General features: G+C 35.8%; 1 protein-coding gene across 1 annotated transcript; it reads right to left on the reverse strand.

The window, feature by feature from the left end:
• Positions 1-3283: 3283 nt before the first annotated feature.
• LOC139144644 (corrinoid adenosyltransferase MMAB-like) lies at positions 3284-54068 on the reverse strand. Its single transcript, XM_070715351.1, has 9 exons — positions 53809-54068; positions 50459-50514; positions 49642-49735; positions 42827-42884; positions 35125-35197; positions 34502-34599; positions 28088-28152; positions 13728-13787; positions 3284-4736 (listed from the first exon to the last, which is right to left on the reverse strand). Exons 1-9 carry the CDS (start codon positions 53937-53939, stop codon positions 4637-4639), a joined length of 735 nt encoding a protein of 244 aa, XP_070571452.1. The 5' UTR covers positions 53940-54068; the 3' UTR covers positions 3284-4636.
• Positions 54069-55512: the final 1444 nt, after the last annotated feature.

Raw genomic sequence — 55512 nt, forward strand, 5'->3', positions numbered from 1 at the left:
ATGAGAAAGCTGTTCAATGACAGGGAGCATTTAATGACAAAACTGATCAATGACAGGGAGCATTTAATGACAAAACTGATCAATGACAGGGAGAATTTAATGACAAAACTGATCAATGACAGGGATCATTTGATAACAAAACTGATCAATGACAGGGATCATTTGATAACAAAACTGATCAATGACAGGGAGCATTTAATGACAAAACTGACCAATGACAGGGATCATTTGATAACAAAACTGATCAATGACAGGGAGAATTTGATGACAAAACTGACCAATGACAGGGATCATTTGATAACAAAACTGATCAATGACAGGGAGAATTTGATAAAAAAACTGATCAATGACAGGGAGCATTTAATGACAAAACTGACCAATGACAGGGATCATTTGATAACATAACTGATCAATGACAGGGAGAATTTGATAACAAAACTGATCAATGACAGGGAGCATTTAATGACAAAACTGATCAATGACAGGGAGAATTTCATGACAAAACTGATCAATGACAGGGATCATTTGATAACAAAACTGATCAATGACAGGGAGCATTTAATGACAAAACTGACCAATGACAGGGATCATTTGATAACAAAACTGATCAATGACAGGGAGAATTTGATAACAAAACTGATCAATGACAGGGAGCATTTTATGACAAACCAATCAATGATGGAGTATTTGATGGGATGACTGATCAATGATAGGGAGCATTTGATAACAAAACTGATCAATGACAGGAAGCATTAGATGAGAAAGCTGATCAATGACAGGGAGCATTTTATGACAAACAATCAATGATGGAGTATTTGATGGGATGACTGATCAATGATAGGGAGCATTTGATAACAAAACTGATCAATGACAGGAAGCATTAGATGAGAAAGCTGATCAGTGACAGGGAGCATTTTATGACAAACCAATCAATGATGGAGTATTTGATGGGATGACTGATCAATGATAGGGAGCATTTAATAACAAAACTGATCAATTGCAGGGAGCATTGCCATAGAAAACATTGTTGCCAACATTGCACAATTGATCTGTCTGCTATAAAGTACAGGATTCAACTAAAACTGTTCAACTAGGTTGACGTACTTATTCCTTATCTTCACTTAATGCAGAGATATAAATTGCTATCAAGAGGTTTGGGGAAATTGTCATAATTTTCTGTGCAACTTTCAGGAGTTAGGCAACATTAACAAATACTGGAAGGGGGCTGGAGGAAACACAATTAAATCTTCATTCTTTCCAGATAGCCACTCAAAACCCTCAAAAACTATCTACCAAACTACAGAATTCGAAAATGTCGAAAAATAGGGAATCAAAATATTTTCTTATCCTCCGTCATACCTGATGCAAAATTTTCAAGTTCCCCCTTCTCAGTACTACCCCTAGAAAATTCAAATCCCTCTAGTATTTCTGCATGCGGCCTTACTTTGTTATAATGGACCAATGGTCACAAAAAAGGCCCTAAACCACCCACGATTCACCTTTGGGGTCACCTGGAGAAATTCATTGCTCCCAATACTTTTTGTTATGTCTAAACTTTATCATTTTGGCAATTATATATAATTATAAAGTAGAGTTTTCAGCAATGATACAATATATATGGAAGCGCTCTGAATCATAAAAGATAATTTCTATAAACCATGGCTCTGATACACTGATCAACACACAAACTGCTGTGATACACTGACAGACACACTAACTGCTATGGTACAATCATCCACACACTAGCTGCTGTGACACAATCATCAACACAATAAAACGGCTGTGGTCTGGGATTAAGGAGAAGCTGTACACCAGTCAACTACAATGACCAACGTAGAGTGTTTTAAAGCTCCAGTCAATAATATCTCTAAAAATAAACCAATTTGGGTGATCATGTTTGCATTATAATACACATTTTTCTAGTTTTTGTGTCTATTGCTAAGTCTCACTATTGACTGGAATTTGGAGCAGCATTTTTCTCTGTGTGTGTCTACACTGTATCTGTATAGAGCCTGTGTGTGCAGTGGTTTGACATTCCACTTTATAAAATACTGACGAAACAAAAACCTGGATGGTTGAAAAGACTAATCCTTCAATGTGATTCTCCCCTGCTTTGGTGTTTGTAAGTGTCTATACTGTCAAGACTTCCTTTTCACAAATTTACAAACTAGTCACTGAGTGTGAACAGTTTGAGAGTGTGCCTGAATTCAGGTCTTGATTGACAGGCGTATGGTACGGAACGATATAACTTACAATAATAAGAAAACACAAATAATACCACTTGATTCTCCAGGAGTGTTTGTTGATGTTGATAAGAGAATGAAGAACTGATTTCAAAAGACATTGAAAAGAGAAGTACTGTTTAAAGCATAATTGGATTTTTTTAAGTCTGTTAATAATGGAAGTCTCCAGTTAGGTTTTTCAAAACTTGAGCAAGCTATTATACTTCAATGTGAATAAATCTATAAACAAATGTCCTTGAAAGTTTCCCAAAAGTCGTCTTTTCCTTCCAGAAAACAAAGCACATTGATAATACTACTGTACACTCAAGGCAACACGTCTTGTTCATCATGGATACACTTAAAGGAAACATATGTTTTGTCACATCATTGTTTATTTTCGTTTCAAGACCTTTGTTACTAGTATCATGGCTAATGTTTAAGAACATTATCTTGAGACTGGTTGATATTGTCACTGTGGAGGTAGCATGACTTGGTTGATATTGTCACTGTGGAGGTAGAATGACTTGGTTGATATTGTCACTGTGGAGGTAGCATGACTTGGTTGATATTGTCACTGTGGAGGTAGCATGACTTGGTTGATATTGTCACTGTGGAGGTAGAATGACTTGGTTGATATTGTCACTGTGGAGGTAGCATGACTTGGTTGATATTGTCACTGTGGAGGTAGCATGACTTGGTTGATATTGTCACTGTGGAGGTAGCATGACTTGGTTGATATTGTCACTGTGGAGGTAGCATGACTTGGTTGATATTGTCACTGTGGAGGTAGAATGACTTGGTTGATATTGTCACTGTGGAGGTAGCATGACTTGGTTGATATTGTCACTGTGGAGGTAGCATGACTCTGGACTGTTCTCAACTAAATGCCCTGTAAATGTAGCTGTACAAAGAGTATACAGGTATACACCTACTGTGATGATAGTAATGAAAGGGTCAGTCATGCTATCTAAATGGTGGTGATATGTTGAGAACCATTACAGAATTTTAAAAATCTATGAACTCAACATGATAAAAACATGAAATGACAAAAACAGACAACATTTAACAAGTAATCCATCAATTTATTCAACATGAACAACACAAATGAGTGTAATGACCGGATTGCATATGATAAAACTGGTAATGGTCTTACGTAAAGAATTGAAATCTAGTCTGATCTGAATAATAGAATGTCATAAAATGTCAATTGAAACGGAATATATTTGACAGCCTACCCATCCGTAAAATTCTATCAAATTACTGAATCAGATTAGGTCTATAGACTGGATTTATGGTGACAAGTTTGAACTTGACGATAGAACAGTGACAATGTGGACTCCAGTATGAAATTTTAATATAAATACCATAAGACAGAAATAATTTATACAATATCATCCCTTCAAATGTTCCTGGAGAAAGACATTCCAACTCTTCAACTTTACAATATTTTTCTGGTCAAAGATTTGTTTGGACTCACTTTGATGCTTTTATTGTCTTGTTTTTGTGAAAATTAAAAATTTCATTTTCTCCACACAGTTAACACAGAGTATAGTGGCCATTTTGAATTCCAGATATGGATAAATTTCTGGTAATTTTTTTTCTGCAAGCTCAAAATTTGAAATGTGACCCATGATTTTTATCCTCATTATGAAAGAAAATGGTCCGAAATTTCCCTTAAGAAATCTCAGAGCAAAGGTTTAAAACTCAGTGTTTCAAGTCAAGTGCTTGCATCATCTTAAAATCAGCAAAGCAAATCAGTCCTTGTGTCTGAATTATTTTATTTGACTATCATCTGATTGTGACATTCCTGACATATTGTTCGTATCTAAGTCAATCAAACAAAAATAATTTAAAACTTTCCAAAACATGATTTTTAAACTCCAGCAAATAACCCTACTTTACTTGTTGCATGCAAATTTTAAAAAATGCTCACACCTTTCTTCTCTCCAAAACAATGTTATCTTGCCCAATTTATCAGTCTCACAAATAGCATCTTTAATATTCACAAGCCTGTTCAACTATCCTAAATTACTGGTAAGAGATACACTTTGCATGATTCAGTTGTCTTTCAGTGAATAGGTTCTTAAAAGTTGTCGTCACTGTTGCAGAAATGTAAGAAACTAAAAATATTTTCTTCCTAGCAGCTGTTTCTGTTTAGATGCTGTAGGCTGTGTGCACACCATTCATACAGTCCTCTACACCCTGTATGCTACATCCTTAAGGCTGGGTCCGTATTCATGCTGTACTCTGCAGTTTCTATAAAATTTCATCCACCTAAGATCTGACTAGATACAGATATAGTGTATGTTTCTGTGATTAGCAAAGCAAATTAATTGAAATTATTCCCTTGGGAAAGCTTTTGTTCTGTTTTATTAAGTCGTCTGATGTAAAGTCTGTCTGTTCTTCTCTCAGGGCTACTTTTGCTTTGCTGGATGAATACGTCTGTAAACAGTTTCTTCTCTGTCTTCTTGTTTGGCTGCATAGCGGGCTAGCGTGAACAAAAAATCACTTAACCTGTAAATGAAGTTATACACAGAATTGGTGATTGGGCAACTGGTACATGTAATTGAAAGTAAAGGCATATCCTTAATTGTTAAGCTTTTTGGAACTGTAGATTGTCTTTTTACAGTTTGATGTTTAATGCTGCAATGTACCTGTTACAACAAGTCATCAAAAATGACACTGTCCCCATTGGATCACCTGGTTATTATTTTTCAGGGGGGGGGTGTTGATCCCTGTTGCTGATGACTTAGTACAGTTTATTGACTGACATGCAGGTAGATGAAAAATACCAAGATTGACTGCAAGCCATCTGTTTAGGAATAGTCACGGATGTACAATCCATATGCCTTCAGACTTGAAAAAATATTAACAAAATGGCTGCCGAGTACATGCCATGTTGGACTGTATAGAGACACAAGTTAACAGCTGGATATACTAGTACATCATAGTACATTGTGTTTGTAAATAGCTTTAATATCATCTGTGCATCATGTCTGAGTAATGGTTTCAACCCATGAAAACATTGTGACAAAATAGTCGCCCAGCTGCCAAGTAGGGTTGAATGGCAATGCAAATTACTGTGCATATCAAAATAATAATATAATGTCCTTGGAGAAACTTTGTATATATTCAGTTCAGCAGGGCTTGACAATTTTTTTTTCAGTTCACTTGTCCGTGGGACAAGTGGATTTTCAAGTTTACTTGTCCTCACAAAAATTTTACTTGTCCTCCATTTGTAATAATCATGGCAGCCACAATACTTGCGATGAATTCCATAGCATGCTTTCTTATTTTGGTAATTTTCGCCGATGTTGACGCCGAATTTTCTCAAAAGTTCACGTTAAAGGTACATATCATACATCGGCTTCCCGTGTTTAGCAAGCATAAATGCCGTCGTAAACAGATTGGTCAGTTTCTGTCGCTGGTCGTCGTCATTCGGTTTAGGCATTGCATTGCATGCGATCAGGTGTTGGCAAGTGAAACCGTATCGGGCTCACCGGGACCCGCAAAATTTCCACAATCATTGTCCCCATCACTATCTCATCTGTGATGTGCCAAACAGTCCAAATGCTGTTGACTAGACTCATGAGACCTTATCGATTCAAGGCGAAACATGTCGCATCCGTCAAGAAAAGCATTTCGCTTTCCAAGTTGTTTGTCAATGGTGGGTATTTGGATTACGACGTACAGAACATTTTGGAACCGTCATATTTCAACCAAGGCCACTGTGCTTTCCATTTCGGGAGATAACATCTACGGCATTTTTCCTCATCATAACGCTTATGTTTAGATCTTTTGTCAGAAACATCGTTCTAATCATCACATTGAGTTGTTGATTCTCAGACAATCCCACTCACGCTGGCCCTCATGGCGCCGTCGTAAATCATCACAGTGTTGTTTCTCAGAGTAACACAATGCCCATCGTCGTAAACCATGCGCCTCTTTACGGCATGCGGCAACAGCTTTGCTGGATATTTGTGTTGGTCAGTGGAGCGGAAATTATGCTGTGGCTTGCGAGAATGCACAATGCCTTGTCAGCGTTAGTGGGAAAATTACCGTAAAATAGTCGTATTTACCGCGATCACTCCACATACTATCTGCCAACAATGTTCGTCTACCTCGTGAGGCCGCATAAATGATTTTCAAGTACAGTATGGTCGATCATAGATAAGCAATATGATTGGGTTTTGCAATTTTCTACCTAATTTGTTTGGGCGGAGCAGTCAGCATACAACAAAGAAATGCTGCTTATGCCAAATTTTACGCGACTATTTTAATTGGACGATGAAACACTTTCATGTCGATCATCGAAAAATTGCAACATTGTGTGAGTCAGCAAGTGAATCTCAGAAGAACGTCACAGTTGTATCTAAAACAAAGTCAGAGATTGACAATTTATGTTGCGTGTACTACAACGCAATCGGGCGACACATGCACGAACCGCAACTAAGGTACGCGTTGATCGCTCCAGAAGTTGTATAAACAACTTGTCTGGCGGGCGATCAGATTATATTTTTGACTTGCCCGAACGTAAATTTCACTTGTCCTGGGCGTCGGGCGATAGGAATTGTCAAGCCCTGAGTTCAGATACATCTGAGTTATGGCTATGGACTTGAACAATTTGTAACAAATAACTGCCAAGTGGCTATACTGAATAAAATCACGATATTAATTGACATACATGTGTATGTCAGTACATTGTCCATATGCCAACTTTGAATGACATCTGTTGAGGCATGTTTGCATTAAGGTTGTGGACATGAAAAAAATCTTTACAAAATGGCCAGCTAGCAGCCATATTGGATCTCATCACAAAGTAAATTAATGGGTCTATGTATCTCATAATGCATGGTCCTCTTAAAAAGTTTAACCCTTTCACCACCATGGTTTGTCCCAAATCCATTGTTTTCTATTGTAAAGTTGGACCTGTATACAGGGAACTGGGGGTGAAAGGTTTAAATGAAATCCCTCTCTGCATGTTTGAGTAATGGCCTCACTCCATTAGTCCCCCTGTACTTTGTCAGCAGGGCCTAACATTCTGGGTAGCATGTACACTACACGGTACAAATGTACTGAGATAAGCATCACTTGTATTCTGGAATTTATGTCAGATAATGAAAAAAACAAGAGCAATCATGGGTGTCACTGAGTTGTGCAACAAGCCTTGACCACCTGTAATTACAATGCAGTCAATTCAGTGGTTAATCTCAGCAGAAAACCTGAGTAGCAATTCAGAAACTATAGCACACCTACAGCAGAACATAATTTCAGAGCTGCCCAGGGAAAGAAAGTTCCTCAAATGAAAGGAATCTCCATCCATGACTGAAGGGGTAACAACTCTCTAAAGCCTAATGTTTATATTTTCTTTTGGCTTGAAGCTACAAGAAATGCAGGTGTGTAGTCTTTGTTGTCATTGTTTTTCTAAGGATTAAATGACAGACAATACTCACCAACTTATCCAAATCAATCCTAAACTACTGAGAATACACTTGTCACATTTCTCATAAATGTGATTGATAAGATAACCTTTTACAACAGTTCTATTTCATGGTGACAAAACAAAACTGGTTGCTGTCTTTCATAAGAAGAATTCAGCAAACTGCAAGTATGGTATCAGCTTGATCTTCAAACTATTGGTATTGGTCTTTAAGAGTTGCATGTTTGTTTATTACCTGAAGCTATGAGGAAAACATGTTTAACATGCAAATCAAGGTTCTTATGCTGTCTGTTTTCTGACTGTGGACTTTGGTATCTATTCACTTAAATACATCTTGTGGCTGGTTTAACTTACTAGAAAAAAGGAGGGGGGGTGTTATCGGGTATGTTTGAACTGATCATCTGAAAAAAGAATCTGACAAATGGATCCCCAGATGGTATAAAGCATTTTTCAAATTGTTTACATGTTTCTAAAATTAGCAAAGCAGTCTCTGATAGATGTGGAGACACCAGCTTGTGAAAGAGACTAGATGAACCAAAACTGTCCTAAACACAGCACCATAGTAAAGTATTTATCAAAGCAAAGTTTCTGAAGCATTTAATAATGTTTTGTATTTTGAAGCCCACACACTGAGTACAGGGTCAACTCTACTTCAATGCCTAACAATTATTTCAAGGTTCTTAAAGTTGAAAGGTCACAGCGTTTCTGGTCATTGATGCTGAAAGAAGTGATACAAGATATGCATGCTGAACATAGTGAACAAGCTGAAAGCGCCAAATATGCTTAAAATAAACAAGATAAAAAACAATCTAAATAAACAAACAAACATACAAAAACGCTCAAAATATAGACAAACTTGAAAGATAATATTATAAGTATTGTCTTTTCTCATTGGTTTAGACATTGGGTAATCTGGAATTTGGGGGATAAAATAACGCTACTATTACAAGATAAGATTTCAAAATAGAAATACGAGGTAGAAATTTTTGATTGCAAATCCAACTGCTGAAATTGTCATCTGAATGTAAAATAAATATAAACTGATAGTGACAAAAAAATCTATGGTAACGTTTTGTTTCTCTGATTTTTAGATGTATACATTCATGTTTCTTTTTTCCACACTGCATATTACAAAGTTCACATATTTGATGATTTTTGCTACAAAATGTAAATTCTGGATGTTCTCGACAGTTTTGAGATCTCATCCTGACAAATCTATGCCCAGTCTGAATTGGTAGTAATTCATCTTTTTGACTGTCTGGCCTTTGTTAGAAATTTTCCACAAAATCACATCATTTACAACTTTTGTTTTCACACTATGTGAATCTATGACAGCAGTACATTTTCAAGTTATCACCTCTAACCTTATTATTTCTAAAAAAATATCTCTATGGCCAGTTCTGACCTCTGTATCTCATAAGCCTTATCATCAGTCCACATATCTACCAATAAAAGTCACTGCAGATATCAACTCAATTCTGGACAATATCTGCATGCCAGAGTCAAACATGAGTTTTGTAAAAGTCAGGATAATCGGTCTCACATTTACCATGATACCAATGAGAAGAGACCCGTGAAGAGTCAAAACATGAATTGTCTCCAGGCACACAGTAAAATTTATTTCTTTGATCATATAAAACATTTGTAAAGGAAAGGCCAAATATTATATATCTGACACTGTCTCTCTCTCTCTTTTATTTTGTAGATATCAGCTTTACAAAGCTGATGACAGACAAACTCTCTCTGGAGTTCTATATTTGGGTAAAGTGTAGCTAATCTTGTTTTCCATGAAAATAATCTGTGGATGGAATAAGTAAATAATGAAGAGAGATAACAGTCACAAAGTCATCTGGAAAGAGTCCTTCACCTCAAAAAGACCTTTGGACCTTTCATGTTCTTATGTACACTAAGTCTCATAATCTAGCTTTCTTTAATAAAGTCTATGCTATCAATACATTGGATTTACACACAAGATCCTGCTACTACCAGTACTGTTTATCAGTTATTCCATTCTTGGTTACTTCATCTCTAATTTTGGTGAAAAGGCACATTTCTTTTGAGCATTTACAGAGGACAGCTTAAAAGTTACAGTATTTGGTGTTTTTTCTGTCAGGAAGTACCTTTTTAATATCAACCATGACATCATGTTGATCATGGTTATTCTCATTGCAACAAACATCACATTGCAAAGGATCATGGGTAGTCTGATTGAAACCAACATTGCACTGCAAAGGATCATGGGTATTCTGATTGAAACCAACATTGCACTGCAAAGGATCATGGGTATTCTGATTGAAACAAACATCATTGCAAAGGATCATGGGTATTCTGATTGAAACAAACATCAAATTTAAAATGATCTGACCATAACTTGTAGAAATAAAGAGAGGATCAGAAAGACAAAATTGATCTGAATTTCTGTTGGTAGAGGAATATGTCACTTACATGTTGTTGTATTCGTAGCAAATCTGCAATCATGATCGTCACTGGAGAACACCTTGCTTGGGGACAGACATTTGTACTCAGTTTTTTAGAATTCTTTTCTGCTCTACCACTTGTGTGGAGGCTCATTTTAAGATCTTATAGTACATGACTTTTCACCAGCTTAGTTCTCTCTAGTATCAAACTTTACACACTGATCCTGATTTTGTATTCTTGATTTGGTAAGAAAGTTTCATAGAGGAAAGTTGGAGAAAAAGTTGAAGTCTAACTTTTGAGGTGCAAGTATTTTTGACTACTCTTTTAGTATTTTTCAAATCCTGACTAATCCAGCAGAATTGTCAAATTATACAACATAATTATACAAAATAATGCCAAAGACTGAGTGACTTTGTCCATGTAAGTTATATTATACAAGTTCAAATGTTTTTGTAACTGTTTTTGTTCTAAAAAAACAAGAAACTAACTGATAGTGGAAAGATCATTATTTGAGCTGAAGTCTACTGGTGATTTAAACTTTTTGATCAGCAAGAACCAAGACTGTATTGACAAAATGCCAAGTTTTACTAGGTATATACTTGATTTCCTGACTGAAAATTCTACTTGATGACTGAACAGAGAATGATAAACAACTTGAAATGTTTCATCAATTCAGAAATAGGGCACTCCTACGTGATAAATGCCACATAGGGTCCAAAAATGTGTAAGTGTGCGTTGGTCATTCATCTCAAGGATGATGAAATCATGGCTTGGATAGACGGCACAAAGAGCACATGTGTCATTATTAATGATCACATTGACAAGCAACGACACGGTTGAAGTACATATGTCATGATAGAGTTTCTATTCATAGGGTTATTGAAATTCTAATTGGGTGTGTACATACTGCTGAATGTCGGTAAGGCCAAGGACATATTTATTTACTTGGTTTGGTTCTGTCATTGCTTCTAAGGATACTCACTCTTCAACTTATTTACTGTTTCAACACTACCAAAATATTTGAAGACAGTGAGCTTTCAACTTGCCTATTTGGTTCTGAGACAACTTCTTTGTTAAAAATTGATTGATGATATTGAAATGTTGGAGTCAATTCTTCTGAAGAATTCATAGAAATGTGATGATCAAAATGCTTAAAATGTGTCAGACATTTTTTCTAACATTCCTCCCCATCATTTCCAATCTCTGTCTCATCACTATGTGAAGTCAGCGTTGCATCCTATGTGGTTGCTAAGACAACAACATAGCCATACAATCAAGCGTCAGAGCAGATTGCTTTGACTATAATATGGTAGCTGAATGTAGCATTGTGGGCAATGGTGACACTTGGAGGGCAGCATAACCAACCATTGTAGGCAATGGTGACACTTGGAGGGCAGCATAACCAACCATTGTAGGCAATGGTGACACTTGGAGGGCAGCAAAACCTACCATTGTAGGCAATGGTGACACTTGGAGGGCAGCAATTAACACTATAAATGATAGCTGAAAGGTCTTATTAAATATGATTCACTTCAAAAGACACTGATAGCAGTGAGGTTGAAAGCAGAATGGGATAAGTGATTGTTCTGAGGTCAGGTCAAATGTAAATGATCATCTTTCAACTGTGTTTTCCCATATTACTGTAAGACGTGAAATGATTAATTATCTGCTAGGTTGGTCTTCTTGCCAAAAGTATTTGAGAAAATCTTTCCTCTTTGCCTCAAGAGAGCACTGATGCCACAAGAGTAGAACGCCTGTTCCAGAAACAAAGCAGAGAGTAAATTAAAATATTGGAATGTTTACTCAGTAGAGACTCTCTGCAAATCTTTTGGATAATTGATGATATCCTGGTGTTCAAAACAAATTACATGTGGTATAGATTATCTACGTAGTGGAACTAGACCAACAATTCTATTCTGAGATTTCTTAGATTAAACAGATGCAGTAGGGGACACTTTTGTTTTGTCTGTGAAATCACATTTACTGGACATGAACTTGACTTTTAACACTGTTAAAAGGCAAGAATGTTAGAAAACATAGTTGACTGTGGTTATTTTGGGTTTTGGATAAACATCTTGATTTGTAATTTGCTTGTAATAGGGATTAAATAAAGCACTTTGTTTCCCAGTTTTATAGTTTGTGTCCTGGTAAAAAAGTACAAAATTAGTTAGTCATGAAGCAAAATGAGGAGATATATTTGGCATGGTGGTAAACAACAGTAAAAGTGGCTAAGTGAGGTTTCCGTGATGATAAGATACAGCAATGGGTGTGTCATTACATGGTAAAGCTAAAAGATACCAATTTCCTACCCAGACTATCTGGGTGTGTGATGTGTAAGTGTTGAGACAAGAGAATCTCTATACAGTTATCTATGCTGTAGTCCATTGCTGTGATTAAACTAGTAGGGTGTGGTTCAGTGAGAGAGAAGAGTTTATCAAAGGGCTTTAGGATTGCATGGAGAGTTGCCAGAAAAAACAGTGAGAAGACGGATTTTTTCATCATTTTGCATGAACAGTAAGTAGCAAGTCAAATGACAGATCTATTTAATCGTCTTTCTCCCAAGTTGTATTTATTTCTATGGAGTCTGGTAGAAAGAGGATTAAGCTCTCTATATGGATAACTTTCTAATGTACACATACAAGTTACACTCTTTGTTACACACAGATGAAGATCCATGACTGCATCAGACTTGATCACCATGCTCAGAAAACCAACATACTGATATATGCCACAGATCTGGATACCCATACATGTACATACAGTACATGCATTGGTCAAAATACTTACATACACACACTGACCAGGGTCCTTACATACATGCATTGGTCAAAATACTTACATACACACACTGACCTGTGTCCTTACATACATGCATCGGTTGGAATACTTACATACACACACTGACCAGTGTCCTTACATACATGCATTGGTCAAAATACTTACATACACACACTGACCTGTGTCCTTACATACATGCATTGGTTGGAATACTTACATACACACACTGACCAGGGTCCTTACATACATGCATTGGTCAAAATACTTACATACACACACTGACCTGTGTCCTTACATACATGCATCGGTTGGAATACTTACATACACACACTGACCAGTGTCCTTACATACATGCATTGGTTGGAATACCTACATACACACACTGACCAGTGTACTTACAAACATGTCACCGGTTACACACACATCATACACACTCAGTTATACTACAACACAGGAATCACTGACTCCATGTACTTGACGTAGCAATACTCTCATCTCTCTACGGGAGAGTGAACTTTAGTAGCAGTAAAGCTGGTCTCTGGTTGTAGTAAAGCTAGTCTCAGATAACATATCACAGATATGCACATGGACATTAGGGAGACTAAAGAGCTGAGAGTAACACAGTAGACTGTGTAACTCAATAATAGCCATATATCATTGATTTATCAGCAGTAGTAACCACTAGACTTGGATCTGCAATGATGAATCCAAGACCAAACTATGTATGACAGGATGACTTGCTTATATCCCATGCAGGTTTTACTACTATTACTGTTTGTACTTTGGCCTAGCAACATTAATTTCACTGTCTGGCTTCACAGTGAATACACATCAGATTGACAAGATTCTCGAATATTTGGTGAACTTGCCTGTTCAGATATTTCAAGACGTCTTTATCGACTTGTCCATCTCTTGCTAATGGGATTACTCTGTAAGAAAACAAAGTAAAAGACTGTCAACACATTAACATCATATTACAACTTGTTTGACAAAGCCTTGGAGTCTAAAACAAACTGTTCTCTATCTTGCTTTTTTTTCTCAGTCACCTTCTGTATCTCCATTATGTTGTAAGCTACATCCTAAGTTAAAATAATCAAGGACTTTTTGCTGTTGATCAAACAGTCACACAGTGAAACCAGGTAATGGAACTGTCATGGATTTGTCATGTTCAGAATACCTGTATTGGCATCACTCCCATAATGGTGGGCATAGAAAGTAAAAAGAGAGCAAGAGAGAGTAGATTACAGAATTCATCATAAATACTTGATATTTCTACATTTTGAATTTGTGTTAAAGAAGGGCAATTAATTGGAATTGTTCATTATTTAGTAAAAATGTATTTTTTCTCTGAACTGTTGAACTTTTTATTTTTTGACTATAATAGATCTACAGTTTCACAATAGGGTATAGAATCACACAGCAATTAGTCTATATAATGTGTATTGCAGAAGATTTTACCTTAGCATCAATGAGGTGAGACAATTATATTCACATATTTTTTCATCTAAGCTGGGGGATTTCTGAATTCCCATAATTTGCAGAATTAGGCATGCAATGCCCTGCCTGTCAATCAGTGAAGGAGGGATTAGGCCTGCCACGGGACTACATCAAATTAAAGGTAGGTAACTGGATCCCAGGGGTCGAGTTTATTTTACTTTAGTCTGTATGAGGATTATGGAGTGTCATAGCCTTTTGTTTTCCATTGAAATTGTAATCTAGTAAGTCAATTTCCTTGCAAGACAATCTGATGCCTGACCCAAGCCTTTAAGCCAAAGTTCTATACCACTGTTGGTTGGGACCTATTGATGGTCACATGACAATGTATCAAGAACATTCTAATAAGTCTCTACAAGAAATAACAGATTAGCACATTTCTTTATCTTGTCACCTCTTTATATGATATGCTCTTCCAATGAACTATTTGGTTTTCAAGTCTACCTAGAAATATTTTGCAGGGTGAAAATATTAGCTCTAATTATTGTTGGGAAGCTTACTTAAAAGCTTAGGATACTATTCTGAACACCAATCAGTAGCTGGTTAGTCAGAACTGTGAGGTAACAGTGAAACATGTAATTTATTTGTAAGCCATAGATTTCAAACACCTAACATCTCCCAACACCCCCTGTACTTGTGGCAATGGTCATCCTGGACTTAATATTGATACTGGTACATTTAACATAATATTTTGAAATTTTCTCTTCACAAAGAAAGTTTCTAAAACAAAAATTTCTTTTAATTGAATCGTGTAATATGTGCAGCTTTCTGTCTTAATGTAGATGACAGGTAAAATTCAAGTTCAGATTTTTTTTCAGTAACAGTTGGAAAAGTCAATACACAAAAATGATTTAAAACATGGTGACATTGGTACTGTGCAATATTTACACAATAACAATTCACTGAAGGGCACATAAAACAGTCTTGCAATGCAAAATCTGCAAATATTGCAGTTGAGATAAACTCTGGTACTGTGACATTTGAAAGAACCAGTTACAGTTTGTCTGTGTAAGGTTTCTACATAAAAGAGATAACTAGAGAAATCACACTAAAAACAGAAGTTGTCATGTCACATTGAACTGGATTGAGAAATAACACTGACATAAAGTTTAGGCCGTATAGTCTGGTTGTTGGATACAAATCAGTTAACACATGGACACACACATGTCCACCAATGGATCCATGCAAAGCCACACCAGTGCATGGATGAATTAAACTTTATCTGTGAGTCTCCCTTCTGGAATTTGTCCAGTGAAGACCAAAAGGACAGTAAAACAAGAATACAACAATTGAGTCTACTTTGGAGTTTGAAAAGCCTGATTGAGAAAACTGATGACAAAGTTCATTTTATATTGTCTCCTGGATCAACAAGTTTATTTGGTTGATTAGCTGATCACCGCCTTGGTCTGAATTTACTTACAAAGTATTGTTTGAATTGTTCCAAGCTTTTACAAGTCATTAGATCACTGTGCAATTCATTATAACACAAACTTAAGTGACATTTCTAGAATTTTGACTGAAATTGTTGGAATTGTATTGGGTAATGGAAACACACTGGTATAATCAGTGTATTTTACCAATTGATGATGACGCAGTCTTGCCTAGTCTTGGATTTGAAAAAGTACCAGTAACAAACAAATTGAATATTATTTTACTCTTCAAAACAGAATGTTATTGTAAATAAAAGAAAGTACCAATAAGCGTCAAGTTAACATACAGTATGAGACTGTGGAACTTTACTGCATTTTTATTCTATCCATATCTATACATGGTGAGATATGATTGATTGAAATATGTAGAAATATCACTTTCATATGGCATATGGCATATAAAAGAAAGTACCAATAAGCGTCAAGTTAACATACAGTATGAGACTGTGGAACTTTACTGCATTTTTATTCTATCCATATCTATACATGGTGAGATATGATTGATTGAAATATGTAGAAATATCACTTTCATATGGCATATGGTATGCAGAGAATTTAAATTGGAACACACTAGGGGCTTTGCAAGGAGACATAAAACCAAGTACAGAGTTTCTGTGTCAAATTTTGGAGAGTACTAGCACTGTAACAACCAAACAGTATTATTTCAAATGCAAGCAGGTATTAGAGTGTGAAATTGGATCAGTCATAGCGGTATTACTCATGCTTGAAGTATCATTGACTATTTACTTTTTTAAGTAATCTCAAAACGCATCCTTCTGGGACCAGAGAAAGTCTGTTCATGTAATCTGGCATGGAGCTCCTCATATTCCAGTTTGGTTCAGAAAATCTCATCACAGATACAGCAGAAAAACATTTAAAGAGAACTTTCAATGAAACATTGCCTATTGCTCATATACCAATCAGTGTTGCTTTTCAGCTAAATGAGATGTTGATGGGTTAATGTTCTGTGCAAAGACAATTATAGCATCGCAATTGTTCAGCCCAGACAATTTTCTGCTCAGTCACTTTTGGTTAACCAACTTTTAATGAACTGAGCTAATTTGATTACTTTGTTTGCTTTCTAATACCTATGTATACAGACATTCTAATTGGCAATCAAAGTGTTCATTACAAAAATAAACATCAAAGTTCAACGTTGAGGTCAGTGATTGACTTTCAGCTGACTGTTGTAAAATACCATTGTCTTTCAGAAGTAAATGAAAAGAGAAATGAGATGATTGATATTGTACATTTATTAAGCTACTTTGGAAGTTTGGCAGAAGAGAGTGATGTGCTGGAATGCCAGTAGTGAGATGTGTGCACACCAAGGTAGTGAATTTGTGACATGTAAGTTGTACTGTGACTACATGTAAGATGTACTGTGAATACACCGAGGTGTTGAATTTGATATACGCAAGATGTGATGATGTACTGTGAATAGACTGAGTTGCTTGTGTAAGATGTAACTGTGAATATATACACTGAGTTGCTGAATTCACTGCTGTGTCGATGTACTGTGAATGGAAAACACTGAGTTGCTGAATTCACTGCTGTGTCGATGTACTGTGAATGGAAACACTGAGTTGCTGAATTCACTGCTGTGTCGATGTACTGTGAATGGAAAACACTGAGTTGCTGAATTCACTGCTGTGTCGATGTACTGTGAATGGAAAACACTGAGCTGCTGAATTCACTGCTGTGTCAAATGTGTGAATAAACTGTTTTTCTAGTTGTATTGATCATAGTCTGGATTAGAAAGACAATGGAGTTAACATTCTGACAACCTTGGACAATCACAGCCATGCATTGAGCAGGGACAATCACAGCCTTGCATTAAGGGACAATCACAGCCATGTATTGAGGAATAACTTCACTTCAAAGGCAGTGAGACTACGCATGACTCTGTGACTCACTCTTTTATTGGTGAAAAGTTTTTTTGTGGACACCAACAAGTTGGATCCATATGACAGTTTGCAAGAAAATAGGAAGATAAAGATAATAGTAACAATTAACCAAATTCCACACAGTAATTGAGAAAGCTGTTATACTTTTACAAAAACCCTCTGGTCAATAGTCTTCGTAGAGTCTTTGTTATGTTACCTTTACCAATGGAACAAATGAATTTTTGTCGCTAATCTAGAATCTGTCCAGTCAATTTGGGAATTTGTAAATTCTGAATGACTAAGAATTCATCAATTTGACTCTAAACTTCTTTCTAACCTGGATGTATGGCATAACCAAAGATGGTATGTTCCATAATTATTTCAATCATATTTATACATTGACGTGAAGCTAAATGATTTGTCGCATGTAACATTCTACAATGTGACTGTACGTGTACACTGATAGTGGTCAAAATATTGTCACATGTCTTCCAACTCACGTCTAAAGCTGTAGACGATCTCACTCTGTTGATCAACAAATTACTTGGTATGTTGTACTCCTAACTGAAACATATCAACAATGTTAAAACTGCACAGGTCTACAGATTTGTCACATTTGTGTGAAAGCAATACTTGTGACAAGATGACATGAATTGTGACACTGGACAGAGAAATATTCACAGACTGAATGACATGCCAGTCCCAGTGCCATGACAGCTCCTCTGTGAAATTTCTGATATTTGGAGCATATTGCACAACATTAGTAGCAAAACATAACAAAGACAGTAACCTTGAGAACTTGTAGATCGTAAAATTACTTGTAGATTGTAAAATTAAAAACTTACTCCCAAGCTTCAATGTGGCTGGTTGCCCTGAACTAACAAGTGGTTGCAATATCAGTTATGTTATGTTGAATGATTTAACTTAAGATCAAGTATGCTGTATTTTATTTTCAGAATGTCTGTATGAGTTGATTATCAATCAGTTCAAAGATTTCATATCAAAAACAAGCCTGCAATCAGACAGACATTTGTTGAATTGTCTGTTCAATGATAGTTTTCAGCATACACAATAGTGAAACAAAGTCTGGCTGTTGATTTCTGAATGTACTTTTCATTTTACATCTTTTAATATTTGGTTGCACATGAGAAAATAAATTCTGGAGTATGTGAATTGTAAGACATTGATTCTATGGCAATGTGAGACTTGGTTTTACTCAACTAATAGTCAGATGAAGTAGGGTGACTTTCAAAGAATAATTAAATAAAAGTTGTGAAAATGGAGATACTAAAAATGCATGAATGAAAAAGACTAATAGTTGAAAGTAATAATAATAAAGCAACATCAAAACAGCAGGGTAAAATGAAAAATGATGAAATCACATCTACACAGGTTCATTGTGTTTTTGGAAAAATCATTAAGAATTTTTATGCATTACGATATTTGAAAAATTTGGATGCATATGATAAACATTCAAAGCTAATGTTATGCTACAAAGAGACATTATCTTCATTACTTTGGGAAATATTCTTTTGAAAATTAAATGACAAAATGTTTGATTGACATCTTCAGAGAAGTACTCCTGACAAGATTGACCTCAACAAGTTGGTTGCTATTGGAAATATACATATTTTAAAAAAAATTGGAAGAGAAAATGCAGACAGTTGTCTTGTTAACTAATTTGGAAAAGATGGCATAGATTACAATTATTATTATAAACTGTCTACTAGTTGGTTTATTTTCACTGGAGTTGCAAATTGTAAATTAAACAGAGTCAGGTATAGGGAGCATACGTATTCAATTTCAGTAGAAACTGACAAGCGACCTACTGCTAATTGAATTTCATGGTTCACCGACTCCAACAATTTTCATGCAGTGAGAAGTTTGACAGTGATGTCATTTGCTTAATACTTTGTTTTATAAGTTTTGTACAACCTTTTGACAGCGCTGTTCTGTATTACAATTGACATGAGTATAAATGTGATCACATGGAGAATGTAATAAGACATATGTTCAGTATTTATTGTTGCAGATCTAACATGAAGGTTTGACCTAACACTCTTAAAGTGGCACTCCCACTTGGTAACATTTTTAAAACACATCTTTTTAGTGCCAACGGTCGTTATTTGACGTGGCGTCTGCGCGCGGATCGCGAGATATCGATAAAAACATGTCTTCAAAAAGTAAAAGTTTGAATTCCGGTGGCCCACCTAAATTCAGCTTCCGTACATCGAACGTTCGGCACTGGGGCCATTGTCAACTAAACTATGGAGTACGAGTCTACACTGACGCTACTGTACGCCACAGTACCACTTGCCTCGGTGATCGGTCATGCCACGTTGGAGAAAGCTGAGTCTTACTGACTTGGTGATAAAACGAAAAACAATTTTTGCTGGTTCCACCAGAATTTGCATAGGTGACTAGCCCAGTTACCTGCGGTTGATACATAGCGGCCACCGCGTGGTATGCATAGACGCATACCACGCGCGCGGCGAACCACACACACTGTGTGGCAGATGACAAAATGTAGTCATCGGAGGCGGCTAATATTTAACATGTAAAAACTGATGTTTATGTGGTATTGGTTAAAAATATAATACAACTGATTTAGAATAATAAAAACGACAAAAGCTTAGAAGAAGTTTTCAAAAACTAACCTGTGGTAAAGGCATAATGCTGTATATAAAGTCTTCGCAGTGGGAGGTAAAATTGCATGGTTCGAACTTATGGACTCCCTAGAATATCATCAATCAGCACAACAACAAACCTTCGGGGGATTTCGCATCATAATCAGAAACGATCGTAAAACTTCGGGATGTGAAAAATACGCTCGGGAAATGACATGTTTTTATCGATATCCTGCGATCCGCGCGCAGTCGCCACGTCAAATATCGACCGTTGGCATTAAAAAAATGTTTTAAAAATGTTACCAAATGGGAGTGCCTCTTTAAGGGTTAGTGATTTAGTCATTATGTATGAAGTCAATTCTAAAATCGACATTAAAGTGCATCACCTAATTTAACTAACGTACTCTGGAGAGACAGAAAAAGGAATTTTGTAGACCTCTATCACAATCTTCTGTGATGCTAGTCAATACTGACATAAAATTGATAGTGATTTTAATTCAGTTTACATGAATACTGTAAACATCTCAGCCAAGCCCTGCTCTTTTTTTAGCTGTCTTTGTTCTCCTGTTTTTAATTCACACAAAATTACAAAAGAAAACACTATGCATTCTGGTTGTGTATTTCAAAGCAGTCTTAACTTACAGACACATTTTGTTGAACACACATTTTCACACACACGTATCAAACTGAGTTACAATACACATGGCTCAAGCACACTAACCAGAACACATAAAGCAATTGAATGCTTTCTGTGGCAACATTCACTTGCAGTTAAGTTTCGCTAATATTTAGGTCTATTGCATTGTTTTTCACATTTCATATTGCAGAAAACGCACCTTCTGCAACAAACTCAAAACTTTCACAGAATGTACACGATGGCTTTCACGTTTATTTTGAAGTATGCATTGCCAGACTTATCTCATAGAAGTCAAGGCTACACACCTAAGATTAGCTGTGCTTTCAGATGTACTTCGCTGTAGTCAGCCGTTTATGGCTCTGTTTATACATGTAAATATAAGGTGAGTGTAGAGCTCTGCATCTAACATTTCTTCTTTGCCTTGCTATAGCTGTGTGTGGGTGATGGGTTTAAAATCTGTGGTCGACTATATATATACCATGTAGCTTGGTTTCTCTTTCTGTTAAGTTCAATGTTGTTGGGGAGACAATGGTGTATTTCTACAGTATCATGGCTCTATCAGACAAGTTAGAGAACTCATTTGTTAGATTGTCCTACTAATTAGCATTCTTAACTAAATTCTAAGTTGAGCATTTAATCCTTTCTAGTGATGGTACTCTATTTCCATTAGCACAGATCCACTCTTATGAATGGTGATCCACTCTTATCAATTGAGATCCACTTCCCATTCCATCAATGGAAATCCACTTTCATCAATGGAGAACAAATGTATTGTGGTTAAGCAGTGAAATGGTAGAGGTTAAATTTAAATTTCACACAATTAGAAACATCCCCTGAGTAGAGAGATTGACTGAAAGACATTGTCATCGCTGGAATAGTTTTGTTGTTGGTCCCAACCGCTATTGAGTCAGTCTTAACCACAGATGTTAATAGGAAGTGGTTTGTATACAGATTCCTTGCCTTGCAAGTTGTTGAGAGATCCCGCTCTGAGTCTGATAGTAGATCCCATTCTACCGGTATGTCTGATAGCAGATCCTTTAACAGCCAGTCAGTCTAACACAAACTTAACTCTGCACTTTACTTTGTTGCGATTTGTTGGGAGAATTAACTGAGCACAAATAAACACAGCGGCTTTTAAGTATTTTGAACTGTTGAATCAGATCACCAAGGTTTCTGACATTCTTGTCATTCATTGATGTGCATATAATTCTTGACAAGTCTAAGATGAACTCACTGCACTGAATGATGACTTTACAACACACAGTGTGTCCTTTGAAACAATACTTTTCATCATTAGACGTTCACTTTTTGTCTTCAGAATGTGACAAACACATTCAAGTTCAATGAGGCAACATAATTTCACTAAAATGTAACTGGTAGATGGCTTGCCTTAAGATATTTTATTTGGTTGATACCATCGCACATTGACTATTCTTTGGAGTATTTCAATTCATGGAATTTTACAATTTTTATGTCTGATAAGGTTTGGAGTTCAAAGAAGCTATTTCTCTACTGATTCAGAAATGAAATAATGAGTCAATGACACACCAACACATTGAATAAAATCCACAAATTCTTTCCTTGCGAAGTATTTGTAATACATTTATCAAAACGTCTCAATTACGAGAAGCTATTTCAACTTTCATAAAATCCATCATCAGACTCTCACAGCTCATAAAGACATGGATAGTGAATATTTTGAAAACAAAGCTCACGCTCATTACTGTACCTTGATTGTGTTCATTGTTCAGTTTTCCTCAGTGTACTTGGCTTTCATTCTCAATTTTGAAAGTTCCAAAATTGACAAAACTTGTCAGAAAGGAGAAAGTCAAATATTCCTTTGTAAACTGTCTTAGTAATGAGATATCAAAATGGTCTCTACCATTACTTCACCTCAACAACAAACATACTGGTGTAGTTAAGAACATGGTATGAACTTGGTGGTAGGGCCAAATTCATCAGATACATTTTAATTGCATTCAAAGGTAATATCACAGCTTTTACAAAAGTTTGTCAATTTCTAATGCTTCTCCCTCAAGTTTATAGAAAAAACTTACGTTTATATAATTTTTTCAGCTACCTTTTTTGTGACCATTTCTGGATCTTTATTTCTGCAAGCACAGTCCTCACTGTCTTCTTACTTGTAAATTGAAATCCTGTATTGAATCTTATTACGCGGTAAATTCTGTACAGTATCTTACTTGTAAGTTGAAATCCTGTATTGAATCTTATTACGCGGTAAATTCTGTACAGTATCTTACTTGTAAGTTGAAATCCTGTATTGAATCTTATTACGCGGTAAATTCTGTACAGTATCTTACTTGTAAGTTGAAATCCTGTATTGAATCTCATTACGCGGTAAATTCTGTACAGTATCTTACTTGTAAGTTGAAATCCTGTATTGAATCTTATTACGCGGTAAATTCTGTATAGTATCTTACTTGTAAGTTGAAATCCTGTATTGAATCTTATTACGCGGTCAATTCTGTACAGTATCTTACTTGTAAGTTGAAATCCTGTATTGAATCTTATTACGCGGTAAATTCTGTACAGTATCTTACTTGTAAGTTGAAATCCTGTATTGAATCTTATTACGCGGTCAATTCTGTACAGCATCTTACTTGTAAGTTGAATCCTGTATTGAATCTTATTACGCGGTCAATTCTGTACAGTATCTTACTTGTAAGTTGAAATCCTGTATTGAATCTTATTACGCGGTCAATTCTGTACAGCATCTTACTTGTAAGTTGAAATCCTGTATTGAATCTTATTACGCGGTCAATTCTGTACAGCATCTTACTTGTAAGTTGAAATCCTGTATTGAATCTTATTACGCGGTAAATTCTGTACAGCATCTTACTTGTAAGTTGAAATCCTGTATTGAATCTTATTACGCGGTCAATTATGTACAGCATCTTACTTGTAAGTTGAAATCCTGTATTGAATCTTATTACGCGGTCAATTCTGTACAGCATCTTACTTGTAAGTTGAAATCCTGTATTGAATCTTATTACGCGGTAAATTCTGTACAGTATCTTACTTGTAAGTTGAAATCCTGTATTGAATCTTATTACGCGGTAAATTCTGTACAGTATCTTACTTGTAAGTTGAAATCCTGTATTGAATCTTATTACGCGGTAAATTCTGTACAGTATCTTACTTGTAAGTTGAAATCCTGTATTGAATCTTATTACGCGGTAAATTCTGTACAGTATCTTACTTGTAAGTTGAAATCCTGTATTGAATCTTATTACGCGGTAAATTCTGTACAGTATCTTACTTGTAAGTTGAAATCCTGTATTGAATCTTATTACGCGGTAAATTCTGTACAGTATCTTAAAAGCAGTTTATACAGCTAAAAATATGATATAAGCCGTAATAACTGTTCTGTTCCTATCAACTGATGTATGTACATTTATTTACACATATACTCCTAAATATCCAGTGAAAGATAATTCAACTCTTGGATCTGTCATGATCTATAAAGAGTTGAATCCTACAACAGTGACATAATCTGTTTCAAGTATTTCTCATTCTTACAAAATCACAAGGTCTGACAGTTACTGTATTTCTAAAAACGCACTCTACTTCATACTGCAGATTGTTATAATTTATAGTGACATGGATATTTTTGGAAGGGGTGAAAAAGAAGCCAGACAGGTCAAACTGACCTACTTGTGTCAAATCAAATTCTTCCATGAGTTGAAATCAACAGCATATGAAGAGTCACTTGAAATTATTCTTAAGATCAACGAATATCAGGCTTTAAGATTCCCAAGAAGCATCAAAGAACTCATTTGCTGACATATAAAGTTTTCACTGTGCATGGTAAAAGTTTAGTTTATTTTCTCTGTGTCAGTCATGAATTCCTGATTATACTGAAGTGGATTCACAAAGTTCCTGTCAATTATCATTGTAGTGTGTTTATCAATTATCAGTGTGATCAAAGGGTTTTCTTATCATTGTAGTGTGTTTATCAATTATCAGTGTGATCAAAGGGTTTTCTTATCATTGTAGTGTGTTTATCAATTATCAGTGTGATCAAAGGGTTTTATTATCATTGTAGTGTGTTTATCAATTATCAGTGTGATCATAGGGTTTTATTATCATTGTAGTGTGTTTATCAATTATCAGTGTGATCAAAGGGTTTTATTATCATTGTAGTGTGTTTATCAATTATCAGTGTGATCAAAGGGTTTTATTATCATTGTAGTGTGTTTATCAATTATCAGTGTGATCAAAGGGTTTTATTATCACTGTAGTGTGTTTATCAATTATCAGTGTGATCAAAGGGTTCTATTATCATTGTAGTGTGTTTATCAATTATCAGTGTGATCAAAGGGTTTTATTATCATTGTAGTGTGTTTATCAATTATCAGTGTGATCAAAGGGTTTTATTATCATTGTAGTGTGTTTATCAATTATCAGTGTGATCATAGGGTTTTATTATCACTGTAGTGTGTTTATCAATTATCAGTGTGATCAAAGGTTTTATTATCACTGTAGTGTGTTTCAATTATCAGTGTGATCAAAGGTTCTATTATCATTGTAGTGTGTTTATCAATTATCAGTGTGATCAAAGGGTTTTATTATCATTGTAGTGTGTTTATCAATTATCAGTGTGATCAAAGGGTTTTATTATCACTGTAGTGTGTTTATCAATTATCAGTGTGATCAAAGGGTTTTATTATCATTGTAGTGTGTTTATCAATTATCAGTGTGATCAAAGGGTTTTATTATCATTGTAGTGTGTTTATCAATTATCAGTGTGATCAAAGGGTTTTATTATCATTGTAGTGTGTTTATCAATTATCAGTGTGATCAAAGGGTTTTATTATCATTGTAGTGTGTTTATCAATTATCAGTGTGATCATAGGGTTTTATGCAAGGTTAAAATTGAATACTGGAACCTCTGCACTCCAAACTACACTACTGTAAAGTTTACGACAGCCTTTTCATTTTATTGTATGTTTTGCTGGTTTATACTTTATATATGCGAAGTTTGCCCAAAGGTCTGAAGTAAAATTGAACCTAACTCGATTTACTTGTTTGTAAGATATTGTACGTTATGGTGTTTGGTTTCTTAACCAAACACCTTTAAGAAGCCTTCAGGAGTTAAATACTTTACACTTTCAAATTCTTCTTGATGTAAATTATAGGTGCATAATTTGTAAAACCATTCATGTATAATGTTGGTTTTAGTAAATTCTAACACATAATAATTACTAAGCAGACCTGTAATTCACACAATCCAGACAAATTTCACTCCTCTGAAGGAATGTATTATGGGTAGTTTGACTGGCTTGTATGATGGTACTACAAATTTGCCACCTACTCTTATTACACAACCACGTCCGGTTGTCTTGCTACCATGACCTGTGTGGTCTTGTTACCATGACTGGTGGTCTTGTTACCATGACTAGTGGTCCTGTCAGTACCATAACCCCACCTGACAATCCTGTTACCTATGCTAGATATCTCAAAAAACAATTCTGGTGGAGTTCTTTATCTTACTAATATCATGCAAGTAGCACTCACTGGCCAATCTAACCAGAACAATTGCACACCGATTGGTCTTTATACAAAAACAACTTGATTCAAAAATCGACTCCATTCTCTGTTATGTTAGTTTAAGGGTGACAAATTGGACTATCTCGCTGGCTTCAACACTGTGACACATTCACCTCTGTAATAACCATAGTATGTGATTCTTTCTTTTGTACCTGATGGAATGTTACACCAAACGACACCCTGCTTCCGAATTTGATACTACAGAGACAAATTACACAAGATTTCCCGATATTTGAAATTAAAAATGGCCGCCATCCCTGTGTTAACTCTATGGGGAAAAATAAAATTTTTGATTTTTGAAAAACTAAGACAGTGAAGTTTTCTTTCATGAAGAGCTTTGAAATTAGCCCCCACAAGTGGTAGATCAGAAGAGAATTGATAAAATTTGAAAGCCCGAATTGCTGCACCCGAGGCACGTTCTACCTTAACACAATGTTGTTAATCCTCTTTCATGTGTGTTACCACTACATGTCTTTTGAAGAATGATGTTGTTGTAACCCTAAACAGATGTTTCTGTGGCACGGTTTCTATCTGTTATTACAGTAAACATGTGTTTTGTTGATGATGGAGAAAAGTAATGGTTTTTTTTCCAAATTTAGATTCAGCAATATAACATCTGTAGTTGGGTCTGGGAATCCACTCAAGTGTAATCTGGAAATTTATTCAATTCAGTTCCAACAAATGAGAGAGTGAGAGAAACAGAGCTACACTATCATCGTAAAAGGTATCTGGGTAATAGAAATACAGATGAATGATTGTTGGGAAAATTCACGAGGAGACAGAAATTAGCTTGTGATACATGGTTATGGCAACAGAAATAAACATACGGGTTAAAAATAGTGGCCATATTGGATTACGATGTAATATCTACCTCAAACTTAGTCAGTTTATTATTTCTTGTACCACTTTGACAAGAAATCATTCCGGATCAATCACAGCAGTGGCTATCCTTGGTTGCAGAGCTAAACACAAAGATGAATGTACTGTATTTAATCTACATGTCCAACTCAATGACATTGATATTATTCTATGATGGGCTACAAATGGTTCCATATGCACTGCAGTGTAAAATAATATGAGGTTATTACGAAAATACCGCAAAGGATGCACGAGGACATTGGCGCAGCGTATCGCCTGACGCAAAGCGGAGGGCGATGCGCGGCACCAATGTCCTCGTGCATCCTTTGCGGTATTTTTGTAATAACCTTATTATTATACATCTTACTTTCCTGATCGGGGCATCAAAATGTCGGAGTAGTGACCATTTTCGTGCAATGTCAACAATTTTTCTTCCGATTTTATCGCGCCAGTGTGGAACGCTACCTCGGACGCGCTTCTGCAAGTTTTGGAGTGTGTGCACTACACACATACGTACGTACAGAGCGCTCGCGAGACTTGTTCTGGCACTCGTCCAAGGGGTCCCTTGAAATCGTTCTACAGTGAACGCGCAGATACAGCCGCAGGGAATGGGGCGCCTTGATACCGTACGTGTTACGGAACGGGCGCGCGTTCCGTACGGCTTTTTAGCGTACGCTAAATCCTATTGTTCTTGATGGTAGATGTATAATAATAATATGCACACTATACCTTCTCTCAGCTCGTCTACACACAGCTCTGGCAAGATGAAGTGATGCACTGGTCTTCCCTCCAGACTGAAAAAATTAACAATGGCACATAAAGGACAAACAAACAAACAAACAAACAAACAAACAAACAAACAAAGCAATAAAATTTCAATCCAGGATGTTTTCAATGAAATGTGTTTGGGTATGGTCAAATACCTGCATACTAGGTTCTTAATAATCTTGGATAAACAATGAATTAAAAACCAGCAGCTTGTAACATGTTGGATATACATTAAAGCCGAGTGATACTACATGGATTTCAACTAATTCTTGAGTTTTGGATGCCAGGGTCAGAAATTATATGGATAGTGAGTAAATCAGTGTAGGGTTGGTGGTTTTGTGAAATGCCGGGGTCAGAAACTATGTAGTAGGTAAATCAGTGTAGGGTTGGTGGTTTTGTGAAATGCCGGGGTCAGAAACTGTGTAGTAGGTAAATCAGTGTAGGGTTGGTGGTTTTGTGAAATGCCGGGGTCAGAAACTATGTAGTAGGTAAATCAGTGTAGGGTTGGTGGTTTTGTGAAATGCCAGGGTCAGAAACTGTGTGGATGATGTGGTAGTTGGTAAATCAGTGTAGGGTTGGTGGTTTTGTGAAATGCCAGGGTCAGAAACTGTGTAGTAGGTAAATCAGTGTAGGGTTGGTGGTTTTGTGAAATGCCAGGGTCAGAAACTATGTAGTAGGTAAATCAGTGTAGGGTTGGTGGTTTTGTGCAATGCCGGGGTCAGAAACTGTGTGGATGATGTGGTAGTTGGTAAATCAGTGAAGGGCTGGTGGTTTTGTTGAGGGATTGATGTGAAAATCATAATGAAGTAAATTTCAATTGAAGCTGCTCCTGTCAGAAAATTCTAGAAAGAAAATGACAGTGGGTCACTTTTTCAAGAATATTGGTATGTACATTGACCTTGAAGCAGTCTGAGATGACCTTTAATATAGAAAGACTATGAGATTATTACAAAAATACCGCAAAGGATGCATGAGGACATTGGCGCAGCATATCGTCCGACGTGAAGCGGAGGGCGATGCGCGGCGCCAATGTCCTCGTGCATCCTTTGCGGTATTTTCGTAATAACCTTATTATTATACCATAGATTTTACATTTCGTTTATACTGGGACATCAACTTGTCTGAGTAGTGACCGTTTTCGTGCAATGTAAACAATTTTTCTTCTGATTTACAGCGCAAGTGTGGAATGCTATCTCGGACACGCTTCTGCAAGCTCTGGATAGTGTGTGAGCCCTAAACACGTGTACAGAGCACGCGAGAGACATGTTCTGGCACACGTCCAATGAGTCCCTTGAAACCATTCAACAGTAAATATGCAAATACAGCCACAGGGGCCAGGGGATGGGGTGCCTGGACACCGTACGTGTTATGGAACGAGTGTTCCGTAGCACAGGCAAAATTCTATTTTTCTCGATGGTAGATGTATAATAATGTGTATTACTGAGAAATGCATCATTATTAATGAGGACAGAGTTTTTGATTCTTACGAGTTAGACCTTTTGAAATTTGGAAAGACTATGACTTTTACTGTGTACATATGTGGAATAAAAACTGTTTTTTTCTTTCTTGTCACTCTCACATGGAAATTGTTAATAATTAACATTCATTAAACAGAGAAATATTTCATTCATGGTTGATACTAGTGCTTTTCCATGGTGTCTGACGAGAACGGCTAGAGATCATAGAAATAATTTGAAATGTAGTACTTCAAGGTTACAAATTATCATAAGGTTTGTCAGAGTATCTTTGTGTGATGTTTAACTAAGAACAATCTGTCTTCTAGACCTGGTTGTAAGAAAGAAACTTTTAGTCAGTGAATCACTTAAACTTCCTTAAAAGCCCCTTTCCAAAAATATGATTTTTTTTAATTGCCTTTCTTAAAAAATGACAAGAAGGAGATCTAATGATTTGGTACTCACAAACCATACCCACTACACTTAACCTAATCCTAAACCCTTCCAAGGTATTATTTCTACATCTTCACATGGAAAGATTTTCCAGAGGATGCCTTCATGAAGTTTGTTGCAAAACTGAACCAGAATAAAAGCACCCCAGATGGTCTTTGATTACTTGTGATGGTGTATCTGTCTCCGTTAAGTTGGGAAATCAATATCTTTGATATTGAATGGTATTTACATGTAACAGTCTCTTTGCATGAGAGCTTTAGCCTGTGGTAAATGAAAGATTGGTGCAATGTGTGACCTATTAGAAACACTTATAGGGTGGTATTATTACATGTAGTGATGGATACAAGATGTTATCAGCGTTGACATTTCAACTTAGAGCTGCTACACCTGTCCATTTCTTGTCATGTCAAAAAGGGTTAAAACTGGGAACAAACTTTTAAAGGAATTATACTGACTGGAGTTAAACAATCACTATATTGTGATTTGCATTGTAACTACTGGTATCATACTGACATTTTCTTTTCAATTGATAAAGTCACCAGTCAAATCATAGATAGTGGCGAGGGGGGGGGGTTTACTGTCACTGGTCAAATCATAGATAGTAGAGGGGGTTTACTGTCACTGGACAAATCATGGATAGTAGAGGGGGTCTACTGTCACTGGTCAAATCATAGATAGTAGAGGGGGGTCTACTATCACTGGTCAAATCATAGATAGTAGAGGGGGGTCTACTGTCACTGGTCAAATCATAGATAGTAGAGGGAGGGGTCTACTGTCATTGGTCAAATCAAAGATCATAGAGCAGATCTACTGTCACTGGTCAAATCATAGATAGTAGAGAGAGGGGGGTCTACTGTCACTGGTCAAATCATAGATCGTATAGAGAAAGGGGTCTACTGCCATTGGTCAAATCATGATATCACCAAATGACAATAGGCAAATAGAATGACTAAACACTGACGAAATTCTTAAACCATGAATAGAAAATTGAATACCTCTCTTGAATGGGGAAATAAAAATCTGTGAAATAATTTCTTGTTTAAGTCAACTCTCTATCATGGGTTTAATTATTAAGTCAATTGAACCTTCAATTTTAACAATATGTACTTAGATTTGTAGTTATTTGTTTCTAATCTGATTGGATTGATTTTAAGTACAATTGATCACAGAGAATGATTTTTCTCTTTGATTAAATTGATAGAACACAGTGACTGGATTGGTCCAATTAAACTACACTAAGGTAAAATATCAAGTCTTCTCAGATCCAGTGTAAAAGGAAATGAAGAAATGATATTCAGAAATTTTTATCAGCCAACACATTCTTTGCCAGGAATTTCACATCAAGGTTATATATATCAATGTTGACCCATTTTTCTTTGGACAAATATCTATCTGTAAAAGTACTTAGAGCGGTTGGGAATTCAGATTGTCTCAAGCAGAGTGGATCTAATATATCCTGTCTAATATTTTGACAGATGTGAACTCTATTTTGTGTGATATTTAAGCAGCAAAATGCGTTGACCTTCAAGGTCAAATTTAGCATCACCAAGAATGTGAAAACAAGGACGCCAGTGTGGGAAAAAGCAGATGGGATGTGTTTGCAACAGCTTTGCAATGAAATCATTGAATAATATTGGATCAAAAACTGTGACAGAAATTGACCATTGCACATAAAAAGCTACAACCACAAAGAGAAAGACTTTCATGCCAATGGTTCACCGAAGTTTATTTCAACTTGACTTTTGATGTACTGTCATTATCTATAACCTGACAGAACCGTGCCTGAATTTTTGAAAAGTCATTTTTTCCTACATGCTATGAGTTAGCTGGACAAGACCCTTATTATGATGGGACATTACAAGGTTTGTGATCTAGAACCAATTCTCCCAGTCATACAAACCAGTTAAACATTATTGCACTGCACAAGCAACCAACTGACTGTTGAAAAACTAGACAACACTGAGCATCCACTAGACTTCTATGAATGCTGGTTGTTCGGACCATTTGAAAATGTTAAGATATATTCACTTAACACCTCTGCCTACACAAGAAATTGAATGTTGAATGACACACAAATATCTAATACACTGCACACATGTGTTTATTTGAATTAAATTGACTGTACAAATTTCATGTGTTTTCCATTTTGATGGACTGGTGCTGTAAGATTTGCAAGCTTTCGTTTACTTCATCTTCCAGTCTTACACAGAAAGGTCACTTGAGGACACACACAGTTTGCTATGCAGTGAATGACTGGCCGATACTTGGTAGAGAAATGTTTAAATGTATTCAGCATGTCTGGGTATTCTTGAGCATTTTGGATGATCACAGCTGATTAGGTCATGAGAAAGGGTCAAACGTAGCTGGGTGTATGCCGACAAAACATTCCAAAAAATCAGAATATTTATCTTAAGAAGCGACACCACAATGTGCGGCACGCAAGTCTTTTATTTTCTTCTCAGAAAAAATAACAATCAAAGTAGTAACTTTCCTTGCAGGAAAAACTACATTAAGGAGTACCGGTATGTCCATTGATGCCTTGCTTTAATACTCTACTAGCGGTCGGAAAGAATTTCTTTTAATCACAGTGTGACATCCAAGAACTTGCTCCCAGTTAACTTTTAATAGAACTGAAGATATTTAGCATTCAATAATTACTGTTAGGGGATTTCTTTTTCTGGTGGATTGGATCTCGGCAAGCAGCATAACCAGACGCCGGTGATGTGATCTTTGACCAGTGAATGTTCACAAATATTCGGCAGTACAAGTGATCAAAGAATAAAACATAATAAAAACACCAGCTGCTTCATGATCACTGCGGGGTCTTTGGTGTATTGGTCATAAAATGAATTCTGTGGCAAGTACTCCTAATCATACTCAATGACACTGAAAACTGCATCTCTCTGTGTGTCTCCAAAAACTGATTTGTCAGTTGGGAATGACAGTTGAGACACCATCAATGCAAATATTGGAGTCTAATTTCTCATTTCCCTGTAAATAGATTTGATGTTTCTGTTTTAAGCAGCAATGTTTTCAATTTATAACACGCTGTGCTAAGGGAGATAACATTTCATTTCATGGTCAAATGCTTGTCAAGTACAACAAATCTTCTTGGCACTGACAAACTTTACAGGGATTTATAGTTATACTCTCACTTTTTTTGCCGTTTTCTGCAACAGTAGAATTTTTTGTTTATATGACAAGTTTCTTATTGCGCTCCCTAAAACCAAATATCACTTTTCCCTTTTTTCACTTTTCTCCTAACTGTATGATTATCCTATGGGACAATAAACCTTCACTAAAACATATTCAGTTTCATACACTGATAGCTTTTAATAATATTTCCCATATTATTCAGTTTAAAATGTTCTGATCATGGATGCCTGATGTCTGGATTTTTATCATTCATCTTCAAAACTCAAATTATGTTTTACACAGGATTCTTTTCTCTTGGATCAAACAGCAGATAATCAAGCCAAATAATGGTTCAAAATGCCAAATATTTTGACAATTTCATTATACCAAGGCAATCATACCTACAACATGCTAGGAAGTAGTCATATAAAACATGTGTGAAGTTTGAATTTGCGACCTATTTGTACAAAAAATCATGAAATCAAATGGCAAATCATGATGAGATGGTACATTGGAAGGGAAGGTTGACGTTGACTAAATTTGGTAAAGACAAGGAAAACTGAAGAAAATTACAATGTAGGATGCAATATATACCACACAATGTCTGTTTCTGGGCTATGTAACCAAAGTGTTTGTACAAGCCTCAATGAGCCTATAATTCAGGGGCTCCAAAATGCATTTGAAGAATTAGTAAGTTCCCCTTGCTAAATCATACAACTTTTGAAAAAGCATTGACCATTGCAGAGGAAACTCGGGAAGAATCTAAGGTCAAAGGGTAACCACAGAAGAAAACTACTGTGTTTCACCATACCAACGTCCAAAATATCTCTGCATTTTTTCTAAAATACACAAAACAAGATTTTTTTGGCCAATGTTGACACTACCCGTGTTGTGCAATAAATGTTTTAGGCTGAGAATACTGGTATGTGAAGATACTGGAAACAAAACATCCATTAAGCTGAGAACATTGTTCAACATGGATATATTGGAATGATTACTGGAGCTGAAAAGAATTCCACTTAAACTCTGCTAGTTGTTTTGCACCAAGACTTGTATTCCAGCTGACAGTGTGTGCTGAACTCAGCTGACGTAATTGAACTCTTTCAGATCAAATATTGCAAGCTGTCAATGCAAAATATGAGTCTGTATGATAGGTCTACTCAAGTATGTCTGCACAAACAAATTATACAAGCTGGATAATTTGATTAGACTGAAATAGTCCCTCCACAGAGTATATGATCCCCAGTAGATATCTCCACATTATCAGCCACGGTGACACAGATGCAGCAGAGAGCCACGGTGACACAGATGCAGCAGAGATTTGTATACTTACTGGCAGTATAAAGTTTCTCAAGGGCGGCAGTTGGTCTGTGTAGATGTCAATCCAATTTTCAAGTTCCACTACGACATCACTGTTAAACTCTGTTCTCTCTGAAATCATAACACTGTCTTTTTTTAGTTTGTTTACAAATATTACACAGAGTTTTACACTTTTGACTCTAATTTCCACATAATCCACAAACTTCATGGCGGGAAGACTGCATGGTTAGATCAAACTCCAGTGATAAGAGTGTAGGACTCAGAGGTTGAATGTATAAAAGTGTCAGCTAGGCTAGATAGATCAGTCAGGATAATGAGTCAAGTACAGGACAGTTTGAAATCTTAAAACCAAGATTTGACGAATGAATCTACACAATTCTCAACTCATTGAACTCTTCAGTTTTTTCAGGGTGTTTCTCTGCAAAATGTGCAAATTTTTGGGTATGCCTTGAATTTGTTTCAATATTCTGACTAATTCTATTCGCAAAATAATAATTTATGCCTGTGAGTAATTTGTTAAAGCTTTAATTCACCAAGAACATTTATGTATTATTATAATTAATGTCGCTATGTTAAAATGAATGCATTAACATTGACAATGTTTTGTTATTTTGAGGAGGACATACACATACTCACTCAGCTTGCTCTCAGATAGGGAACTTCTTGGAGTTGCTATGTGAGATCCAACATCTTGAAGTAAACACTGGATCTGTGTGTATCAACCAGAAGAGTCATATCAAGGATTTGTATGTCTGGATGATTTATTGCTAAACAGGAAGTCAATATTCTCAATAGGAGTACTGCAATCCCTCTCATTCTTTGACCACACTTTCTGCATTTTAAGCCAAACCAACAAATTGGTATGTTGTCAGTAACATGCCTTTGAAATTTTCTGTAGGTTGGACGAAATGTTTTTTTACTTTTCTTTTTGTTTCTGAAACCCATAAAATAAAGTAAAATTTAGAGGATTTAACCGAAATTTTTGGAAATGTCTAGGGTTGGCGAGTTTTTCTAGAGTAGGTAAGGTTACGGGAAACAAATATTTTTTGTTTGACCTTACACAGAAGTCAAGTGAATTACTATGATGACATAACAGGTGCAGTCCAACCTGTCTGTACTGGTAATCACTAGAGTGGTAGTCTATTTCATCATGGTGGCCAGTTTAAGAAACTAACTGCCATGAGATTTCATAACCTCAAGACCTTCTATTGACCAGTCACCTCTTTTGTCGATCATTGGCCACCCACCTGCACACAACTGTCCTAAAGCTGATAGAAATGCCCTGCAAGTCAGTAGTGATGAATACTTCAGATTCAGTGACACAAAACATTCATAATAAAGGGTGCCAGATGAGTTTGACTGACTTTGTATCATCTTGCTTCAGAAATGTCATCATTTTTAATAAAACAACAATGATTAAATTTGCCAAATAGCCTGAACCTCTACAATAGGTTACTTACACATAGTGGTCACTTTTTCTTAGTGTTCTCAGTGACCACTAGTGGTATACAAAGCTTAGTATGCACTGTCAACCTGTACACTACATTTCCAATGTCAATTTCAAGATCAAGAACAAAAACATCATTCATTATCAATCACTGAGTTCAAGAAGAAAAATGCAAGTCACATGTCAACATGAAAAAAATTTACAAATTTACTCATGTGTCCACCAGATGAATAAGCAATTGTAAATGCTAAAACCATTGTCCATGGACTTGGTACGGTCTGAACAGATCAATGAGGGCTAAAACCATTGTCCATGGACTTGGTGCAGTCTAACTTAACTTCCTAATACTGGAACTCTATGGTTTTGTGAAACCAGAGAAAATTGTGAAATACTGAAAACGCTTTGTGATGCAGAGCTTTCAATATTTAAAACTTTTACTGAATATTGTGACATTTCATCTCCTTTTTTTAATGATACTTTGAATATTTCTTGGTTTATCTAACTGTCATTGAGTTATTACAGGCACACACTGAGGTGTTATTTGTGTTACCAATGACATTCATTCCATTCAAAGGACACATCACCATAAACAATGGAGACTGACTAGCATGATAGCACTGTATTCCATAGTAGAATTGTTTATGGGTTGTGACTGGGAGCAGTGTTAAAACAAGAGTTGTAAATAATCATAACTCTGTCGAACTCTGAAGATCCGCATTTAGTCTAGATAAAAGCAGATGGTAGTGGCTTTAACCCTAGATTATCCACGGAAAAGTTTCTCATGTACCGTGTGCTCCTTCCGTTGTATCGGCCACAATTCAAAACATATCTTTTGAGTCAAAGATGTTTATGTATGTTTGGAAATAGATGGATTCCAAAAGGAAATTCCACTATCTCACCAGGCCATAGTTTACATATGTTGCAGGCCCATTGAAGTTACACTTACATGTACTGTATAATTTATACTTTGAATTGTTCTATGGTTACCCTGACTCATTTCTAAGCTTCTTTTCATTTGAAAATTGCATGAGAAAGCACAAGCCTCATCATGCTCATTACATGAAACTTGATGTATAGGTGACAAATTACTCCTGATATTTGTAGATTTCAATTTATTTGCAATATTCAGATGCAGGTCCCAGTCAGAAAATTGATGAATATGATGTATGATGTTTTGTTGGCGTCAAGACTGGCTCTCAGATAGCAGACATATGGTCATGGCACCATGGGTCAAACCCTGGGAAAACATGTCATCTTCAACCAAATACTATATTTGGATCTGTCAGTTTGACTCAAATTACTATGTATATTATTTTTGAACTTTTATTTTCACACAGTTTTTCAATGCAAACTTTTCTCCAAATCATCAGGGAATATTAAAATGAAAAAGAAATGACTTGGTATGTGTGAATGAAAACAAATATGAAATCTGTCATTCCACAGTTCAATGATATTCTAAACAACAAATCTGATCCCTACAAACATAGGACACAGAATTGGTGGTGCCAGGAAATATTTCTCACCAATGCCGCTGTGATGGAAGCAGAAAAATGAGAGAAATTCAGCTGCTGTGTGAACTTTGAAATCAAGGGTTAAAGTTTGATTGTACAGAGGAAGCTGACTCACAGATTTCAAATTTTATAAACTGAACACAGGAATGTGTGTAACTTTGCTCCCAAGGTAAATGACAAGGAATATCAGACATTTGCTGACTGAAAAAAATGTTTTATTTCAAAAAACATCTCAAGAGTGGGTATTGTTCCTAAAATGTTCCCTGGGTTCAAGGAGAAAAAAAATGCAAATAAACAAAGAGTGCTGATCTTGCAGGCATTTCAGTCAATGCATTGATTTCACTGACAGTATTTCAGTCAATTCATTGATTTCACTGACAGTATTTCAGTCAATGCATTGATTTCACTGACAGTATTTCAGTCAATGCACTGATTTCACTGACAGTATTTCAGTCAATGCATTGATTTCACTGACAGTATTTCAGTCAATGCACCGATTTCACTGACAGTATTTCAGTCAATTCATTGATTTCACTGACAGTATTTCAGTCAATTCATTGATTTCACTGACAGTATTTCAGTCAATGCACCGATTTCACTGACAGTATTTCAGTCAATGCACCGATTTCACTGACAGTATTTCAGTCAATGCATTGATTTCTCTGACAGTATTTCAGTCAATGCACGATTTCACTGACAGTATTTCAGTCAATTCATTGATTTCACTGACAGTATTTCAGTCAATGCATTGATTTCACTGACAGTATTTCAGTCAATGCACCGATTTCACTGACAGTATTTCAGTCAATGCATTGATTTCACTGACAGTATTTCAGTCAATGCATTGATTTCACTGACAGTATTTCAGTCAATGCATTGATTTCTCTGACAGTATTTCAGTCAATGCACCGATTTCACTGACAGTATTTCAGTCAATTCATTGATTTCAATGACAGTATTTCAGTTAATTCATTGATTTCACTGACAGTATTTCAGTCAATGCACCGATTTAACTGACAGTATTTCAGTCAATTCATTGATTTCACTGACAGTATTTCAGTCAATTCATTGATTTCACTGACAGTATTTCAGTCAATTCATTGATTTCACTGACAGTATTTCAGTCAATGCACTGATTTCACTGACAGTATTTCAGTCAATTCATTGATTTCACTGACAGTATTTCAATCAATGCAACGATTTCACTGACAGTATTTAAGTCAATGCATTGATTTCACTGACAGTATTTCAATCAATGCACCGATTTCACTGACAGTATTTCAGTCAATTCATTGATTTCACTGACAGTATTTCAGTCAATGCATTGATTTCAGTGACAGTATTTCAGTCAATTCATTGATTTCACTGACAGTATTTCAGTCAATGCACTGATTTCACTGACAGTATTTCAGTCAATGCATTGATTTCACTGACAGTATTTCAATCAATGCACTGATTTCACTGTCAGTATTTCAGTCAATTCATTGATTTCACTGACAGTATTTCAATCAATGCACCGATTTCACTGACAGTATTTCAGTCAATTCATTGATTTCACTGACAGTATTTCAGTCAATGCATTGATTTCACTGACAGTATTTCAGTCAATTCATTGATTTCACTGACAATATTTCAGTCAATGCACCGATTTCACTGACAGTATTTCAGTCAATTCATTGATTTCACTGACAGTATTTAAGTCAATTCATTGATTTCACTGACAGTATTTCAGTCAATGCATTGATTTCACTGACAGTATTTCAGTCAATTCACTGATTTCACTGACAGTATTTCAGTCAATTCATTGATTTCACTGACAGTATTTCAGTTAATTCATTGATTTCACTGACAGTATTTCAGTCGGTTCCCAGAAACTTCGCACCAAAACCACTTCGCACCAGACCATCTCGTCTCATACCATTTCGCACCAAAACCACTTCGCACCAAAACAACCTCGTACCAAAACCACTTCGCCCCAAAAATCACGTCGCCAAAAACCATTGCGACCCGAAAAAAAACACGACTTAACTCCCCAATTTATCGGTAACCTTTAAAACTGAAAATAACCAACCACTGCCAGTGAAGTTTTAATCACCTTTCTACCATCCCAGGACTGAAATCTTGAAATTGTACACATTTCGAGAAAACGACATGGCATCGTGCAATACCGCGCACGGCACCTGAAATGTACCATTTAGTAGTTTGTGTTTCTTTTTTCTAATATATGGTATGGTTTCATTGAAGAATAAATGGTTCGTGGTAGCCAAGTTGCAGGTAAAAACAACGTTATGATACATCGTGATATCGATGTTTTAGGACGAGTTGGCGGAACTATACGGTATCAAGCGAAGTGGTTTTAGTACGAGGTGGTACATGTACTTGGGGCGAAGTGGCGTTGGACGAGGTAGTACTTGGGACGAGGTGGTTTTGGTGCGAAATGGTTTTTGGACGAAGTTGTGTGGGGCTAACTGGTTTTGGTGCGAAGTGTCTGGACCCCTTTCAGTCAATGCACCGATTTAACTGACAGTATTTCAGTCAATGCATTGATTTCACTGACAGTATTTCAGTCAATATATTGATTTCATTGACAGTATTTCACTTAATGCACCGATTTCACTGACAGTATTTCAGTCAATGCATTGATTTCACTGTCAGCATTTCAGTTAATTCATTGATTTCACTGGTGGCATTTCAGTCAATTCATAGATTTCACTGACGGCTTTGACTTATCTTTCATTCAAAGGATAGTTTAACTCTTATGGTAGATTCATGACTGTAAGATGGTGACAGTTTCTACTGGATAGTTTGGTCCAAAAGGTTTTATCAAGACATGTAAACCACACCAGCAAACATCATACTCAGTTAACTTTTGTGGATAATAGTATGCTATTTCACTGATTTATAGAAAAGCTCAAGTCTTTCCAACAAGTTTAACAGATGTTTAGTTTTGCACTCGGTGGTCCAAACTCTCCAAAAGAGCTCACTAACAAGAAATAAATCAATTAACTTTTCACGTACTTTGGCTTTTAGAAAGATTATTGCTACAAAATACCAATGCATTTGGACTATGAAATTTACCCTCAATGTTAAAAACATGTGTGAATTTCAGAGGCTATGTGACTAGACACTGGTGCAACAATCGGGTACTATAGTGTAATTCAGTCATTATTATCCCATCCCATTTGGATTCTTTTTGCCAATGTCAGTGGTGAAATTTATTACATGAAGGCAGTAAATCAGAGAGAATGGAACGCAGAACATCAAGGTAAAGTAGACGGCAATTGTAACACTTAGTTTGATGAATTGTCCTGTCAAGTTTGACAAACTGCTTCCCTGCTATTCTCATTAATGGATAAACTGATAAAACACATTAGTATTACGGTAGACCTTCTCTAAAAGTATGAGAATCATGTTTTTCTGCTACAGCTGTGTTTTAGGGAAAAAGTAAAGGCCTGATTGCATCAAATAAACTCAGTATCAGGTCATTTTATCATTTTTTGGCTAGACGAACAGGCCCAAACATATTTGCATATAAACTGTAATTCTCCAACTGGAATACCAATTGTCACAACAATAAAATAAAACCATAAAAAATTTCATTCTTTACTGGATAGTTGTTGTGCCCCTGAGCAAGGCACTTTACTCCTCAGTGCTCCATTTGAAGGTTAATGGGTTATGTGTTCAGTGCACTGAGACATTTGTGGAGTGGGTTTTTCAAGAATTAATGGCCTTAGCTTCTTAAAAAACCAAACGTTGATTTTTAAGAATTAAATATTATTATTATTATTATTATTATTATTATTATTAATATGTGTATACCTCATCCTGTAATTGGGCTAATGCCCGTTGGATGATGGACTGATTAAAATAAAAAATAAAATAAAATAAAATAAAAGTCACTGGAAGAGATTAATGAACTTAAATAATTGCTGAAAAATCTCAGATTGCAATTTTGGGACAAATTTTCTACTTTTTTAAAAGGCATAGTATTTACCTGCCAGCTTTGCAAAGGCCTGATAAAACTTTTCAGTAAAGAATGAAAAATTTTATGGTACATAATTGTTGTGACAATTATATCCCAGTTGGAGAATTACAGTTTATATGCAAATATGTTTAAGCCTGTTTGTCTAATAGTGAAATATAATTTGAGTTAAAAAAGTGACACAATCATGCCTTATCATGGCTACCGTGATGTGTTGTGTGTCATTTTATCCTCCTATAAAAGTGCCTGTGTGCTTTGAGGGAACTCACCAGTCAAGAGTACAAGGTCCAAGTAGCTGTACATTGCTCTAATTTTTCCAGTTTTACAGATGTCTAATTTGATAATGAACAAACCGTTGTTTGAATGTAATGTATCCTTCAATTGTAATGAAATGAGGCAATAAGCAGTGAAAACACCCTAGATTACAAGTCTGTGTTCCAAGTCTGGGTTCTAAGGTACTTCAAGCTGTAGTCAATGCATAGAACTACACAGTATTATGCCGCACAAATTACAGAAAACTTTAAAAATCACTGCCCCTTTGATCCTGTTTAGATTTGTTTAAAAAATGGTTTGGTGTGAAAATATGGTAGTCTCAGGCACATAGTTTATTGAAAAAGTTTGTCAGATCACTGAGGATCAGTGATTTGGAAGTGTCCATGTCATGTGACCTACAATCCATAATCAAGGTCAAGTCTGGATGTAGTCAGTATGTAGGTGAACAAGTCGGTACCATGGATACTATACAGTAAGCATGTAGGTGAAAAGGTCAGTACCATGGTGGTAGATGAAATCTGAGATGAAAATCATTTCCTGTGATAAGTAGAGAGTTACCACATCATGGATGACTGCGGGCAATCAAACAAGAACCACTTGACGAGGAGGAATATTGGAATGGATATTGGATGGCTGTGTGTTCATGTTTCAAGTGGAATGGAATATCTAAAGACTGAGTCATGGTTGATACTTTATCTTCTTGTTGGCAGAAACCAGATTGGCCGACAAATATCAAGTTTGTATCCACAAATAAAGTATATGGGCTTCTGGTTTTCTTATCAGTAGACACTAAACACTGGGCAGTGAAATTGTATTCCTTTGTAATGTCTGTTACTACTTGTATTAGGTAACTTCATTATCACTTTGGAGTCTATTTTTGGTGTACATTGATGTATTTTCAGTATAGGATATATCATTAAGTCTGCAGTATTACCTCTTCATAAGCAATGATTAAATTAAGACACACAAGAAAATCAACAATGTTTGGTTTTTTAAGAGCCTGAGGCCATTAACTCGCAATATTTCCCAGTGCTAATGTATGTTAACACTGAGAAGACAGTTTGGCAAACTTTTCACAATACAAAGGAATCACATACTTTAGAGCACAGATGGCGCTATTCTCACCTGTTCCAATTTATCACCAAAGGTATGTTTTGCCTCTTCACAGAATTCTCTAGCTAACCTGTGTGGGGAGACAATTTTTTGATGGATTAGTGACAACATAAGGCATGTGTGTGGCCAAGCCTTTCAAAAACTTGTCAATTATTCTATCAAAGCTTTGCTGATGGATTGGGCTATCAAAAATGCACCAAAAAATTTGAGAAATTTGAGATCACATAAGAACAGTGAATTCCACAAATTTAAATATTTTTTTGAAATTTGAAAAGCATCCTCACTTTGAAATTGTGTTGACATTATGTACTATTTTCACATACCGGTAATTTGAAAAAATACCGCAATTATACGGTGTCACTCACATTTGATCAGAATTGGTATATACCAGTATGGGTACCAAAGATCAACAATAAATGTTGTTTCTATCTGTTCAGTGCAAGAAAATTCTATGTTGATGTTATGACAATGATTTCTGCACAGTACAACCAGAAAAACAACAAGAAATATTCAAACCAGAAAAACAAGAATGACAAAAGTAATTAAGGTCTAACATTAGGTACTGGAGATCAACTTTAGCAACATGCATAGCAGAAAGGCAGCTAGCCCCTCTTAGTTTGACCATAGACGGTCTTCCTCCCCTCTACTGATGGTCTTCCTCCCCTCTTCTGTCTATGGTTTCAGCAGGTCTGTTAATATGTAACAGTTCATAAACAATGACAGGAAATGAATCAAGTCAGTGGAGTTAGCCTGTCTTTAACTGACATGCCACCACTCCTGCACATTTGCAGGATTTCCCTTTTTCTTACCTCATTTGCACATTTTTGACACTGATGTGTTCATTTGAACAAATTCACATCTCAACCCCTACATCTACTTGTACACCAAATACTGAGACGGTAGCTTTGGCGGTATTGGAGCCTTTAAGTGTGACGGACATACATCCGCACATACCCACAAATATACAGACATACAGACATGCAAATCAGATGCAAATGAACTGATTCAGCTTATACTATAACCTCACATTGGTATACCAAAAATGTGAGCTAAAAAATGTGTATGATACAAGTTTAACACAAGGCACTAATACAAGTCAGTATTCTAAAATATGAAATTTGAAAAAAGTATACCACAGACCTACGTTCCACTCAAAACTTCAGATTCAATTGAGATGACTGTTTGATTTCACCTGACAAAATCAGTGTAAATCAGATGATATTTACAAATGGCAAATGCTCAGATAATGCAGGGCTATGTAACGTAATATTTCCCATTACTACAGAGCAGTAAGATGTATCAATGCAAGATTTCTAAAGTACAGCAGTTAATTTTCAATGACGGTGGAATTGAACCAGTGACTGATAGACTGGTCTCCATAATGAACACACTATGATATTTCATATAGGCTGTTTTACCATGGCAGATGAAATAGTGAACTCAACACTGTGATATTTGATATTGGCTGTTTTACCATGGCAGATGAAATAATGAACTCTACACTGTGATATTTAATATTGACTGTTTTACCATGGCAGATGAAATAATGAACTCTACACTGTGATATTTGATATTGACTGTTTTACCATGGCAGATGAAATAATGAACTCTACACTGTGATATTTGATATTGGCTGTTTTACCATGGCAGATGAAATAATGAACTCTACACTGTGATATTTGATATTGACTGTTTTACCATGGCAGATGAAATAATGAACTCTACACTGTGATATTTGATATTGGCTGTTTTACCATGGCAGGTGAAATAATGAACTCTACACTGTGATATTTGATATTGGCTGTTTTGCCATGGCAGATGAAATAATGAACTCTACACTGTGATATTTGATATTGACTGTTTTGCCATGGCAGATGAAATAATGAACTCTACACTGTGATATTTGATATTGGCTGTTTTACCATGGCAGGTGAAATAATGAACTCTACACTGTGATATTTGATATTGACTGTTTTACCATGGCAGATGAAATAATGAACTCTACACTGTGATATTTGATATTGGCTGTTTTACCATGGCAGGTGAAATAATGAACTCTACACTGTGATATTTGATATTGGCTGTTTTACCATGGCAGATGAAATAATGAACTCTACACTGTGATATTTGATATTGGCTGTTTTACCATGGCAGATGAAATAATGAACTCTACACTGTGATATTTAATATTGACTGTTTTACCATGGCAGATGCAATAATGAACTCTACACTGTGATATTTGATATTGACTGTTTTACCATGGCAGATGCAATAATGAACTCTACACTGTGATATTTGATATTGGCTGTTTTACCATGGCAGATGAAATAATGAACTCTACACTGTGATATTTAATATTGACTGTTTTACCATGGCAGATGCAATAATGAACTCTACACTGTGATATTTGATATTGGCTGTTTTACCATGGCAGATGAAATAATGAACTCTACACTGTGATATTTGATATTGGCTGTTTTACCATGGCAGATGCAATAATGAACTCTACACTGTGATATTTGATATTGGCTGTTTTTTTATTATTATTATATCTTTATTTCGGACTTGAGCGTCCATATAATAGTCAAATAAGGCTATAGTATGAAAATTCAGTTACAAAATTAAATTATGGTTGAAAAGATAGAAAAATTGATTATATCTACATACATAATCCAATGGGTTTCTTTTTAAACAGACATTTAAACATAGAGTAACTTATTCCAGTGCTTTACCATCTCTGAGTTGAAATACAATGATTTACATACATTTCGTACAATTGCATTGCTACTTTTCAAAAGTCTTTGTCTCAGGCTGTTTATCTGATTTCTCAGAAGAGCATCAAAGTTGCTTATTCTGTTAGATACAAACATTAGACTCGCGCTGCTCCGTTTCTCATAACCCAATAACAGTCGTGCTGCATTATTGTAAGCAACTTTCAATTTTCTCAAGACATTTGCATAATAGCTATTCCATATTGGTCCCCCATACAACTGATAACAATACGCTTTAAATAGAATGCATTTAACATGAAAAGTACACATGTGGAATTTTCTCATTAGCATATTCGCTACTACGTAAAAATATCTCGTCTGCCGCTCAATGTCATCATCATCTCTGAAATGGTCATTTAACACGAACCCTAGATGTTTTTTCTTAACAACAAAGGTTAATTTAACCCCGTTCAGATACACACATGGAATGCGCCGAATCTTACTGTGATTCGCAAACACGCACATACAGTTAGTCTTTTTACTGTTGAAAATGATGTCGTGAATATCACTATAATGAGTACAGAGATCTATTAACTTTTGTGTACCTTTGACAGAAGGACTAATCAAGCAGATATCATCCGCGTACATTAAGTGATTAACAAAAATGCCACCAATATTACAGCCAGTATTCAAGTTTGATAAGAGAACACTCAAATTATCAATATAGATATTAAAGAGCTTTGGTGATAAAATACCACCTTGCTTTACACCGTTAGTGACAGTAAAACCCTCAGATAAACATGTACCCCAACGAATAATAATAATTTGAGTTCGATACCATTTGACAAGAAATCTGACAAGGTAAATGGGAATTTTACGTTGAATTAATTTCTTGAAAAGCGTCCAATGGTTCACTCTGTCAAAAGCCTTAGAGGCGTCCATAAATGTAATAAATACATTACTACCATGTTGTCTATAATAATTGATAATTTCCTTCAAAATAAAGACGCACATATCAGTGGAATGTCCTGACTTAAAACCAAATTGGTTATCAGTCGTTCCCAGATAAGAATCAATGTGACGCAATAAAACAAGTTCAATTATTTTAGAAGCAATAGTGGAAAGTGCAACAGGACGATAATTGTTTTTATCTGTAATATCACTATTTTTGTCTTTGATAATTGGAACAAGGATAGTGTTAGAAAGTCGTCTAGGGCAAACTACATGGACAAGCATAGCTGTTAAGCACATACTTAGCAAAACAGAAACTTTCTGACTGGCAAATATAAAGTGCTCAGCGGCAAGATAATCTGAACCAGACGTTTTTCCAGTCTGTAGCTTACTAATTGCATCACTTATGTCACCTGGTAATACAGTGAAATTGTCTTGCAGTGAACAACTGTTCATAGCATCTAAAACAAATTCCTGATCCCTATTATTGTTTACAGAATTATAAATATCATGATAATGGTTACGCCACATCTCAACAATATTTGCATCACCTGTACATCCATTAACATTATTTGGCCTACTCAATTTTTAGTATTGTTAACAGACTTCCAAAATTTGTCATAATTGCTAGAAGACAGATTTTTCGCCATAGCATCGGCTTTCATCTGTTCCTCATTACGGCGACACAGACGCAGAGCATACTTAAACTGCGCATGCGTGCGGCGTTTAAGGTCATACAATGGACCTGTCCTGGTTTACCAGAATCACGCCAGAGCTTAAACGAATCACGTGCAATAGAATGAATCTGTCTCACATTGTCATTCCACCCTGGAATATTAGAATTCGTACTTTTGGTGGGTGGTGTAATTTTAGTGCCAGCACATATAAACTATCAATAATATTGTCATAAAACTTCAAGATACAATCAACATGATTGGAATTATTACAATGAATATCTTTACAACATAGTGCTTCCGTTGGAATATCAACTTCAGAAAGAAGCCTATCTGAATTCACATAATACTCATTGCGTTGATTAGTACTAACCTTGGACCAGTTTAAGCGTACCTCTGTATCATTCTTAACCGAGTCATTACTTTCACATGAAGGTATGGTACCAATGTCACACTTAATACTAAGTGGAAATGGTCAGAAACGATTACATCATACAAAATTTCTACAGACTCAATACATTGATGAGCTGTGTATGAAGAAATACAATGATCTAGCCAGGATGTTGTGCCATGCACGTCACTAACATATGTGAAAGAATTTTCTGGCAGTAAGACATTATCTGACACAAAATAGTTGTATTCGTTACAAAAGCTCAGCAGTGATTTACCAAAGAGGGAGTTGTGATCTGAATTCCAGTCTCCAATTATCATTGTACTGTAACAGTTGCTAGACTGAGCAATAGAATGAACCTTTGCTAAATATTCAGTGAAATCATCATGATTTTCCCTATTACAAGTAGGCATGTAAACACAGAGTATTAACATTTTACAATTGTCATTGGCTACCTCAATTCCAATGATTCTATTATCATTGAACGAACGTACTGTTTTACCATGGCAGATGCAACAATGAACTCTACACTGTGATATTTGATATTGGCTGTTTTACCATGGCAGATGCAATAATGAACTCTACACTGTGATATTTGGTATTGGCTGTTTTACCATGGCAGATGCAATAATGAACTCTACACTGTGATATTTGATATTGGCTGTTTTACCATGGCAGATGCAATAATGAACTCTACACTGTGATATTTGATATTGGCTGTTTTACCATGGCAGATGCAATAATGAACTCTACACTGTGATATTTGATATTGGCTGTTTTACCATGGCAGATGAAATAATGAACTCTACACTGTGATATTTGATATTGACTGTTTTGCCATGGCAGGTGAAATAATGAACTCTACACTGTGATATTTGATATTGGCTGTTTTACCATGGCAGATGAAATAATAAACCCTACACTGTGATATTTGATATTGGCTGTTTTGCCATGGCAGATGAAATAATTTTTAAAAGCAATTACAAGGCATATTAAGAGATGATTTAACTTCAAATATCTTTGTCCAATGGTTTGTGACCTACTGGTACATGAAAGTCTTATTGTTGAAGAAAATTGCGAGCTCATATTGTTATGGTTTATGCTACTTTAATTTCAATGTGAGCTATTGTATTGTATGTATCAAGGGTCAGTAAGGATTTTATTGAATGTTCAAACCATTTCCGAACATTTCTCAACCTTGGCAAACACATTTCCACAGCCAAATATTTATGTTGTATCTCATTTCAACTTAAAGTTTTTACATATTCAAGACTGGCATAAATTTTAGCTTATGTAGGGAATTTTTTCTATTTCAATTTGATTTCTTTCAATATTTATGGCCGCCAGACAATATGTACACACTGTAACAATCATGTTGAATACAGATTGTTAATCAAATGCAATTATAACATGAAGAAACAGAAAGAACTTGTGTACAATAAGCATCAGCAGAAAAACTCCAACCAAAGTAGCATTTGCAATACTGTTGGTATGCGTAGGCATCAACAGTAAGCTGCCTACTGCATTTTGTTGTTGGGAAGATATACTGCCAGAATTCTCCCACGAGGAAATTCTTTCAATGAACCTTGATTAGAAACTGAACTTCAAAATGACATTTGGCTCATGATGTTCAACTGTAGTCGTTGAAAAAAATGAAGGTCACCTAAGACAGACAGAGTCATGTGTTGACTTGATTGATAAGAAATTGTAATGGAAACTGCATCACAGAGAAGACATCAAACAAACGTCTCATGCTGAACTAGGCTCTACCAGAATAATATATGTAAGTATGACACTAACAGTTATTTTTATTTCAGAATATTATTAAAGTGGTATTCAGATAGTGACAATACATAAACAGCTGTAGTTTGTCAAGTTTCTTGGTGATGATATGTACTCAGTATGGATTTGTTTATATTTGGAAAGTTTCTGACCCATTTGAAAAAGAACTTGAAAGGCTTACAAAATATCAAAATTCTTCATAATTCCATATAAACTACTGATGTAAGTTCATTTAATTCAATCTGATGTTGTTGAGGAAAAACCAAATTACAAACAAACTAGCAATTCTTCCAGATGAGTAAGAGAGATATTACATACCCAATGGCACTGGTGAGTTCATCTGTTGTGCCTAAAGCTTCAAAGATTTCATCATCTTTTGGTCTGCGTTCCCCACTAAATATACTGGACATTCCTGTTCAGATGAATCAAATATTTCACATACATAATACTAAATCATCCTTCTGAAAACTTCATTTTGTACCAATTTTGTTGTGCTATCACAATATGATGAGAATTGTGTTCCTAGAAATCTGGGATTTTTTTAATTTTCAAGTTGAATAATAAGTTAAGAGAGGCTACACTGGTTTCCATTCATGGAACATCACTGACTTTGATGAAGTTGCATACAACTGCTTATGTACTATAATGATATTCATACAATTACAAATAACAAAATTGTTTTTTGGCATGACGATGTCATCTTTCAGTTAAATTTTCCACAATTTTGCAATACTGACATTACTGAAAAAGTATTCATCCATCATATCTTGCATCAAAAAAGGTCAATGATAACTGTCTACCGTTTGACTATTATTCTTTAATTATTATTTTGAGCTTACTGTAAATGGAAATGACAAAGTTGAGACTCCAGAGGGCTCTCTCACATGATAATTGACATGACATCAAATAACCTAGTCCCTGTACAGGATCACATGTTGTCATCTTTGCAGCCAAACACAATTACTGTATTGTGATAGTCATAAAATATATGACTACTGTGAAACAGTGCACCAACTAAATATTTGCAGTCTTTCAAACTACAAGTTTTCAATTTTCAAAGCAAGGAAAGTACACTTTCAATTTTCAAAGTCATGAAAGTACACTTTCAAGAGTAATGTGAATCACAGATCTTTACCTTTGTCACCTGTTCTTGTGTAAATGCGTATTGCCTTTTCCTTTGTAATGTCATTGCTGCAAACAAACCATACAACAAATTAAAGTCATTATGTGAATTTACTTTGTCTTTCATTTTAAATAACTTGCTTGAAAAATTCTTGAAATGGATTGAAAGTTTGAGGTCTATTTGTAATATACCTAGAATTATTAATCTAGTAAGCTAGTAAATGAGTCAGTCACAATTGAAAAATTGATTTGTCAAAATAATTTGCATCATTTTAATCTCAATGAAAGCAATGCTTGTATCTGAAAGCAGGAAAGTATCTTCTATTGCTAGAGTTATTCTCCCATTATCAAACTGTACTGAAGGCAGTGTGTTCTGATATGTTGTGCACTGCGGTATCGCAGGTAATGGTTCCCCAGCATTGTCCATGACAAAGAAGGATTTTCTACAGACTGATGAGAGGCTCATGAGGTTAAAGGGCGCCATGACAACTAACTCTGTTCTCTGCTTAATGTTAAACACCACTGTTTCATTGATTATTAAATAGATTAACAGTTTACAAAAAAGTAATCTATCCATCCATAACTTTAATATCTAAATTCTGTAACCTGGCAAATAAGAACCAATAGCATGTATTGATTGAACTACCATGGACCACCATGGACTATGTACAATAGACCATTATGGACTACAATGCCCCTAAAAACCAGATATGAACTGAACATGCTCACGTGTTTCATTATATATTGCAGTTATGTATAAATTTGAACCTTTGCCACATGTTTGCAACTTCATTGAAAGTGTTATGATCAACACAATGAATAATATTCACCACAGATTGATTTTAAAGCCAAGTGTATATTCCCAATCAGGAAAGTTCATTAAAATATGCAAATAAGGAATTGACTGAAATGTTCTCATTAAAATGCAAATTAGGAATTGGCTGAAGTAAAAATGTTATTAAAATGACTTTCAATAATCTCGTATCATAATATCTTTAATGTACAAAGCAATTCGTCAACTTTGGTCTAGTCAAGACAGATAAACATCCTTAATTAGGAAAGTTCATAACATTTCATGATTTGCAAATAAGGAATTGGCTAAAATAAAAATTCTTAATGACTTTCAATGTTGTATCATAGTATCTTTGATGTACATACCAAGTTTCATAAAATTTGGTCTAGTCAATACAGATATATATCCCTAATTAGGAAAGTTCATTAAATATGCAAATTAGGAATTGGCTGAAGTAGAAAAGTTTAATGACTTTCAATAATGTTGTTTTATAGTATTTCAATATATGTAGCAAGATTCATCAACCTCAGTTGAGTCAATTCAGATGTATATCCCTAATTAGTGAAGTTCATTAAATATGTAAATAGGGAATTGGCTGAAGTAAAACTGCTTAATGATTTTCAATAATGTTATATCATAGTATCTTCAATGTACATAGCAAGTTTCATCGACTTTGGTCAAGTCAATTCAGATATATATATCTAATTAGGAAAGTTTATTAAATATGCAAATAAGTATTTGGCTGAAGTAAAAATGTTTAATGACTTTCAAAAATATTAGATCATAGTATCTTTAATGTACATAGCAAGTTTCATCAATTTTGGTCAAGTCAATTCAAATAAATATCCCTAATTTCAAAAGTTCATTAAATATGCAAATTAAGAGTTTGATGAAGTAAAAATGCGTAATGACTTTCAATAATGTTAAATCATAGTATATTCAATATACATACCAAGTTTTGTCAATTTTGATCTAGTGAAATCAGATATATATCCCTAATGAGGAAAGTTCATTAAATATGCAAATTGTCCATTATCTTTACCCTTTCATACCTTTCACAGCTGACCCTTTTATACCTTTCACAGCTGATATATCTTGGCGTGATCAATATTTGTAGCGAGTCTCATCAAATTGTGTGCAGTCGTTGTCAATATATATCTGTTTTTTTTCTAAAATCATTAATTATGCAAATGAGCAAAAAGTAAGCAAGCCACACCCACCAAAAACTAATCACTTCTTGCCATTTGCATACTTAATCTATGTACCAGATTTGATTCTGATCTGATGAGGCGTTTTTGAGATATTGAGTACACAGACAGACAGACAGACACACAGACAGACAGACACACGGACAGACAGACATCGCTGTGACATATGCTCACGTGTGTCAACACGTGAGCAAAAAAAACCAAACTAAATGACTTGCAGGATTAAGTGGCTTGTATGAACCAGAAAATCCTAGTTTTGTTCTCCATTCTCTCAAATATTTCAAAGCATATCAGTGGTGATTTTTGTGGTTTGAATGTTTCAAGTAAAATCTATCCATCTATGCTTCAAGGGCCCACACACAGACACAGACACACACACACACACACTATGGTAGAGCAGGGTCGGAAATACCTGGTGGTCATATGTCAAAGGACCACCAATTATCTCATTTGGACCACCAGATTCTACTTTTGTTGGTCAATCTTGACCACCAAGTTTTCGGAGGTCACACTAGTGCACTGCAGAGCTGTAAATCTTACATGCCTCTCACAGTTTATTGCTAGGAGTATCCAGAAACAATATATTGTCCTCAGAGATAGATATTTTAGCAGTCATGCAGTACATGTCTTGTCTGTTCAATCACAGTCCCTCCACTGTCAATATCAGTCCTTCAACCCCACTCCACTTTACTCAAGTGAGGTGTTCCTTTGGATAGACAATGTCTCTCTTTGTTTTACTGTTTACTGCTATGATAATTGTGTAGCATCATGGTGGAATGGTTCCAGAACAAGATGTACAGCCCACTTGTCACCCCTATGGACCTCGACCTCCACAAGAATTACACTCTGATAATGACAGATTTTTTTTTACCACCAAAATTTGAATCTGGTGGTCAAATTTGCCCCCAAACAAATAAATAAAGTTCGAACTCTGCAGAGTAACCGCAGATGTAAAATAAATTTCATCAGTTGAACCATGGAGCTACCAAACGACCCACTGCCCCAGCGAGTGTAGAAAGTTTTGCTGACTATACGAAACAAATTGTAGAGGGAAAGTAAACTAGTTTTGGGAAAATATTAGTTGTTTGTCAAGTTCTGACCATGGACGTAAAAAAGAATGCAATGTGTTGTATTGACAACACATTGTGAACAGTCTGACGTGTGGTGTATAAAGTCAGACTTGAGTCCATGTGCATGGATGTTGCAGTGTAGATAGAGGGGCTCTGAATCATGCTGGTGCCTTGACTGTAAAATCGTATTGCACGTTAAGGATCAAATGACATAGATCTACTAGAAGACGACATATGGGCTCCTGTGATTATAATTCCAGGTACAATCGCGCAGAACTGTACACACACTTACCTTTGCGAGGTAGAACCAGTCGACCCAGCACTGTAGTACGCTCTTGGGTTGCAAGTTATGCGACCAAAGTGAGGCGCCGGTCGAAAAATATGCATTAACCGACGAGAACATATACTCACTGTAGCCGACATGGTAACAATTTACAAATCCTTCTTTTACGGAGACAGCATGTCCCTAATCACCGCCAATATACGCAATGGAGAATGATCGTCTGCAGTCGATCAGCTGGCAAGAAGCAATCGAAGAGTTTGTTTATTGTTTCAGTCCTCTTGCACAGCGCCCTCTGGTAACGATGTGGAAAAGATCTTGTACAACGGTATATTAAAGTCCAAAACAGTATTATCAGATGAGTTGCCTTCATTCAAAAAATTGTCCTTTTGAGAATATATGTTTCCTTACAGAATTATTTGAAGAATTGAAAGGTTTGAGTTTGACTATTGTATTTAGGAACCATTCTTAACAGACTACAAAAGTGAAACTGTGAAAGATTTCTTACGAGTTCCTTTGTCCTCAAATCTCAAAATTGTACTCAGGATCAAACTTTTAAATTTCTCTATACTTCCCTTGTGAGGAGATCTCTCGAGGAGTATGGGTCTATTGTCTAGGACCCTTGGCAAAAATCAAATTTGGAATCATTGAAAAATGTTCAACATAAATTCATAAAATGTCTGTGTTACAGATAGTGTCTATGAGAAAAATACATTACCGATAGTCGCTGGTGTGTGCGGGAGGGGGGGGGGGGGGGGGGGCCAAGGGGCAGAGGAGTCGGTCACACACTCGGTGATGATGTGCTCACTGTCGTTGAAATGTCATCTGGACTTTTGTAATAGATGTATGGTGATGACGGTGGCATCGCTTAATATGGATTAAGTGTATAAACTGGCAATACATTTAACATTTAACATTTTATTAGTACTCAACATGCACTATCAGAGAGTGTTGTTAGGTACAGTACTCTTAATACAAAGTGGGAAAAATTACACAATTACATAACTGAATTGCATCAGTGAATGCAATAAATGCAACAATGACCATACATGAGTAAACAACTTTGCAAAGTATCTAATACGATGGCACCAATCTAAATTGAGATGCTTGCCGAGGTCTTTATTCGGTTGCCACTCTGTCCTAGCCCTGCATATGATGCTATGTTCCCGGCGTTAAATGTGGTGGGAGGCTGTATAACGCCAGGAACACACAGCATCTATGAGGACTAATGCTGTCCAACTTTTGCTGAAGCTACCACCTAGAGTGACTATAAAGGAAATTTGTGTAGATGCAGACGCAGGAAATGTGATACCGTGCTGTTCAAGTTTTCTGTACAGGATTTACCGTATTTTTGGTTTTATTCTCAAACTCATGGTATTTTTTGTTTTATTCTCAAACTCATCATGAGGAACTTTTTGTTACAACAAAAATACAACTTGAATCTTTTGTTTGATTTTTGGGATTGATTGAATAGGCGGTGTGCCTTTGAGGATATTTGGTTCGGGGTGTTCTATCTTAAAAAATGTCCGTGGCTGCGTTTTTGTTGTGCAGCACAACAGAGTCCTTAGCTGACTCAGTTTTTGTAGCAACTTACCAGACAATTCCATTAAAGCTTTGCTTTAATGCCTGGCAAAATTTTGCGCATGTCCTACTTTCAGACCACACCATAGCAACATCAATGTTTTAAATTTTCTCCAATCAACAGATGTATGGGCA

The sequence above is a fragment of the Ptychodera flava genome, chromosome 12, assembly GCF_041260155.1.
Source record: "Ptychodera flava strain L36383 chromosome 12, AS_Pfla_20210202, whole genome shotgun sequence".
In the NCBI taxonomy this organism is placed as follows: domain Eukaryota; kingdom Metazoa; phylum Hemichordata; class Enteropneusta; family Ptychoderidae; genus Ptychodera; species Ptychodera flava.

Excerpts from the sequence above, each read along its gene's own strand:
- LOC139144644 (XM_070715351.1), bottom strand. The coding sequence starts at position 53,939 with ATGTCGGCTACAGTGAGTATATGTTCTCGTCGGTTAATGCATATTTTT. Across the intron at positions 42,885-49,641 it reads GAACTCACCAGTGCCATTGG|GTTAGCTAGAGAATTCTGTG; the intron begins GTATGTAATATC and ends CTCCCCACACAG. Across the intron at positions 28,153-34,501 it reads TGAGAAACTTTATACTGCCA|TCTGGAGGGAAGACCAGTGC; the intron begins GTAAGTATACAA and ends TAATTTTTTCAG.